The following is a 72089-nucleotide window of genomic DNA, read 5'->3' as shown; positions in this document are numbered from 1 at the left end:
GTTTTGTGATCAACCAAATAATTAAATTAAATTAAAAAAAAAATTGTATTTCCGTAAATAATGTTTGACTTGAAGAGCAATTAAAAGCAATGAGTGAATTTGTGCGACTTGAAAATTTAAAATAAATATCAGGTAAGTCTTAAGATCAAAACATGAGGTTTCAAATTTTTCGTCGATTTTTTTTTAGACTATATTATGGTTTAACTTACGCGGATAAATGAACCTGCACGGTTTAAGTCTGCTTGGCGAAGCCGATGTTTCTGTTAGGAATATTCAGCCGCAAAGTTAAAAGCAAGAATGAATGTAAACAAGAATTTCAATACTCTGTATCACAAACTGCTCGTTTAGTTAAGGTCCTCGATAATTTAACAATTAAGATTATTGTATATTGGATGTTTCGATATCAGTACTGATTGGATTTAAGATCATGTTACGACAGCTGAACGTCTAAAGAAATCGAAGAGAACACGAACATATTGTTTTATAGTAAGACTTGGATGATTTAATGTTCTGGTGTCTGGATCTTGGTAATACAGATAGTATAGCCTTGCCGATCAGAAGATTCAAAAGGCCAAAGCCTGACTAAAAGAAACAATTTTGTAGATGCAATAGCCCAAAACAAAAATAATAAAGTTACCAATATTCTTTAGGTTCATTTAGCTAGTTACGATTTCAAATCATGTACCCAGTCATGTCACTTTTAGGAAAATAATTTAAAAAAGGAATGGCTCCAGTTCAACATAGTCCCGCAAATACGGACACTCCAGCAGAAGACATATGCAAAATTTGTTCCTTGGTTTTGGACAACACGCAAACATGTTTCAGTACTCCCTGTAAACACATTTTTCATAAATCCTGTTTGGAAGCTCTACTAGAAAAGGAAAAGCATTGCCCAATTTGTGAGAGTGAGATAAATGTGTCTGGTATAAAGCTCGTAGTAGGCAACTGTTCACCAAAAGCGAAGGAAAAACATTTGTCATCGGCACCCAGCACTTCTCGAGCATGGACTCGTAATTTTACAAAACAGCTGAGTCAAGTCCCAATAGACAGAGCACAACAGCTCAACGAACCAGCTAGATCAGTTAGCGAAGCACCAGCATCATGCTTAGATGCCAGTCACAGTAGTAATCAACCAGAACCGCAATTACCTAGAACCATGCCTAATCAGCGAAGAGCAAGACCAAATCGTGTAAATAATACTCGTCCTAATCGAGAGATCGATTATACGGTCATACAAAATATGATAGAACAAACAGTTTCTCGTGTAGTATCGTCGTTACCTATGAATTTAGGCCAGCGAGAAGACCCATTAGAAACGGTCCAAACCCGATCTCTGATCAGTTCGCCCTGCCCTACAACTGTTTAAAATGCAAAAATTGCAAATGTAATGCAGAAATGGAATCTACGTTTTGACGGATCTACGGAAGGTCTAGGAGTAGAAAAATTTATTTACAGAGTAAAAGCCCTAACGGAGGAAACTCTTGATAGTGATTTTATTGGGGTGTGTAAACATATTCAAATATTATTTGGAGGAAAAGCCCGCGAATGGTATTGGAGATATCATAAGCAAGTCCCTCGAATAGTATGGAGCGAGTTTTGTTCAGCTATTCGTCAGCAATATAAAAACTATCGATCAGATTTTATGAGCAAAGAAATGATTCGTGCGAGAAAGCAAAAAGCTGGAGAATCTTTTGTTTGTTTTTACGATGAGGTAGCTTCTTTGATTGACAAGTTCGGTATAAAGTTAGAGGAAGAGGAGCTGATGGAAATTTTACAAAATAACCTGTTGCCAGAGATACGACAAAAGTTACTATATCAATCCATCGCATCAATAGGTCACCTTCGTAGATTAGTACAGATGCAAGAAAATCTAACACAAGAGCTCAGCCCTCAAGTAAAAGTAATTTCTAACGCTGAAGCGAATGGACGCAGACAAATTTTTGAAATTCAAGAAGGGAAACCGAAGATAATAAAATAGTTGCAGACCCAGACGAGGAATATAAAGTTGCCGCTGTGCAAGGGAAGTTCGTTTGTTGGAATTGTCGTGAAGCCGGTCACACATGCAAAACTGTCTAGAGGAACGCACCATTTTTTGTTACGGTTGCGGCACGGCCAACGTTTACAAGCCTCAATGTCAAGATTGTATAAAAAGATTAGCGGCAAACCGACCGAAGGGTGCATCCAGACAACGTCAGATGCTCTCGCAATAGTTACATCAAACTCGGAAAACGTTCAACAAGGTATCAACATTGTGAATCATAAAGTAAACGTACGAAAGTCTCACAAACTCCCAATAAGATTTTTGTCATATCCTGAGCGTTTACAACAATACCTTACTGTTAAAGACAGAATTTTCAGATCTGACCAGCCCTTGTCTAAACGCACGTTAAGACTAAGGAAATATTATGATCACGCAAGACAAACCAGGAAACTTTTTGTTGCAACAATTTTTAGAAACGATAACGATAACAGGAGCTATTGAGAAGTCTCATTTCTTACGTTCACAGAATTATGTTTATTGGATACCGGTGCCAGCATTAGTTGTATAGGCTCGGATTTAGCACAAACAGATTTTTCACATTTTGCCCAATTTGTAAAAACTAAAGGTCAAGTGCGCACAGCGGACGGAAACGGACAAAATGTGATTGGTATGTTAGAAGTGATAGTACGGTACGGTAGATTGGAAAAAATGTTGAAATTATTTGTAATTCCCACGTTGAAGAAAAGATTAATATTAGGTCATGATTTTTGGAGAATTTTCGAACTTGCCCCGTCTATAATTAGTTCGATCGAGATTGTTTCTGAAAAAAAGTAAGGGACTGACCCTAGTTCTTATTCTCGCACGTATTCGCAAATTAGACAGCTTGAAGCCGTCAAGCAAATGTTTCCCAATGCAAGTCATCATCTCGGACGTACGTCCTTAATAAAACATCATATCGAGATTGGCGAAGCCAAACCGGTAAAACAACGTTTTTACGCTATTAGTCCCGCTGTTGAAAAATTAGTATGCACGGAAATTGATCGTATGATTCAACTAGGAGTTATCGAACCAGCTGTTAGCGCCTGGAGCTCTCCTATTCGACCAGTAATAAAGCCCAATAAAGTGCGACTGTGCTTAGACGCTCGCAAGTTAAATGCAGTCACAATTAAGGATGGTTATCCTTTGCCCAGCATTGACAGTATTTTTTCAAGATTACCCAAGGCAAATATTATTTCCAAAATCGATTTAAAGGATGCCTATTGGCAAATAGAATTAACGGAAGCATCCAAACCTCTTACTGCATTTACAGTACCAGGAAGACCGTTATATCAATTCAAAGTTATGCCTTTCGGCCTTTGTAATGGCACATCTACTATGAGTCGTCTAATGGATAAAGTAGTCCCTGCTGACCTTCACCATTGTGTTTTTTGCTATTTAGATAATCTCAGAGGATTTCTCATCTCATCTTTCGGTGTTAGCAACAATTGCGGAGCAATTTCGGAAAGCTAATCTGTCCATTAACATAGAGAAAAGTCAGTTTTGTGTCGCAAGCATTAGTTATTTAGGATATGTAATAGACAGCAAAGGTATCTGCACCGACCCGTCAAAGATTGAATGTATTAAAAATTGGCCACCACCTAGGAATTTGAAACAAACTAGAGGATTTCTTGGAGTTTGCGGTTGGTATCGCCGTTTTATACCGAATTTTGCCGATCTCACTTATCCTATAACGGAACTGTTGTCAACAAAAAGAAATTTTGTTTGGACTCCGGAAGCTCAAGCTCAAGCTCAAGCATTCTACAAAACCCGGACTTTAATAAGAAATTTTTCTTACATGACAGCGATTATGGTATTGGCGCTGTACTTGTCCAATTATCAGACGCAGAGGAAGAGAAGCCTATTGCTTTCATGTCTAAAAAGTTAAGTCGTGCCCAACGCAATTATAGTGTTACTAAACGCGAGTGTTTAGCTGTTATACTGGCTATAGAAAAATTTAGGTGTTATTTGGAATTGCAAGAATTTGAAGTAGTTACTAATCACTCTAGTTTATTGTGGCTAATGCGTCAACAAAATGTTTCTGGGAGATCAGCTCGATGGATTTTTCGCTTACAACAATTTAAGTTTAATATGTCGCATAGGAAAGGAAAAGAACACTTGATTCCTGACGCGTTATCAAGATTACCCAACCTTTCGATAGAGGCAGTAGAAATGGGTCCGATTATAGATCTGGACTCTGAAGTATTTTTGGACGATAGTTATATGTATCTGAAGAAGAAAATCACTGAAAATCCAGACAAATTCCCAGATATCAAAATTGTAAATAAACATTTGTATATTCGAACTGAACATGCCAATGGAGATTCTTATCAAGAGAAGCTTTCTTGGAAACTATAGGTACCGGATAAACTCAGAGTTGATGTTCTAAAACAAGCTCACGATAGCCATACCTCTTCACATTCAGGTATGCAGAAAACTATTGACAAGATACGTAGAACTCTTTTTTGGCCTGGTATGGTAAAGGATGTGCGTGACCATATTCGTCAATGTGACACTTGTAAGGACCAAATTATACGCTTAGACCACCTATGGGGCAGCATATTTTAACTTGTAGACCTTTTCAACGTCTGTATATCGATTTACTTGGTCCTTACCCTCGTAGCAAAAATGGATTTGTCGGTTTATTAATTGTTCTTGACCATTTCAGTAAGTATCATTGGTTACAACCTCTGAAAAAGTTTCGCTCTGAGGATATACAAGAATTTTTGTTAAAACAAATATTTCATTGTTTTGGAGTACCGGAAATCATCGTTAGTGATGATGGTGTTCAATTTAAGGGAAATTCGTTCAATTCTTTTCTTACTGAACTAGGCATAAAACATCAGTATACCGCTTTTAGATTTAGATTTTTTCATTGCTTTATTTCCATATTATTATATTTAGCTTAAAGCTAGCTTATTGATTTATTTACAGAGTTTAGAATTAATTTATGTCTGATCAGCTGAGATATTTTATTTACATGTTTAGAAATAAGTTGTTAATAAATTTAGAATATAAAGGAAAATGGATGAAAAAAAAATCTTTAAATGCAACTTAGGTACTATCTTAAAACTACAAAAGGCACTTAAGGCATTGACTATATATAAATAGTAAGGCAAAGGCCCTATTAGCTCAAAACCTGAGCTAACTGAGATTTTTTAATTGTAAATTTGGTTTTAGAGTGACTGATGCGCTCATCAATCATTTTAATATCAGCTATTTTATGTAGAGATGTGGTTCTGTGATATCGTGGTAGGTTGAGGATCATTTTTAAAATTTTATTTTGGGCAACTTGGAGGTTTTTTCAAATGAGTTACTGCCGAGCAGTTCCATATTTCAGATCCGTACATTAACATTGGAAGTATTATTGATTTGTAAATTGTTAACTTATTTTTATTCGCAAGTTTAGAGTGACGGTTTATAAATGGATAAAGAATACAAACAGTTTTGTTAATTTTATCTATGGTGTTACTTATATGGCTACCAAATAACAATTTTTTGTCTAAAGTAATTCCTAAATATTTAACAGATTCCTCCCATGAGATTTTAATTCCATTCAGTTCAAGATCTGAAGTGAAAAATAGTGCTTTGGTTTTGTTGGCATTGAGCTTAATTTTCCAACTATAAAAGTATTCATATATGGAGTTTAGAGTGTTTTGGAAACTATTGTGAATATCCGAGTAACATGTACCAGAAGAAAATAGTATGGTGTCGTCTGCAAAGATTAAGGCCTTGCAACTTGAAGTCCTAGGAAAGTCAAAGGTGTAAATGTTGTATAAACTAGGGCCGAGAACAGAGCCTTGTGGGACTCCGGCACAGATGGATTTTTTGGCTGACATAGTTTCGTTCCAATATACGCAGAAGTGTCTATCAGTCAGGAAACTTCTAATTATATGGATCAGGTGGACTGGAGTGTTACTGGCTCTCAGTTTGTGGATTAAACCGTCGTGCCATACAGTGTCGAAAGCAGCTTCAACATCCATGGTTACCAAGCCAACAGATTGCTTTTCAACGAACTTAGTTTTGACAAAGTTAGTCAATTTGTCCAAAGGGAAGACACAGCTATAGTGCTCTCTAAATCCATATTGCATTGATGGTAAAATATTGTTTTCTTCAAGGTGGGTGTTGAGTCTGATCTTGATGATCCGTTCAAATATTTTAGATAAACCACACAGAAGGCTAATCGGACGATAACTCAAAGGAGAATTTTGAGGTTTACCTGGTTTTCCAATTGGAATAATCTTAGGAGTTTTCCATTCATGAGGAAAATAACCAATTTTCAGACAACTATTAAAAATCAGTGTAACAAATTCAACTGCACCTGCTGGTAAGTTTTTAAGACAAATATTAGGTATTTTGTCTATCCCAGGTGATTTTATGTTTTTGAGTGACTTTATTATGGATTTTACATCTGTAGTTGAAATAAGGGAGTCACATGTGATATTGGTCTCAATAGCGAGTTCAATAAGAGAGTTATGCACTAGCTTAGAGGTAGCATTATTAGAGAAGGTTTCTGTAATGTGGTGTTTGGACACAAATATTTCACTAAGACAGTTTTCCTTTTCTAAGTTTGTAGTGTAGATCTTATCATCATGATTGAAGCAGGGAATAAACGGCTTTTTGTTTTTTATTACTTTTGTAAGTTTCCAGAAAGGGTTGGAGTTATAACCCAGTTTAGACAGCTTTTCTCCCCAAATAGTATTATTATGATTAAATAATTCCTGCTTTATGATTCTATTTAAGTGGTTCATTCTAGCTTTGCAGATTGGCAGTCTCGTTCTGATCCATTGTCTCTGAACAGCATTTCTGGTAGCAATAATGTCGGTTATTCTGGCTGGAAGTTTTCGGGCTTGTAACTTAACTTGTATTCTTGGGGTGCAGTGTTCAATTGCCTGTGTTATTTTTTCTGTAATGGTCTTGGTCATACAGTCAACTAATACTTTATCTGGGACGCAGTCTTTGAAGGCATTTAGGTCAGGCTGGATTGATTTAGCAAGTGTACGTCTAAACGTTTCCCAATTGGACCTAGAATATTGCAGATAAGTTTCAACAAAAGCTTTCTGCTCTCTGACGTGACGGTCGTGTTTTTGCATAGCTCCTGAGTTTTTATTAATATTTATTGTTTTTTCTCAATTTTTAATTGTGCTTAGTTTGTTTACACTTCCGCTGGTGTTGTTCGCTTTACTCCCTTGTGTTTTATTTCCATAATTCCCCAAATTAATCAGTTAAAACCGTTTTTTCTTTTTCGTGATTAGTGTTTGGTGCATTTACATATTTTTTTACCATCAGTGCTAGTGGCTTTGTTGTTCTCTCTGCTTTGTGCTTGTGCTTAGCTTCTCTCCCGCGTAATCACTTTTGTAAGGCCGCCTCTCAAAGCTCGGCTTATAACTGTTCTTGCACTCTCTGTTGTGCTGTGCACTCTAGCTGTCTCTTTGTTTTATTTGTAATTTTTGATTATTTATCAATAATTATCTTTGTGCTGTGAATTTAATTTTTCTATATATTCTTATATATATATAATTTTTTTTGCCTTTCTTTCGGCTTTTCAATGGCTTGTTGTCTACCTAATTGCAAACATTCTGATCGTTTTGATGATCAGTATAGAGCAATATCTTGTTGGCTCTGCGATAATCTTATTCACTTAAAATGTGCTGGCCTCAATGGCCGCGACTACGACAAATTTTCTGGTTTGTCTGTGTCTAAGCCTGAGCTTGGCTTAATGCGCTGGACTTGCCCATCTTGTGCCAGCCAGCAGCTTGATTTTAGCCGTATGTATAGGGATCTTCGTTTAAGGTTTCTTTCTTTAAACAAACTGGCCAAACAGCTGTCAAACGAGTGTGACTCTAGCGTTCAATTATTGTCGCAATTCAAATTTGTTCCACCTTCTGAGAAATTGCACAAGAAATGTACCCTTGAGTTGCCTCGTAAGCAGTCGCCAGCTCTCTCTATTACTTCCTCTCCGATTTTACTTTCGCCTACACCATCTTCTTGTCCCTCTTTATGCTCTTCTTTTCAGATTGAAGTACCCATTACAAGCCCTGGTGTACCTCAATCTATCCCTCACGGGAACTCTGATCAATCACAGGATCATGCCGGCTCTCAATCACTTGCGGATCCCAATGCTCCTCCGCCTCCACTAACTGTAGTGCCTCATCGCAAACAATTATTTATTTCTAGGCTTGCTCCAGATACTTCTGAGTCGTCTGTGGCAGCTTACATTGGTAACATTTGCCCTGCTAAGGTTTTAAAAGTTTAAGTTTTCTAGGCCTCATGAAATCTCCTCTTTTAAAATTACAGTACCAAATGAGTACTTCTCAGCTATGGTTGACCCTAATTTTTGGCCAGAGGGCCTAGTTGTACACGAGTTTGCGCCCAATAAGCGCTCTCGTCCGTTGCCTGTCCACCTTCCTACTTTATATTCTGCTTCAAAAAACTAATAACATCTAGTCTTTGCATTCATTATCAAAATGTAAGAGGACTTCTTACCAAGCTGTCGAACCTTTTCTGTGATAGCCAAACCTTTTCGGCTGACATATTAGCTTTCTCTGAAACTTGGCTTAACTCCTCTGTTTTAGATAATGAAATTCTTTCTAATAATTTTATTTCTTATAGGCTTGATCGTGTTGGTCGACGTGGCGGTGGAGTACTCATTGCTGTAAACTCGAATCTGTCTTCAAGTGTGGTGCCGATTGATCTCCCCTTATGCGTTGAGTTTATTTGCGTCGAAGTTACATGTTCTAACTTTAGCCTATATATCTCTTGTTCATATATTCCTCCAGCTTCTGATATCATGATCTACGTGCACCATGCTGATGCTTTGCGAACTATTTTTGGTCGTCTTAAAGATCGTGATGTTCTTATAGTTTTAGGTGATTTTAACTTGCCTAATATTTCTTGGCTTGTTGATGATAATCTATCTTTCTTAATTCCTTCATCTCAACATGTTTTTCTTGATAGCCTACTTGAATGTCCACTATATCAGTTGAATTCTTTCCTTAACTGTTCTAAAAGAATCCTTGATCTTGTTTTTGTCTCTGATCCCACTGTTAGTGCTGTATCGCAAACACAGCCACTAGTGAAACCTGAAGATCCTTATCATCCTACCATTGAAGTTACTATTTCTTACAATTCCGTTAATAATTTATTTAAAAACATCTCAAGTTCTCGTCGTAGATGTTTTCGTAAAACAAATTTCAATCTTCTTAACAGCCTTATTTTCTCTTTTGATTGGTCGTTTCTATTTGAGTGCTGCGATATAGATTGTGCAGTGAAGTTTTTCTATTCTGCTCTTAATTCTCTAATTGATAAATGCGTTCCTTATGTGAATGTCTCTACCGTCTCCAGCTCGCCAGTCTGGTTCACACGTAGGCTCTCTAATCTTCGTAACATTAAATCGAGATATTTTAAAAGATTTAAAAAAACTGGTTCGCGACTTGACTATGCAAATTATTGTATAGCCAAATCTCAATTTTGTCTTTTAAATACTCAATGCTACAACAATTATCTCGTTCGCTGTAAGGCTGAATTTTATAATAACCCCAAAAGATTTTACAACTTTGTCAATTCCAAAATACGCTCTAATGTCCTACCTTCCACCTTCAGACTTAACGACCAGTCTGCTAATAATGATTTAGATATTGCAGATCTGTTTGCTAAATTTTTTCAGTCGACATATTCTACTACTGTTTCGGATCCCACACCCTATCCCTTTTCAATCCCACATTTAAATTGTATGTTTTTTCCCAGTATTACTGAAGACTGTATTCTCTCTAGCTTGTCATCTATGAAGTCTTCCTTCGTTCCCGGGCCTGATGATATACCTAGTTGCATCCTTAAAATGTGTTCGATTTCCCTATCTAAGCCTTTAGCTCGGTTATTCTTTATATCGAGTGAGACTTTAGAATTCCTGATATTTGGAAGGAGTCATTTATTATTCCGCTTTTTAAAAAGGGTAGCAAATCGGATGTTTCCAACTACCGTGGCATTGCCAAACTTTCGGCAATACCTAAACTGTTTGAGAAAATTATTACGTCTTCCCTTCAACATCTATCCAGATCCACTATTTCTCCTTGTCAGCATGGTTTCATGAAAGGTCGTTCGTCGCTTACCAACCTTTTAGAATTGACTACCCTTGTACACCATGGCTTCCGTAAAAAGTGTCAAACTGATGTTATTTATACTGACTTCAGTAAGGCTTTTGATACGGTTGATCATTCTTTGCTTCTCGCGAAACTTAACATCATGGGTTTTTCACCAAAATTATTGGGTTGGTTAAAGTCGTATCTTATTGGCAGAACCCAAAAGGTGTCTTTTCGTTCCTCGATATCTAAAACTGTTCGAGTTACGTCAGATGTACCCCAAGGCAGTCATCTGGGCCCACTATTATTTACATTGTTTATAAATGATTTGCCTTTGGCCTTGGCTCATTCACGCGTGCTCATGTTTGCGGATGACGTCAAGATTTGTTATTCCTATAATGATCCTTCTTTCCAACAGTACTTGCAATCAGATCTCGATGCGTTCTGTGATTGGTGCCACGTTAACAAATTACGCCTTAATGCCTCTAAGTGTTCTTTTTTGACTTTCAATCGTTTGTCTCCGCTCCTAGCTCATTACTCTAGTAAGTCTGTTCTGTTAGATTGTGTTCCATCATTCAAAGACTTAGGCGTTATGTTTGACCCTAAACTTTCATTTAATGTTCATATTTCTTCAATTGTCAACAGAGCAAGCAGCCTTCTCGGCTTCATTAAACGTTGGGCCAAAGAATTTGATGATCCCTATGTAACAAAGGTTTTACACACTTCGTTAGTTCGCCCTACTCTAGAATATTGCTCGCCAGTGTGGAACCCGCAATATGATGTTCACCAGCGTAGTATTGAATCGGTACAGAAGCAATTCCTTAAGTTTGCGCTACGCGGTCTAAATTGGGACCCGGGTCTTCGCCTACCTTCTTATTCTGACAGACTTCTTCTTATTAATCTTCCTTCACTTTATAACCGTAGGCTTGTTTTTGGCATTCTCTTTCTCCATAAACTAGTCAACGGCGAAGTCATTTCTACGAATTTACTAGATACGCTGTATTTGTGAAACTTTTTTCCTATTCACCTTAGTAGATGTCTGACTAACTACTCTCTTCACGAACCTCTTCGTGTTCTTTGCCAATCTTTTAACAACCTTTCTCACCTTATCTCTACTCATCTTTCTGTCACTTCTCTTCACGCTATACTTTTTAATCATCTACAGCGAAACCAATGAAAATATTCTGGACTTGGATTGGCTGCAACTCATCCCTGGCCACATTGGCTGTGAATCGGGGCATAGCTGGCACCTTGTGCAAATAAAACACCTCCACCGGGCTGGGGATGTTTAGTTGTGTATAAAGCTAAGCTACCTTCTTCATTTAATTACTATCTGTCTTTAGCTTAAGCTTTTTCGTCGACTGCTGTGTTAGTTGACGTAAATAAATAAATAAATAAATAAATAAAAAACTGGCATTAGTATCAGTAGCAAGTTTGCAGGTAATTGGCAGATGATCAGAAGAGAGATCATTGTGTACTTTGGGATGAGAGAGCTTTCTGGGTTGATTTTTTAGAAAAAGATCAAGAGTTGACGGCTTTCCTTTGTAGTTAGGAGGTATGTATGTAGGATCATTGGGGTGGAATAAAGTGAATTTCCCAATAGAAGAAAGGTCATTAAGGGTATTGCCAAAAGTGTTTGCTCGAGAGCAGTTCCAGACTCTGCTTCTGCAATTTAAGTCCCCTCCTACAATATAGTGGTCTTTGATTCGAGAAATCTTAAGAAGATCGGCTTTAAACATATCTTTTATGTGAATTGATCCATTTGGTGAGATGCATTGGCTTTTCAGACATTTAGCTGAGATGCCAGGGAAGTAGGCTGCAATAACAAGAAGACATGTTTGAGCATCTAAACAAACTTTTATTGCATCATTTTCAATAAGGTGAGTGTCAATGCTCTGGATCTGAGAGTGTTTAATGGATTTCTTAACAATTATTGCAACACCCCCTCCTCTAAAGGCAGAGCGATCGTTTGTATAGACTGAATAATTAGGGATGAAGAATCTGTTTGTTTGCGTCAGCCAAGTTTCGCTGACAAGACATATATGTATTTAGTTTTCGTTCAAAAAGTTAATAAGTTCTAGACGTTTATTGAAAACGGCACGTGAGTTCCATGCCATGATATTAAGAGCGTTTGGTTGACTATTTGTACACATATTTAAGAGCTAGTTCAATAATAATATTAAATTGATCGCTTTTAGTTTTACAAAGACTAAGTTTGTTTATCAATTCCCTAGTAAGAGTAGTAATTTCTTGGTTGGTGGAGTTGTTTGTACCATTAGTGACAACTTGGCTATAGCTCAGAGATGTAGTTTGAGGGACGCTCTGGATGGTGTTGGATACAGCAGCGGCCCTAGGCGTTGATGGGGAAGCATAATTGTTTTGGTTTGAGTTGCTTTTGTTATATTTGGAACGCTTTTGTAATAGCGACAGGTAGGAGAGCCGGCAAGGTCAGTTAACATCTGTAGACGGATGGTTTCCTTTGCAGTTTGCACACTTTGTTGCAGTCTTGTCAGGGCAGACGTTCGTTAGATGATGGCCAGCACAGTGTGCTCAGGATGTCTTGATTGCGCATTGGTTAGCACCGTGACTTTATAGTTGGCACTTGTAGCATTGCGTCAATTTACTGTGGGTTTGGTTTTATACTCCCAACGAACTTTGGTGTGGTTTATGTGTGCATACTCATTCCTTAACTGTCTTATAGTTATACTCTTTGGAGAGAAGTAAACAACATAGAACTATCCATAGAACTATCCATAGAACTCTTTGGAGAGAAGTAAACAACATACAATATCAGTTTATAAACGTTTCTTGTAGTTTTTTCAATTAACTTAACATCAGTGCAGCTGAGACCAAGATTCAAGAGCATGGTTTTTACTTCATCATTGGACTGCTTGTCTAGTCCAGGGAGAACTGCCTTGTATGGCTTAGTATGTCTTGTCTCGTAAGAGAAAAATTCACAACTGTTTTCCTTTAGCTTAATGCACAGCAGGTTAAAGTCAGATTCAGATTGTACGTATATTTTATGTCCAATTGAAATAGATTTGACATAATAATCGCTGATTTTGTTTGTTGAAAGCAAATTATGGACAAACTGCACTGTTTGTTTGATGATTGTGATTGGTGGTAATTTTACACTAGCCTCAGGCTCTGGTTCAGGCACAGGTATATTGATATTTTCGTTTTCAAGAGTCTGCAGTGGACGAAAATAGTTTGTAAAATTGTTTTCAGTGTGTTTACGCGGCGAATTTTTATACCATACACCCATAGGGTGAAATGGTATATTAAAGTCGCCAAAATGTATGTAACAGGCAGAAGGAAGCTTCTCCGACCCTATAAAGTATATATATTCTTGATCAGGATGAATAGCCGAGTCGATCTAGCCATGTCCGTCTGTCCGTCCGTCCGTCCGTCCGTATGAACACGCAGTTCTCGGAGACTATAAGAGCTAGAGTCACCAAATTTGGTATGTATACTCGTGTATTATGTACACATATAGAGTTAATTGGAATTTCGGCCACGCCCCCTTACGCCCCCAGGAATCACATAAAACTATTTTTCTAAAAAGTATAACAGCTAGAGACATCAAATTTGGTTTATATACTCGTTTAGTTGGCGCGCAGAAACTAATTGTTTAAACTTTTTGCCACGCCCCCTTCCGCCCCCGGAATTTACATAAAACTGATTTTCTTAAAAACTATGACAGCTACCGACATCAAATTTGGTATGCAGACTGGTTTAATAGACGCGCAGAAACTGGCTATTTAAAAATTTTGCCACGCCCACTTCCGCCCCCCGCAAATCAAACAAAACTGATTTTATCAAAAACAAACAAAGCTAAAGTCACCAAATTTAGTATGTATACTGGCTTAGTATGAGCGCAGAGTATATATATTTTCATATTTTGCCACGCCCACTTCCGCCTCCATAATTAAGAAAAAACCGATTTCCTCCTGTAGTTTTTTGACCATCGCATTCAAATTCGGCAGACTAATTAATCTTATCTATTTCTACAAAACTACCAAATTTTATTGAAATCGGACTAGAAACATGCAAAATATGCGTATGAACGTATTTTACTAAGCGGTCCACAAGGCCAGAATTGGCCGTTGGCTAGTGGCGGCGCTAGAGTGCTCGTGTGTTTGTAGAGTCAGCGAGATAGCACATAGTATGAAGCATGTAAAAACAATTTAATAGACATATGTACATTTGGTTTTCGAAATTTAAAAAAATTTGTTTCACCTGGTGTATGGTATACCCGAGTCGACTTACTTGCTTCATTATCATTCGTGCGAGGCATTTTACCGTTGGCAGGTGCAGTAGCCCCGCCAAATGTCAAATTACGACGTTTAATGATTGTTTTTGGTTGTTGCTATGCAAGAAACAGATAAGCACGCTCTATTTTTAGCTTAAAGTACCGTAAGTTTTAACGAAAGAAGTGAAAAGATAATCGGATGACTCAGATTAAGATACGACCTCTCGCGTTGAGTGATACAACAAGACTGGTATACCGCTTTATATTCTCCGCAAAGCAACGCAGCTGAGCGTGTTAATCGTTCTCTGTTAGCTGCGATCCGTTCGTATTTAAAAAATTAGGATCAAACGCTTTGGGATCAACATTTAACGAGTACATCTTGCGCATTGCGATCATCGTTGCATCAATCTTTAGGTTGCTCACTCTTTAAAGCTTTGTTCGGACTGGACATGGTTACTCATGGTTCAGATTATAAACTTTTAAAGGAATTAAAGTTACAAGAGCCCATAACACCGCTCAATCAGACTGACCAGTTAAACCTTTTGCGACAGGATATAGGAGAAAACATTAAGAAAGCATATGAGCGAAATGTGGCACAGTATAATCTTCGCAGTAAGTCTGTCTCTTTTAAAGAAGGCCAAGAAGTTTTTCGCAGAAACTTCGCGTTAAGCAAATTCTCTCAGGACTTCAATGCTAAATTAGCCCCTAAGTTCATAAAATGTCGAATCAAAAAGAAGCTCGGAAACTACTTTTATTTGTTAGAAAATATGCAAGGTAGAGAAGTAAGAACATTTTACGCCAAGGATTTACGGAACTAATTCCCACTAATATGCTGCCTAACGTTGCATATTATCAGGTGGTGTAGCGTGCGCTAGTTTAAGCTTTCAAATTTTTAAACTTATCGACATTACGCGCCACTTTGCCAATAGCGATCAATCAATAAATAAAAATATTGGTATCGATCAATCGATAAACGCAAAATATGGGGATAGCGATAAATGATCTATCGTTTTCTTGAGGTGGCAACGCGCTTCATTTTTTGCTAGTTTTGATCGATTGATTTGAAATCTTTAAGTACTGATATTTTCCTTTCTGATCTTATTTTTAAATTTCAAGTCCTAATCAAGTTAAACGAAAAAAAAGGGAGAATGTAAATAGGTCGAATATTGAATCAATTAAAGTCTCGTTAAAGTTATATTAAATAATTCAAGTCGAGAGTAACGTAAAATAGAGTAAATGTAAAAGTAAAGTGAGTGAACCGAGTTTAATGGTGGTCATAAAGCGCGAAGGAGAAATCAACATATAAACACCCTCCCACAGTGCATCGATGGAAGGCCTTTCAGCGAATAAACTATGGGGTAAGTGCCTAGTGTATTAAGCAGTATCAATTCGGCGACTTTCAACCAAGTTATTGCGAACTATGGAGGATGGTAGTCAATTGATACTCTGATTTGTTGATGTAATTTCTGTTTCAGCGTTTTGTGATGAACCAAATAATTATATTAAATTTAAAAAAAATTTATTTCCGTAAATAATGTTTGACTTGAAGAGCAATCAAAAGCAATGAGTGAATTTGTGCGACTTGAAAATTTAAAATAACTTTAAAGAATTTAAAAAAAAAAAAAAGAATTTGAAATAAGATGAATAATTACAAGAAAAAAATGTTAACTTGATTCATTTGATATTCCTTCTATATTTTTTCTATTCCATAATCTTCTACAATAATTAATAATGTGTAACTAGTAAGCTCTCACTTATACTACTAGTTTTAATCCCTATTATTCAATAGTTTAATTTACTTTGAGTTCCATTGCTTTGCCTGTCTGAAAGTTCTGAATCTCAAAATGTTAAGTCATACCACACCAGCTGTTTAAAATTAGTCTGTAAATATTTCTTTAAAATTTATTGTGTACAATAAGAAATGCTTCTATCTGAAAGTATAATGCATTTGAATATGATTGCTTAAGCTTTATAATTAATTTTCCTAGTGACATGGGTACATGAGTTGATATCGATAAGTTTTTTTGGGAATCTTTACAAATGCCAATAAAGATTCATGGTTGGGAGGGTATAGAACTGACAAGGTCCATCTACATCTTGACCTCAGTAACCGCTAGCTTGTGAACAAAAGGATACACATTTCATTTCTTTCGTCTTTTTTTTATTAATATGAATTCTTTACTTTGTTCGTAAGTATTTTCTGCCAGTCATTCGATTTTCATTTAAAGTTAGTTTCAGTAGAGATCCTAATAAAATTAAATTTTATAATTAAAGGTAGAGATTCAGCAAACAACCCCCCCACCCCGCAAGAGCTACGTTCCACCTTCTGATAGGTTGCCCAAGAAGTATGCCCTTGAGTTACCTCATAAGCAGTCTCCAGCCCCTCTATTACATCTTCTCCCATTTTACTTTCGCCTACACCATCATCTTGTCCCTCTTTACCTGGTCGGGGCACAGCTAGCATCTTGTAAAAATAAACCACCTCCGCCGGGCCGGCAATGTTTAGTTGCGTATAAGGATAAGCTTTTGCAGATGTAATACCGCTTTTGAAGATTGCAAAAATATAACCAAATTTTTTACTTTTGTGGGAAATGGAACCTGTGGGGAGCCCTGAGTAAAACTTGAAAAAGTCAGAAAAGAAACGACGGCTGAATTTAAAAGACCCCTTATGCACTGCTTGATTGCATTATAAATATTACCACAGTGATACATTTCTTTAAATTCCATTATGCCAATAGCGGTTAATGTTACTTTCACAATTGATCAATGTGAGGCCTAGAGCATAGGCAAACTATCTAGATTAATTCTTTTCAAGTTGGCAACCGAGTGGAACAGCACTTTTCAGGAAGTTAATAAACTAACTTCTTATTTTTGTTTGAAAAAGATCAATTTTTTAATCAACATAAGTCAGTCAATCTGCAATGTAAGCCATCCGTCATGGATTTGTATCGGCAATATGATTAAACGAAATATATGAGTGTTCTCTATTTCGGCTAATTTTATTTTAGTAATTTCGCAAATAAAATTTTGCATTTAAGTCAGAAAAAAATTTGAAATTAAATTTAAATAAGAACCTAGAACAAGTTTTGTTTAAAAGGGTTTTTTACAAGTCTTTGTAATAAAAAAAAAAAATAGTAAAGCAAATGAGAAAAAAAAACAAAAAGTATAATTTTGAGCCACATTGTGCAAAAACAACCTTTTTTGGGTCAAGCCGCGTGGTAACACACACTAAAAATTTAAAGAAAAAAATAATACATCAAATAAATTAACAAAAATAAAATCCCAAACAAATTGCTGTGGTTTACAAAAAATTATAACAAAAATAAAAGTGAAGAAAAAACAAAATAAATTAACAGTACGAGCAATTGTTTTACAAGTTTTGGTAACAAAAATAAAAAAGTGAATATAATTATTGAAATTATAAAGAAATGAGAAATGACCCACTCCAAGTAATTCTAGAACAAAGTTCCGCAGTAGAGTATATATACATATATATTTATTGAGACGATTATATGGTGAACCGAATGGTACGAAGAAAGAGAACAACTAACTTAACTCAAAAATTAGTGTGGCCAGACTACAAGTACATATTGTTGCCAAATTATTAGATACGATAATAATCCCAAATTATCAACACTCTCAACAAAATACTTGTATGCTTAAGTACTAATGACAATTCATTTCAGCGATACATTTCATATGTTTACATTTTTGCAAATTCTTAGTCAATATGTCAGAGATCATGTCGTTACTACAGATATACTTAACATCTATTTCTTTTTTCTTATAAAGCTCTCTGACATGATGATACTTTATATTAATATGTTTGCTTCTATTATGCAGGGTTGGGTTTTTAGTTAAACATTGGGCACTTTGATTATCGCAATACAACAATAAAACAGTTTGAACATCGTTAAAACCCATCTCGTTCAAAAACGTCTTCAAGTACACCGCTTCTCTTGCCGCCGTGGATAACGCAATGTACTCCGCTTCAGTACTACTTAAAGCCACCAGACTTTGCTTTTTGCACTCCCAAGATATTGCGCTGCCAGCATACATAAAAACATATCCAGTATATGACTTTCGGTCTATGGTGTCGTTTGCCCAATCAGCATCCACGTACCCGTTGATTTGGGTTCCAGTCAGCTCATAGTGAAGTTTCATGCCAGCTGTGCCCTTTAGGTAGCGCAGCACTCTTTTTGCCGCCACTTCGTGTTCTTTATGAGGTCTCATATTCATCTGCGCTAACTTTACAACTGAATGTAAAATATCTGGCCTGGTTGTTACGGCCAAATACATCAATGACCCCACAAGCGACTGGTATTTCTTCTCGTCGTCAGGTATGCAGGAAGCGTCTTCACATTTGACTTGGCATCCTGCTTCCAGAGGTGTAGACATCGCCTTACAATCAGACATTCCCCACGTACGTAACATTTCTTCAATGTATTGTTGATGTCCAATAGCAATACTACCAGTCTCTGTCTCTCGCTCAACTTCTATGCCTAAGAAGTGATTCAACTGACCGCCATCTACTATGTCGAACTTATTCCCGATCCATCGTTTGATGTCCATTAAGTCATCTTTACTGGAACTGGCCACCAGCAGGTCATCGACGTAAACTGCAATGATACCAAGCCTACCTCTCTCATTACGTACATAAACACATGGTTCACTAATGCATGGTCTAAAATTTATCTTTCTGAGCACTTCATCTAGTCTGGTATTCCATTCTCTACCACTCTGCTTCAAGCCATAAAGCGATTTCTTCAATTTTAAAACTCTCTCTGGATAGGCTTCGCTAACAAATCGATTCACTATTCAAATATGCCGACGATACGTCTAGTTGATGGAGATAAAGTTTATACTCTACTGCTAGAGCTAGTATCAATCTTATTGATGAGTACCTTACTACTGGCGAAAAAGTTTCAAAATAATCAATACCATCCTGTTGCGCACAACCCTTGGCGACTAATCTGGTATAAACTTTTCGACAAAACCATTATTGTCTGCTTTAATCGCAAAAACCCACTTACAGCCAATAGCTTTCTTCGTTGTTTGCCTTCAGTGCATCTATCTCCTTTTGCATTGATGCTTTCCATTCGCTGCCCATTTCGCCATTAATAGCTTCGTTAACTCCTAATGGAACTTGTACCTTTTCTACCTTTAGCATATTCAACATATTATACTGCTTTCGAGGTCTACCTGGTTTACCCGTTTTTATAACTTTTGGACGCCCTGGTCTTCGTCTTCCACCAATTTCAGCTTCTGGGTCCCCTTCAGACTCCTCGTTGATTTCGTCTTCGCCTCATTGGGGCTGTTGACCGATCTCGTTTTCTTTATCAGCTTCAAGCTGATCGCTAGCCGCGCTCTCATAGTTGTCGCTCGCATCGTTATCTCTTTCTTGCTCATCTGGATTCAGTTCATTTACTCTGTTACCCGCTTGGTCACAGTCTTCAGAGCCGATCGGCGTTGGGTTACTCGGCAAATAGTATTTAAACAACTCCATGTCTCCCTCTTCACTGCTAGATCCAGTTATGTCATTCTCCAAAAAGATTACATCTCTGCTCTCTATTAGCATTTTCCGGGCTATATAAACGATAAGCTTTTGCTGTCAATGAATACCCAATCATTAAATATTCCTCCCCTTTAGCAGCGAACTTCTTATTGTGAGTCTTCTTCAGAGCGATAGCCTTATCCAAAAGATTCTGAGGTGGGAAACTGTTGGTCTTCTACCAAACCAAGCTTCATAAGGCGTCATATTTACCAAGGAATGCGTCTCGGACCTGTTTCGTAAATACGCCGCTGTTTTCACCGCTTCAGCCCACAGTATCTTATTGACTCCAGAATGTACCAACATACTTCTGGCCATTTCAACCAATGTCCGATTCATGCGCTCAGCTACCCCGTTCTGCTGTGGGGTGTATGGCACTGTTAATTGTCTTTTAATGCCATTTTCCTTTAAAAAATATTCGAAGTTACGACTTAAATATTCGCTACGAATTTCTTTTAACTTTTGGCCTGTTTTCCTCTCCGCGAATTTAACAAAGTCTTTAAAGCAATCTAACAATTGGTCAAGCGTCTTCAGGCAATATACAAAAATAAATCGCGAACAATCTTCAATAAATGTCACAAAATATCGCGCACCACCGGCCGATATTGTTTCCATAGGACCGCATATATCCGTATGCACTAAGCTCAACAACACATTCGATCTATTTTCCGATACTTTGGGAAATTTCTTTACAAATATTTTACTTTTCGCGCACGTAGTACAGACTTCAATTTTTTATGTTAGATTATTTTCTTTGATCTTTAGGCCATGCACCATTTCATTTTTCGACATTTTTTGCATACTTGCAAAGTTCAAATGGCCAAATCGACTGTGCCATTTCAAAACATCACTATTATGCACACCGAGGTACAGACTTTCTTTCACTTTAGGTTCAATAATAAACAAACCATCGCACTCTTTAGCTCTTAATATCTCAATCTTTTGTTTATCTTTTATTATTGCCCAACCATTTTTAAATGTCACTTCACAGCCTTTCTCAGTTGCTTTTGACACAGAGATGAAATTTGTCTGCAATTCTTTCACGTACAAAACGTTCAATAGGTCAACACTGAATTTACCTATGTTGATACACACGGTACCAATACCTTCTGAATGCAACGAGTTCTCTGCCGCGAGTAGAACTTTTTCTCTGTGTTCTTTAAAATCTGTAAACAAATTTCTGTCACTACACACTACACTTCATTACTTTACAGTTTGAGTTTACAATCAAAAAAAAAAAAAAAAAAAAAAAAAAATACAAAAATAGGAAAATAATTGTTAACAAATTTCACATAATTTACGCCTGCGCAATTGTTAAAACCATTAAGTGGCGGCAAATAAATAAGTGACACATACTTGTCTGTGGCTCCGGCCGCAGCAGGCACAAATATGGTCAAGCCAAAATGGGCAATAAAGCCTACAATAGCTCTAGCTCCTACAGCCAAACAGGCCAAGGCAATGAAAATGTCAACCATAACAAACAATGAATCTGACGGAAATACTAGTTCCTCCTTTGGAAACAGGGGAGCTCAAGCGTAAAGTCCCACAAAGCAATTCTAAACAGTACTCAACTTCCACTGGTATTAACAGCAACGTCAACAATGCGAACAGGTTTGCCATGCTATCAGATGAAAGCGACAACGACGAAGAAGATGCTCCAATGACGGCTCAACAGGAGCCACCCACGGCTGAGGTGCGCAAGGTCAAGCCGCCTCCTATTTTTCTATCGGAGGTTCACGATATTAAGGACTTAATAAGAGACGTTACATCCGTAATCGGCGGCAACAATTTCGACTACAAAGTGGGTAGGGATGGACAAGTCAGAGTCAACCTACAAGATAAGGAGAGTTTTTCAACTCTGAAAAACTACCTTAGTGAAAACGACATCCCATACCAGACTTTCCAGCCTAAAGACGAGCGAGCCTATAGAATTGTTGTCAAAGGTCTTCATCACACCACCAATCCCATGGACATTAAGGAAGCACTGGCTGCCAACGGGCACATTGTTAGAGGCCTGGGCATCAAAAATGCAATCAGCCGCAGTACAAAGAAACCTCTGGCTATGTTCTTTGTGAACTTGGAACCGGCAAGCACCAACAAGGATGTGTTTGCTACTAAACGCCTTTGCAGCTGCGTGGTAACAATCGAGCCACCCCGTAAGACGACTGACGTACTCCAGTGCTACAGATGCCAAGGATTTGGACACACTCAGAAGAACTGCAACCTGCAGTTCAACTGTGTAAAATGCGGAGGCGCTCATAGTTCCTCGGACTGCCGCAAGCCAAGGACCGATCCTCCCCGCTGTGCTCACTGCAAGGGCAACCATACTGCCTCTTATAAGGGCTGCAAAGTCTATTTGAAGGCAAAGGAGACGCATCTGCCAAAGCCAAGCCAAAGACTGGATCGCCTTGAAGCTCTTATGGAGAAGATGATGGACCAAGTTGCTGCCATGACACAGCTCCTAACGACAATCATGGCTCAAAAATGCAAATAAACCTCCATATCGTCCTATGGAACGCGAACGGTCTGTGTAGGAGCAGGCCAAAAGTTGAGCACTTTTTAAAAACTCATTTAATCACCCTACACCCTTCATGTAATACCGTTTATCCTTAAAACATGTAACCGCCAACTTCAACCAAGAAAACTTGCTGATTGTCCCAGGACAGATTGCAAATTCGCTTCACCGCTGTCAAATAAAAAAAAAAAAAAAAAACTACACATGTGAACAGTTGCACCACTGTACACTGGACAAAATCGCAAAATTTCGTTTTCCTTTGTCATTTTCTTTGCAATCAGCAATAAAGTGGCCCAACTGTCCACACTTAAAACATTTTTTGTTTTTCTTTGCATCATTCTTCACGTATGCCTTCTTCTGCTCTTTTCTATTCGTTTTCGACACGTTCACATGATTTGCACCGTTTTCGTTTTCATCGAAATTCATTCGCTGTCTCTCTTTTTCACCAAGAAGTTTGATTTTCAAATCAGAGAGAGATGGCAATACTTCTCGCGTTTCGATCGCGACTACGAAGTTTCCGTACGAACTGTTCAACCCCGACAGCAGCACAATTGTGAGTATAGCTTCGGGAATGTGCATGTCTATTTCGTTTAACTTTTACGTTAGGTCTGAGAATTCTTTTATGTACTCTTGTATATCTACACATTCTGATGCCCGTAACCGAAGTAACTGTTTAAACAAGCTAATTTTTCTTGTCGGCCCACGTGGCTGATATGTATACACTAGCTAGCTTGTTCCAAGCTTCTTTACCAGAAACACAATTTTTGATAAAGCAAATTTGCGACGGTTTCACACCAAGCAAAATGCTCGCTAATACTTTTTCATCTAGCGCATCAAAATAACTCTTTTGTTCTTTAGTGTCTCTTTCTCTCTTCACGATTCTTCCCCACACGATATATATATATTTATTCAGACGTTATATGGTGAACCGAATGGTACGAAGAAAGAGAACAACTAACTGAACTAAAAAATTAGTGTGGCCAGACCACAAGTACATATTGTTGCCAAATTAGTAGATACGATAATAATCCCAAATTATCAACAATAATTAATTAAAATAAATTAGAAGAAGAATAACCCTACGACAAAAGTACAATTGTATCATTTTTTCTTTTTTTAGTGCATCTGTATAGGTGAAGCCGCTTCAGATGCACACGATGTTTATTCTTAAACATTCTGCAAAGGGCCGCCAAATGTGACGTTTTGCATTTTATTTTTATTGAGTTGTCTTAAACAAATTATTATTATTAATATTATTATTAGTGAGATAACTGTTGTTAAAGAAGCATGACGAGCTACATGAGAGAAGTTAACCCTAGCAACCTAACCTCAATGTTATCCTTCTTATAACCTGACTTCCTATTATTTTGTATGATTTTGATTTTGTATGGTTTTCTAATATCGCCCGATGCCTAACAATTTTTGTTTCGGGATATCTACCCACTCCTGAAATGTATTACTGTGTTGACTTCTAGCCTTTTTATATGGTGGAGACTTTAAAGACCAACTACTTTTACCTCTCGGCTTAAACCAATGTGGGTTTGCTTGTATTTGAATTTTGAGTGGTTATTCGGATTAAATGTTGTCCCTTTTTGTAATACAGCCTCGGCTCAGCTTTTATTATTATTATTTATTATTTCTTGTTTTGTTTTGTTGTTGAGTTTGTTTGGACTTGTGTTGTATTTATTTTCACTTTTATCTTTTTTCTTCTCCCAACGCTTTTTAAAACCTGTAACATCTATTGTTGGTGCCACTACAGATTTATTCATTTTTGATTTGGTGCATCCCGAGACGATCCAACCAAATTTAGTATTTTGACCTAGTAGGCCATTTATCTTTCTAACTCCCCCTTTTAAGATTTGAGTATATACGTCTACCCCTATTATCATGTCAACCATACCAGGTTTATTAGAGATGGGGTCAGCAAGTACGTAGGATTGCCATTTTGACATATCCACGTTTGCTATATTTAACGGAAGAGCTTTCATTAAATTTGGTAACACAACTGCCTCAACATTATGAAGTTTATCCCGTGGATTTCGCGTCTTCACATCTATTTTTACCTTATATTTTGATTTTTTGGCTTTTATTGAGGACACGCCACTTATTTCTGTATATTGCTTAATTTTACGTAATTTCAATATTTGAACCAAGGCTCTTAATGTTTCAAACCCTCCATTTATTTTCTTAATTTGTAATAGGGCAACAATTTTTGTTGTGCCGTTACACAGCTATTAACGCTCTCCTGTTTTTCTTCAAAATGGAGTAAGGTATGGTGTCCTCTACTGCAAAATGAGCAGACCATTTCATTATTGCATCTCTTGTTGCTTGAATGCCTCAAGCATCGTGTGCACAATTGCACTTTTTTGGCTATTTCCACCCTTTCTTTTGGTGTTAGCGCTTTAAACTTATAGCACAGAAGTGCGTTATGCCATGGGCCTTTGCAGATCGGACAACTATCTTTGAAACCTGCAACCGACGTCTTTTCTAACGGTTTTTTCTCTTCTTTGCTCATGGCACTTAGCGAGCAATATCTTTCCATGACATCAGATAGCAATTGTATCTGCCTTGTTTTTCTAATCTGAATCTCATACAGAGTCTCTCTGTCAAATTTCCGAAGTATGTGTTGAGCGAGTATTACGTCAACTTCATCGGACAAATTTGCTTTAATTTTAATTAAGTGTATTGACTCATTAATTATGTCAATCACTCCTTTTACACTCTTTGCGGATTCATTGTTGATCATCGGTAAATCAACGATCCGATTTAACTGCGCGGAAAATACCCTCCGATTATTTTCTTACCGCTTGGTTAACAGTTCCCAAGCGGCATTATAATTGTCAGCTGAACCTGACAATTGATGAGCTACCACGCTCCTTGCTTCGCCATTTTAACGCGGATTTTAAATAATTAAATTTAAGAGCAAGACTTATATCTTCTCTTTTTTCAATTAATTCAGTAAATAACTCCACAAACAGGTCCCATTCTCTAGCCTCTCTAAAAAATGCGGGGACCTGAATCTTTGGCAACACCAGTAATTCGCCTCGCACGGTAACATTCTCACTCTTACAAGTTTCCTTATTGCTCATTTTCATTTCTAGCATTGACAATGAATTTTGGACATCAAATTGTAAATCATCCATAATATTCTTAAATTTAGCATCACTTGTTAACTTGTCAACTCTACTACGTCCAAATATTCCTGGAGCTGTCGGATATCTCTTGGTTAAACTTAGGGTTTTTATTACTTGAGGTCGCATTCCCGCGCGACTCTCCTATACTATCATTAACTATCTCTGACATGTTTGCCTCCGCTTCAACGCACCCCGACTTACTAGTGCCTGGTTTTTCTGACTCTCCTGTGGCTATAATTTTGGCAACTATCGTTAACGCTTCTTTATGTATTTTATTTCTGAAATAATCATGATCGAAATTTGGAGCAGACTGGATCAATTTTTCGTGATTAAGTATCCATTGCTTCCTTATCTCTTTTACTTCCTCTACAACTTTGCTAGTTATGCTTCTAGGATCTAGTGCCTTAACCTGGTATGTAACCCTGCCTGCTTCTCTAACCCATTTGCAGCCTTATAAGTGAACATTTTTGTCTTATAGGATATCGATATAATTGTTGCTCGACTAGCCAAACTGCTTTTATATACTCGGTCGCACGCACTTTTTTTTATTTGTTGTGTTGATATGGCAATTCTGTGCTGTATCTGTCAGCCCTGTACAAGTGGCAACCATGGTTAAGCTTATGTTAATAAAATTGAGCTCACTGTCATCTAAGCAACCAAACGTTGTGGTTCTACACTTTTCACAAACCAACAGGTTATGGGCCTCAGTGTTAAGTGTATTCACTAAAAAATAGTGTGAAAGTATTGAGTGGTCAAGATTCGTGTATTTCTCTCGGCATAACGGACATTGCAAGAAAAATGAGTTCGATGTACAATATTGAAAAGTTGGACGACGCCAACTATGACTTGTGCGAAGCGTGTTGGTACATCAAGATTTGTGGTCAGTGGTTTCAGGAGAACTTGTGGAACCCAAAACTGATGAAGCGTTTGAAACATGGAAACGTCAAAACGACAAAGCCATGGCGGTGCTGTTTTTGTCAATAAGTGCGCCGCAATTGAACTCCATAAAAAAGTGCGAAAGAGCTAGCGAGATATGGAAAGAACTAGAAAAGTTCCATCGACCAACAGGTCCAGTGAGAAAAGTGACTCTGTTTAAGAAGTTATTAAACAAAAGAATGGCTGAAGGTGACAGCGTGCAAAAACACATATTGGAATTTTCAAACATTATTGAAAATTTGTCGGTGATCGATGTAAGTTTGCCAGAAGAGTTTACCGTAATTTTGTTGCTTGCGAGTTTGCCCATGTCTTATGAGAACTTTGTCGTGGCCTTGGAAGCTCGTGATGAGTTGCCGAGTTTCAGTGCCATAAAATGCAAGCTAGCCGAAGAAAATGAACGACGAAAGACGAACAATCAAAACGATGTTGTACAGGCATTCGCAGCATGCTCTATCAACGGTGAGAAGGGGAAGGGGCGAGACAACAAGTCAGGGGCAGACAGGCGCCGATGCTTTAAATGTGGCCAACCAGGGCATTTCGCGGCAAAATGCGCGATGAAAGAAGAGAATGAAAACAACGCCAATGTGAGAGGCGGGAAAAACAGCGGAAGATGCGACTATTGGAAGAATAAAGAGGGGCAACGATCATTTGTCGGCGTTGCCACTAACAATCGGATGGATATCGATGATTGGGTTATCGATAGTGGCGCCACATCACACATGTGTGCGCACATTCAGTTATTTAATCAACTTGAACAAAATAATGAAATTATTGAGTTGGCAGGAAATTATTCCATGACGTCTCAAGGCAGAGGAACAGTGATTGTACACAGCAAACTTGGGTACACAATAACGCTCAGAGACGTTTTATTTGTACCAGGCTTGCAATGCAATTTTATATCGGTGGGAAAAGCGGTTTCAAATGGATGCACCGTACTGTTTAATTCGGGAACTGCCAAAGTTAATGACGATAAGGGCATCAATATATTAATGGCCAAAAAGGTCTGTGGATTGTTTCTGTGTGAAACTAAAAAATCAAGAGAGACTGTGTGTTTCTAAAGCCTCCGATGAGCTCGAAAAATGGCATATGCGATATGGTCATTTAAATGTGCAAAGTTTGCGTGAGCTGCAGAACAATGGAATGGTTCGAGGTTTGACATCAAGCATTACTGGAGAAAATCTAGACTGCATAGATTGCAACGTATGTGGGCCTATGAACAAGGAATCCAATGGTGGGGCCAAATATTTTATGACAATGATCGATGATTTGAGCCAATATATTCATGTCTATCCCATGAAGTATAAGTCAGAGGTGGCCAAAATAATTAAAGAACACGTTACCATGGTGGAGCGTCAGACAGGCCGGAAAGTGAAATCCATTTGAGTGATAATGGAACGGAGTATGTCAATAAAGAGTTAGATGAATTCCTGAAGTCCAATGGCATAAAGAGACAGCTCACAGTCCCTTACACTCCACAGCAAAATGGGGCAGCAGAACGCTGCAACCGAACACTCGTGGAAATGGCAAGAGTAATGCTGAATAGTGCAGGTTTAAAAGAAAGCTTCTGGGCAGAGGCAATAGTTTGTGCTGCATATCAGTTGAAGGCAAAACGCCGTTTGAAGTGTTTACTGGACACAAGCCTGTGGTTAAGCACTTAAAAGTATTTGGATGCGTCGCAGTTGCACTAGAAAAGGGACCAAGGAAAAAGTTCCAGGAAAAGGGAAGAGAGTATATCATGGTCGGATATTCGGAATCTTCAAAAGCGTATCGTTTATACGATAAGAAAACTGGCAATGTCAAAATAAGCAGGGATGTATATTTCATTGAGAACTGTCAGACAAGGATTAGAGAAAACTCTGAAGTTACAATGGTACTGGATGAAGTAATAGATGAACCCAACAATGTCGTGGAAGATCATGTTTCAACAGAAAACATTAGTTCTGAGGATACAGGTAATGGTAATCTGACAAATTGTGTAGACGATGAGGCTGCAGATAATGATGTGGAGGTCTATGAGGAACCAAAAAGGGGCCCAGGCAGACCAAGAATAGTCAGAACGGGTCTACGAGGACGATCAACCAAACAATATAATCTTCTGAATGTAATGTTGGCAACTAACGTAGAAGTACCAGAAACAGTGCAAAAAGCACTAACGGGTCAACAAGCAGAGAAATGGAAAACAGCAATGCAAGATGAATATTGAGCCTTACTGCGAAACAATACATGGGAACAAGTTAAATTACCAGCTGGTGTGAAACCCATTGGATGCAAATGGATATTTACTCTGAAAGAGAATGCAACTGGAGAAATCGAACGATACAAGACAAGGCTCGTGGCGAAAGGGTGCAGCCAGAAATATGGAATAGATTATAAAGAGACTTATTCACTGGTGGTGCGCTACGCTACAATACGGATGATCCTTGCAATGGCAGCGGAATATGAACTATACGTTCATCAAATTGATGTATCGACGGCATACTTGAATGGAGATCTTGGAGAAGAGGTCTATATGCAGCAACCGGAGTTTTACGATGACAAATCTGGCGGTGTGCTGAAGCTAAAAAAGTCGCTGTTCGGTCTAAAACAAGCTGGCCGAGTTTGGAACACAACGTTGGATGCTGTACTGAGAAAGTTGGGATATGAGGCATGTGAAAGTGAGCCATGCCTATACACAAGATGTGCACCAGATAAGAAGATTGACGTAATCGCCGTTTATGTTGATGACTTGCTGCTTGCGTGTTCAGACAAGGGTAAGATGTTAGCTACTAAACAGGCTATCTCTTCTGAATTTCAGGTTGTCGACAGAGGGCCGATTACACACTTTCTGGGTGTCGAAATCCAACGTGATGGTGACAAAGGGGCTATACGTCTCAGCCAGAGTGTGCATATCAGGAGCCTGATGAAGGAACTGGGCATGGAGATTTGCCACACGGTATCCACGCCGTTAGAAGCTAATTTCCAGGTTAAGTGCGACAACAAGTCGTGCAAACGCATCGATGCTACGGAATATCAATCCGTAATAGGCTCTTTGATGTATATTGCGCTATGCTCACGACCAGACATTTTGCACTCGGTGTGCAAATTATCACAGAGGAATAAAGATCCCCATGGCGAGCATCTCGCAGCAGCGAAACAAGTGCTGAGATATCTGAACCAGTCGGCAGATATGGCAATAACGTACAAGAAGACCGGCGCTGCGATCACAGGCTATGCAGATGCAGATTGGGCAGGTGACTCAACTGATAGAAAGTCCTACACTGGATATGCATTCATGTGGGGGGCTCAGTAATCTCATGGACATCAAGAAAGCAAAAATCTGTGGCTCTAAGCAGTACCGAGGCAGAATATATGGCGCTTTCCGATGCTATTTATATAAGAAAACTGATAAATGGATTGAAATTGTATTTTAAGCTTGATTGTATAACCTTACATGGCGATAATGTTGGTGCTTTAAATCTTGTAAAAAACCCTGTTTATCATGCTAGAAGCAAACATATTGATGTAAAGTACCACCATATAAGAAACTCATTTGAAGAGAATTTGATTAAGCTAGAATACTGTCCAACAACCGAAATGATTGCTGATATTCTTACTAAGAATCTATGTAAAGTTAATCATTTAAAATGTACGGCGTTGCTTGGACTAAATAGGTATTAGAACCCTGAATTGAGGGGAAGTGTTGATATGGCAATTCTGTGCTGTATCTGTCAGCCCTGTACAAGTGGCAACCCTGGTTAAGCTTATGTTAATAAAATTGAGCTCACTCTCATCTAAGCAACCAAACGTTGTGGTTCTACACTTTTCACAAACCAACATGTTGCCGTCGCTGAAATTATTGCAGTTGCTCGACTAGCCAAACTACCTTTATGTACTCGGTCGCACGCACTTTTTTTTATTTTTTGCCGTCGCCGAAATTATTGCAGTTGCTCGACTAGCCAAACTGCTCTTTTAATCAGACGCACGCATTTGTTTTTATTTTTTGCCGTCTCCGAAATTTCTGCAGTTGCTCAACTAGCCAAACTGCCTTTATATACTCGGTCGCACGCACTTTTTTTTTGCCGTCGCCAAAGTTATTGCAGTTGCTCGATTGGCCAAACTGCTCTTTTAATTAATTTTTTTATACCATACACCCATAGGGTGAAATGGTATATTAAAGTCGCCAAAATGTATGTAACAGGCAGAAGGAAGCTTCTCCGACCCTATAAAGTATATATATTCTTGATCAGGATCAACAGCCGAGTCGATCTAGCCAGGTCCGTCTGTCCGTCCGTCCGTTCGTCCGTCTGTATGAACACGCAGATCTCGGAGGCTATAAGAGCTAGAGCCACCAAATTTGGTATGTATACTCGTGTAGTATGTAAATGTATAGAGTTAATTGGAATTTTGGCCATGCCCCCTTACGCCCCCCGGAATCACATAAAACTGTTTTTGTTAAAAACAGCTAGAGAAATCAAATTTGGTTTGTATACCCGTTTAGTTAGCGCGCAGAAATTAATTTTTCAAACTTTTTGCCACGACCCCTTACGCCCCCAGGAATCACATAAAACTGTTTTTCTTAAAAAGAATAACAGCTAGAGACATCAAATTTGGTTTGTATACCCGTTTAGTTAGCGCGCAGAAATTAATTTTTCAAACTTTTTGCCACGCCCCCAGAAATCACATAAAACTGTTTTTCTTAAAAAGTATAACAGCTAGAGACATCAAATTTGGTTTATATACTCGTTTAGTTGGCGCGCAGAAACAAATTTTTCAAAATTTTTGCCACGCGCCCTTCCGCCCACGGAATTTACATAAAACTTATTTTCTTAAAAACTATGACAGCTACCAACATTAAATTTGGTATGCAGACTAGCTTAATAGACGCGCAGATATTGGCTATTTAAACACTTTGCCACGCCCACTTTCGCCCCCGCAAATTAAACAAAACTGATTTTCTCGAAAACTAACATAGCTAAATTCACTAAATTTAGAATGTACACTGGCTTAGTATGCGCGCAGAGTATATATATTTTTATATTTTGCCACGCCCACTTCAGCCCCTATAATTTAGGAAAAACCTATCCCCTCCTGTAGACCATCGCATTCAAATTCGGCAGACTAATTAATCTTATCTACTTCTACCAAACTACAAAATTTTATTGAAATCGGATTAGCAACATGCAAAATGTGCGTATGGACGTATTTTACTAAGCGGTCCACAAAGCCAGAATTGGCCGATGGCTAGTGGCGGCGCTAGAGTGCTCGTGTGTTTGTAGAGTGAGCTGGATAGCACATAGTATGAAGCATGTAAAAACAATAGACATACATTTGGTTTTCGAAATTGAAAAAATTTGTTTCACCTGGTGTATGATATACCCGAGTCGACGAGTCGACTTACTTAATTTTTTTTTTTTATTAAGCAATATTTTGCTTTAATATTATAGTTTGTCTCATACCATTGGTGGGGGAAAACAAGAGTTATTTTATTTTGCTACCTTAGCTGATCTTAGCATTTACGCTTGCATAAGAATTCCAACTTTAAGGAGCTGATTCAATCTCTAAGTCTCTTTCCACTGTTGGGCGAAAACTACAGACCAAACATGATCCATCCGGCTCGAAGGACCAAAATGAATAGGGTTTCAGGGAAGAAGAATAACCCAATCTTCATTCGTTGAATTCAAAATATGAACTGATTTTATTAACCAAAGTATGGAGTTTGGATAGGGAATTTTAGGCTCTAGGAGGTAACAATTGTTCTTAAAATATCTTATTCTAATGAGACTCAAACACTTTTTCTTAGATAATCATTATTTAATTTAACCATTGCCATCTGAGTATTCTCATTTTGTACTGGCTCTGGGATATATACTTTTTCTTCCCCAGATTTTCCTTTACCTCCGAACTGAGGTCCTGCCGGGGACCATAAACTTATTTCTTTTACGTCAGCTTTTATCTTCCCTCTAAGGTGAGGTCCTGCCGGGGCCCGAAAGGTTATTTCTTGTTTTGTTTTGTTGTTGAGTTTGTTTGGACTTGTGTTGTATTTATTTTCACTTTTATCTTTTTTCTTCTCCCAACGCTTTTTAAAACCTGTAACATCTATTGTTGGTGCCACTACAGATTTATTCATTTTTGATTTGGTGCATCCCGAGACGATCCAACCAAATTTAGTATTTTGACCTAGTAGGCCATTTATCTTTCTAACTCCCCCTTTTAAGATTTGGGTATATACGTCTACCCCTATTATCATGTCAACCATACCAGGTTTATTAGAGATGGGGTCAGCAAGTACGTAGGATTGCCATTTTGACATATCGACGTTTGCTATATTTAACGGAAGAGCTTTCATTAAATTTGGCAACACAACTGCCTCAACATTATGAAGTTTATCCCGTGGATTTCGCGTCTTCACATCTATTTTTACCTTATATCTTGATTTTTTGGCTTTTATTGAGGACACGCCACTTATTTCTGTATATTGCTTAATTTTACGTAATTTCAATATTTGAACCAAGGCTCTTAATGTTTCAAGCCCTCCATTTATTTTCTTAATTTGTAATAGGGCAACAATTTTTGTTGTGCCGTTACACAGCTGTTAATAGCTCTCCTGTTTTTCTTCAAAATGGAGTAAGGTATGGTGTCCTCTACTGCAAAATGAGCAGACCATTTCATTATTGCATCTCTTGTTGCTTGAATGCCTCAAGCATCGTGTGCACAATTGCACTTTTTTGGCTATTTCCACCCTTTCTTTTGGTGTTAGCGCTTTAAACTTATAGCACAGAAGTGCGTTATGCCAGGGGCCTTTGCAGATCGGACAACTATCTTTGAAACCTGCAACCGACGTCTTTTCTAACGGTTTTTTCTCTTCTTTGCTCATGGCACTTAGCGAGCAATATCTTTCCATGACATCAGATAGCAATTGTATCTGCCTTGTTTTTCTAATCTGACTCTCATACAGAGTCTCTCTGTCAAATTTCCGAAGTATGTGTTGAGCGAGTATTACGTCAACTTCATCGAACAAATTTGCTTTAATTTTAATTAAGTGTATTGACTTATTAATTATTTCAATCACTCCTTTTACACTCTTTGCGGATTCCTTGTTGATCATCGGTAAATCAACGATCCGATTTAACTGGGCGGAAAATACCCTCCGATTATTTTCATACCGCTTGGTTAACAGTTCCCAAGCGGCACTATAATTGTCAGCTGAACCTGACAATTGATGAGCTACCACGCTCCTTGCTTCGCCATTTTAACGCAGATTTTAAATAATTAAATTTAAGAGCAAGACTTAAATCTTCTCTTTTTTCAATTAATTCAGTAAATAACTCCACAAACAGGCCTCTCTAGCCTCTCTAAAAAATGCGGGGACCTGAATCTTTGGCAACACCAGTAATTCGCCTCGCACGGTAACATTCTCACTCTTACAAGTTTCCTAATTGCTCATTTTCATTTCTAGCATTGACAATGAATTTTGGACATCAAATTGTAAATCATCCATAATATTCTTAAATTTAGCATCACTTGTTAACTTGTCAACTCTACTACCTCCAAATATTCCTGGAGCTGTCGGATATTTCTTGGTTAACCTTAGGGTTTTTATTACTTGAGGTCGCATTCCCGCGCGACTCTCCTATACTATCATCAACTATCTCTGACATGTTTGCCTCCGCTTCAACGCACCCCGACTTACTAGTGCCTGGTTTTTCTGACTCTCCTGTGGCTATAATTTTGGCAACTATCGTTAACGCTTCTTTATGTATTTTATTTCTGAAATAATCATGATCGAAATTTGGAGCAGACTGGATCAATTTTTCGTGATTAAGTATCCATTGCTTCCTTATCTCTTTTACTTCCTCTACAACTTTGCTAGTTATGCTTCTAGGATCTAGTGCTTCTAACTGCCTTAACCTGGTATGTAACCCTGCCTGCTTCTCTAACCCATTTGCAGCCTTATAAGTGAACATTTTTGTCTTATAGGATATCGATATAATTTATGTAATGGAGGCTGTAATCTCCAGCCTCTTCTTTGCAACTATCTTGTTGCTCTGCTGCTGTTGGTAGTTGCCGACTTGCAACTACATATAGTTTATATACATATACACTAGTTAACGTTTTTTTTTCGATATTAGGCTTCGAATACGCCACACACGTACTTTATATAGTTCTCTTTTTTTTTTTTTACCGCCGCCGAAATTATTGCAGTTGCTCGACTAGCCAAACTGCTTTTATATACTCGGTCGCACGCACTTTTTTTTATTTGTTGCCGTCGCTGAAATTATTGCAGTTGCTCGATTGGACAAACTGCTCTTTTAATTAATTTTTTTATACCATACACCCATAGGGTGAAATGGTATATTAAAGTCGCCAAATTGTATGTAACAGGCAGAAGGAAGCTTCCAAATTTGGTATGTATACTCGTGCAGTATGTAAATGTATAGAGTTAATTGGAATTTTGGCCATACCCCCTTACGCCCCCCGGAATCACATAAAACTGTTTTTGTTAAAAACAGCTAGAGAAATCAAATTTGGTTTGTATACCCGTTTAGTTAGCGCGCAGAAATTAATTTTTCAAACTTTTTGCCACGACCCCTTACGCCCCCAGGAATCACATAAAACTGTTTTTCTTAAAAAGAATAACAGCTAGAGACATCAAATTTGGTTTGTATACCCGTTTAGTTAGCGCGCAGAAATTAATTTTTCAAACTTTTTGCCACGACCCCTTACGCCCTTAGGAATCACATAAAACTGTTTTTCTTAAAAAGTATAACAGCTAGAGACATCAAATTTGGTTTGTATACCCGTTTAGTTTGTAACATGCGCTTGTCGTTCAAAATTTGAAAACGCAACCGAAAATGGGTAATCGTGGAGACAACCCATTTAGCTTGTTTTTAGTATCCGAATCAGTACATAGTGTTATCGATAATTTATGACCTTACGTATTCACGTAAGTCGTCACGTATCGATCGGTGAGATATCGGCTTAAAGCTCATCCCTAGATTAAAGAATATTGGCGAAAGGAAAATTAAAAGATTAAAATACGCGTGGCCTCGTTCTTTCTTAACTCAACTCCCAAAGGAGACGGAGGTGCTACACTCCTCGCTGCCAACTTCACGGCGATCTTTGCTGCACCCACCGCGTGTATCGTGCAAGAAAAAAATATAACCCTTTTAATTGCATCCTTCATAGGATTGCCCAACAAAACACCCAACTTGCTTCTGGTGTAGTTTCTGGTAGTGCATTGGAGAGAATATCCTGTTCCTACTAGGGACTGGCACCACAAGTACGTAGCAGATTACCCCTGAGTGGTAGACCGCCAAGTCCGATTTTTCAACTGAGGAAAGAGGACTCAGTCTCAATGAATTAACGAAACGTTGAGCGAAGGAAGTTTTAACCTGCGCCTTTCTGTCCATTTTTGACCGGACTCATTCCGAAAAAGAACACGTGGTTTTGTGCAGTGCAGCCGTAAAATAATCAGGATGGGTGCAAGCGTTTAAAAGCCCCTTCAAATTTAATGGTGTCTATGCATTCGAGCCTCTCGGTCCTGCCAATGATTATCGCGAGTACTTAACCAAAAAAAGAAAAAAAAAAAACTTGAATCCGTGGAATTCAGGTCTTACTACACGGGTACCCAATGAAGCAGTTGCAACCCATTGGCATGACCTAGGGACGTTCGAAGACAATGTTCTTGTAATACTTAGACATTCAATACTTATAAGAGTTATTTGTTCACAGAGAGAGAGAGAGAGGATACGAATAATGTTAATGTTAATGTGCTTAATCGAAAACGGGTGCTCCCAAACCAAATCAGAGGCTTCTGACTACCTTAAATCATCTTATCTATTTTTGAACAGCCTCCGCTTCGAAAGATCTTTCGCCGCTGGGCTAAAACTGTAAGTCAAACCATAAAAAAAAAAAAAAAAACTTATTAATTGATTCGGGTTATTCGTTTTTGGAGCCTTTGAATATGTTGGACGTTGGTGCCATTGCCAATACTTAAATTTATTAGGAAATTTAACGGTGTAGTTGTTATTTTTATCCTTTTTCTCTCCCGGCATCAGTTTGATATGATTCGGTTTTTTGTAAATTTGATTCAATTTGGTTTTTGTAACCTAATCTCAAGATAACGAGTAAGATAATTATGTTTGATAACCGCATTGCTACATCGTATATAGTATGAAATTGGGGATAAGATCCAAACTTATTTTTCGACCAGTATTTAGTTTAAGATTTCAAAGTATGAAGATAAGCTTGAATAGCCCAAAAGAACAAATACTACTTTAGGGACCTCTACATATTAACTTCATTAATTCTGAATATTAAGTTCGTTTGTTTCCGAAAGAGATATTAAGAATGAATTAAATTAGGAAATGAATCCTGCCTTGTTCATAAGTTTAGAAATTAATAAAACTATTGTTCTTTGAAATGAACTCCCTATAATCGTTAAATTTTGGGGAACCATGCAACCGACTGAGAGATAACAAGAGGCCGTAAGACATGTTGGAGGGATCCTCAATTCAGACGTGGCCCGAGGATCATGGTAGGGTGGGCGTTCACATGATAGGCCTATAGGATATCATGACATAAACCAACATGTGTGCCTCCTGATACTACATAGTTTAACGTGTTCTTGTTTCTGGTCTCCTCAGGCCTTCTTTTTTCGCATCTAAACCTGTACCGTTATCCCTTGGTGTCCTTAAGTACGCGAATTTAAAATTTTACGTCTGTATCGAATGTGAGTAACTATAGTTCTGGCTAATCTCTATCGTATAACCCACTCCCAGCCGACCTGACCCTAGCCGAACCTATCGCGTACTCGGCCAGCACTATGCACGAACATCTGCTCAACACTCCTTGTGAGATTCAACGTTACATGCTACAGATAAGATTAAATTTTTGGCGCCCAACGTGGGGCCCGATTCGGCTGCCCCAACCAGATTTTTTTTCTTGTACTAGTCGTGTTATCAGAACCGCTGGATTTATGCTATCGACTAGTATCCCATTTCTCCTGTGAATTTTATGTAATCATAGTAGTGAGCAGTGTTAGTAGTGATTGGAATTATTTAAGTTAAGTACCTCACTTAAATACCCGCACTGACTAAGAAACGCTGGTCATTGACTTAGCAATTCCCGTTTGAAAAAAAAAAAAAAAAATTGATATTTCGGTCTACAAACTGCACCCGTTTGTCTGGTCTTATAAAGAATGAGAGGTTTGTTACCTGGATTCAGCTTTGGTGGATAAATACTACCGACTGCCCGGAATAAATTCTAGAATTCCTGTGACATCAGCATTGGACTGCGAGCCAGGACAGCTGGAGTCAAGTAATGTGGCATTAAGCTACCACTTAGCCGCAATACTGGACAAGCAGCGCAATGCGAGACAAATATTTGTTTTCTCGTATGTGCTTCGTCTATGTTTTCAACTATCTATTTTGTAGTATCTAGAGTACATTTAGGCTGACCTTTAACGTTTGCAGACATGGTTGTATGGTTTCCCGTTTTTAGATGAATTTTTCTGATTTACCATAATATTGCATTATACCCAGTTTGATATAGAAAAGTGTTATATATATTTGAATGTACAATAATAATAAGAATATTTCAATCGAAGTGATAGTAAGTTATGTCAGTATTCGATAGTTCCGATAGTTTGGACAGATCTGAAGAAATTAGTAGAAGCTGTGGCATTTGTGTGCGGGAGTTGGACTTCAACGCAGAGTGGATAACCACCCCCTGCAATCATTCATTTCACATTAGTTGCTTTTCGCTTCGCGAAGGAGCTTAATCAGTGTGTCCAGTTTGTCGTACTTCCGTTCAATCCAACGTTACTAATTTGGCGGACGAGTTACTGTTAGCAGGCGGCGGAGACATGCCGATCTTAAGATCATCACGTACCGTAGCAGGAGCAACTGAGGCTAACCCAGAAATGGAACCACAGGTCAACACGCCATAGGCATTCGACTTGCCGTCATCACAAGCAAGCATAGATCAAGTAATAGCCCGAGCCCTTTCCGAAGGCCTTACCCAAATGAATCAGGTAGTTGCTCAATCAATGACTCAGGTCTCCCAAACCTTGTCGCAGACCATGTCTCAGGCTGTAGCCCAAATGACCCAGTCTTTAGAGATAACTTTACAACGAGCGGCGTCTAACGGCCCACTACTTTCAGGAAACGTAGCATCTCGAGCATCCATCCAACCCTCGGGACAAAGACAGACATTTGAAGAGTTATTTCAAATCCCTCCACGGGAAAGTCAAAGTCAACGACCCAATCAGACTACGTATCCAAGTACGTCTATGATGAATAGTGGAGCACATCCAAGTTCCGAATTGCGTGCTGATCGGGTTAGTCAAATAATTACGAATTGGAAAATTCGATTTTCAGGACATTCGTCCATAGCGGTAGATGACTTTATATATAGAGTCGAAGCCCTCACAAAACAAACACTCAATAATGATTTAGAACTTGTATCTCGCTACGCGAGCAACTTATTTGAAGGAGCTGCTAGCGACTGGTTCTGGAGGTTTCACCGAAGCGTTCCACTAGTGACCTGGTCACAGCTTCGGGTGGCACTAAGAGCACAATTTCAAGACGGAAGAACCGATCTAGAAATTCGTACGGCCATGTTTCAGCGAAAACAACGTCCAAATGAACCCTTTGATAGTTTTTACGACGCTATCGTAACACTGGGAGATAGATTAGCCGTCCCATTGACAGAGTCTGCATTGTTAGATGTGCTGAAGGCAAATTTACTACAAGAAATTCAACATGAGATTTTGTACGTACCAATAATGTCGGCTTCACATTTGCGCCACGTTGTGTGCACACGTGAACGATTTATGCAATCGGTAAATAAGTCAGTGAGGACAACCATGCCTAGATCCACCCCGAAACGGCAGGTTCATGAATTAGAACTTTCGGCTACCAATGTAAAATTAGAAACCGACCCGGATATAGATTCCGAGGTGGAAATTGCTGCTATTAACTTAATTTGTTGGAATTGCAAAGAAAATGGACATAGATATCAGGATTGCGATGCAGAGCGAAAGATATTTTGCTATGGCTGCGGTCAACCTGATGCCTACAAACCTACTTGTAATCGATGTACTAATTCAAAAAACGGAGTTCGCCGTGCACTGTCGAAAAGTGCACTCAAACTGAACCCGGTGAACACCCTTTAGGGGAATCCTCGATGGATTCCTCACTACCAACTTTGTCACAACTCCCAACTATTCCTATGCACCTACGTGAGTTTATATCTCCACTATGTGCAAATACTAAAAAGATGCGAGGAATTAAGCGATTAATTCAATATAGAAAAAAACATAAATTAGAGAACGGCGGTTTTGGATTCGATAATAGATGATTCCCTTGATTGGCGGCCGTACGCAGATGTGAACCTCTTTGGAAGAGAATTAAAGGGTCTCATGGACACTGGAGCGTCAATTAGTTGTGTAGGTGGAAATTTGGCGACAGAATTGATCAACGAATTGCTACCCCTTAAGACGGTAAAAACCATGGTGCACACAGCAGATGGACAAAAACAAGCCATTCTAGGAAAGACTCTTACCTCTGTTAGCTTTCGAGGAATCGAAAAACCAATAACTCTTTATGTTGTACCCTCGCTGGCACAGAATCTCTATTTAGGCATAGACTTTTGGAGAGCCTTTAATTTGTTACCGGCCTTTTTGGCGTATAAAGAAAAAGAACCAACCGTAGCTTGTATTAATCTCGATAGCGAATTAAATGTGTCATTATCCGAATCCCAGAAAAAACACTTACTTAAAACCATTCAATTGTTTCCATCCTTCGAGAAAAAAGGATTAGGAAAAACCAGCTGGCTGTCACATGAAATTGATGTAGGTGATGCAAAAGCGATCAAGCAGCGGCACTATGCTGTATCTCCGGCCATAGAAAAATTAATGTACCAAGAGATAGATCGTATGCTTGCCCTTAGGGTAATAGAAGAATCAAATAGCCCCTGGTCATCACCTGTTGTACTGGTGCGCAAACCAGGAAAAGTTCGATTATGTATTGACAGTCGAAAACTTAATGCAGTCACGATTAAAAATGCTTATCCTATGCCTTTAATTGACGGAATTCTTAGTCGGTTACCGAAAGCAGAATTTATTTCAAGTATTGATCTAAAGGATGCTTATTGGCAAATACCGCTAGCCGCTAGCGACCGCGAGAAAACGGCATTTACCATACCAGGAAGACCTCTCTATCAGTTTACTGTAATGCCCTTCGGTTTGTCAAACGCCCCTCAAACAATGTCCAAACTTATGGATCGAGTGATACCACCAAGTTTGCGAAATGAAATTTTTATATACTTAGATGACCTTTTAGTAGTTTCGGAGTCCTTTGAGAGACATATTTCAGTATTATCTGAGTTAGCTAATAGACTAATCCTAGCGGGACTTACAATTAATGTGAGAAAAAGTAGTTTTTGCCTCAAAGAAGTCAAATATCTTGGCCATGTTATTGGTAATGGAACCATTAGGACGGACCCTGATAAGGTGTCAGCGATCCAAGAATTCCCAGTGCCCAAGTCTGTAAAGCAAGTACGTAGGTTTTTAGGTCTCACGGGATGGTATCATAAGTTTATAAAAAATTATGCTGGTATTGCCGCACCCATTTCCGACACGTTAAAGCACAAACGAAAATTCATTTGGTCTGAAGAAGCACAAAATGCATTTGATCGGTTAAAATATTCTCTGTGTACCGCCCCTGTACTACATAGCCCTAATTTTAACGCTCCTTTTTCTATACACTGTGATGCTAGTCATACAGGTGTGGGAGGTGTACTTATGCAAATCGATAACGAAGAAAATGAAGTGCCAATCGCCTTCATGTCACGAAAACTAAATCAGTGTCAAAGGGCTTATTCCGTAACAGAAAAGAATGCCTTGCGGCTGTCCTATGTGTGAAAAAATTTCGAGCTTATATTGAGGGTCAAGAATTCTCTATTATTACAGATCACGCGTCCCTAAAATGGTTAATGACGCAAGTTGACTTAAGTTCTAGATTGGCGAGATGGGCACTTAAACTGCAAGGATTCTCATTTAAAATAATGCATAGGAAAGGCTCACGAAATATAGTTCCTGACGCTTTATCCCGGGTACATACTGATGATATATCAGCTATTACCTTAGCAACTGGTTTCGATCTGTCGTCAGACGCCTTCGACGCTGATGAATATAAAGATTTAAAAGCTAAGATTCAATTAAAGCAATCCCAGCTACCCGATGTCAAGGTTATAGACAAATACATTTATCGGCGATCAGAACACGCATCCGGTGATCGTGTAGCGGATGACCTGTGCTGGAAGCTTTGGATTCCAAAATCGTTAGTTCTGGATGTGATCCAACAAAATCACGAAGACCACCTAGCGGCGCACAGTGGAATAAATAAAACACTGGAGCGGATCAGACGCTATTTTTTTTGGCCCAACCTAATAGGTGATGTAAAGGAATTTATTGCGAACTGTTCTGTTTGTAAGACTACTAAGCATTCGAACACCTATTTGCGTCCCCCCAATGGCCAAATCAGAGCAAACATATAGGGTTTTTCAAAAATTATACATAGACTTTTTAGGCCCATATCCCAGAAGCAAACTCGGAAACATAGGGATCTTCGTAGTTCTCGATCATTTCACTAAATTTCCTTTTTTAAAAGCTGTTCGAAAATTTACTGCAGATGCTGTTATTACCTATCTGGAAACAGAATTGTTCCATTGTTTTGGCATTCCCGAAGTAGCAAACGGGTCCGAACGGGTAAATAGATCGGTGTTAGCTGCAATAAAGTCTTATGTGAACAAAGATCAGACCAATTGGGATGAAAACCTTAGTTCAGTTGCATGTGCGCTAAGATCCAGTTGGCATTCGGCCATCAATAATAGTCCGTACCGTGTATGTTTTGGCCAACAAATGATAACGAACGGTGCAACTTACCCCCTGTTAAGAAGTTTAAACCTATTAGAGGATAGATCTATTCAGTTTGACCGTACTGATTCTCTGGAAATAATTCGTCAGACGGCGATCAAGGCTGTAGCAAAACAGCATGAACGCAACGAAAAAACATATAATTTGAGAAGTCGAGACGTGTCATTTTAACCAGGTCAAGAAGTGTACCGACGTAATTTTCAGTTGAGTAATTATGCAAAGGGTTTCTCAGCCAAGTTAGCTCCAACGTTTATAAAAGCCAGAGTCCGTCAGCGGATTGGAACTAGTTATTACGAACTAGAGGATATGCAAGGGAGAATGATAGGGAAATTCCATGCAAAAGACATTAAACAATAGGGCATTATTTATTATCTCCTTTACTCCAAGCGGTATCCCACTTTGATGTTTAACAACCACCAAAGTGTGATTTTGTCGGGGAGGTGTGTAACATGCGCTTGTCGTTCAAAATTTGAAAACGCAACCGAAAATGGGTAATCGTGGAGACAACCCATTTAGCTTGTTTTTAGTATCCGAATCAGTACATAGTGTTATCGATAATTTATGACCTTACGTATTCACGTAAGTCGTCACGTATCGATCGGTGAGATATCGGCTTAAAGCTCATCCCTAGATTAAAGAATATTGGCGAAAGGAAAATTAAAAGATTAAAATACGCGTGGCCTCGTTCTTTCTTAACTCAACTCCCAAAGGAGACGGAGGTGCTACACTCCTCGCTGCCAACTTCACGGCGATCTTTGCTGCACCCACCGCGTGTATCGTGCAAGAAAAAAATATAACCCTTTTAATTGCATCCTTCATAGGATTGCCCAACAAAACACCCAACTTGGTTCTGGTGTAGTTTCTGGTAGTGCATTGGAGAGAATATCCGCGGAGCGCCTGTGATTTGTCGCAGAAATTAATTCCGCGTCCAATAACATCGTTTTTTTTTTTGTGGCGTTTTGGCTATCGCCGCTCCAATCGGAATAAATTTATTCCAAAATTTGTGTGGCTGTGGTGTCGCTCTCCATAGGGTAAATATATTTATAATTGTTTGACGTGTAGCTTATTCTCCTGTTCCTACTAGGGACTGGCACCACAAGTACGTAGCAGATTACCCCTGAGTGGTAGACCGCCAAGTCCGATTTTTCAACTGAGGAAAGAGGACTCAGTCTCAATGAATTAACGAAACGTTGAGCGAAGGAAGTTTTAACCTGCGCCTTTCTGTCCATTTTTGACCGGACTCATTCCGAAAAAGAACACGTGGTTTTGTGCAGTGCAGCCGTAAAATAATCAGGATGGGTGCAAGCGTTTAAAAGCCCCTTCAAATTTAATGGTGTCTATGCATTCGAGCCTCTCGGTCCTGCCAATGATTATCGCGAGTACTTAACCAAAAAAAAAAAAAAAAAAAAAAACTTGAATCCGTGGAATTCAGGTCTTACTACACGGGTACCCAATGAAGCAGTTGCAACCCATTGGCATGACCTAGGGACGTTCGAAGACAATGTTCTTGTAATACTTAGACATTCAATACTTATAAGAGTTATTTGTTCACAGAGAGAGAGAGAGAGGATACGAATAATGTTAATGTTAATGTGCTTAATCGAAAACGGGTGCTCCCAAACCAAATCAGAGGCTTCTGACTACCTTAAATCATCTTATCTATTTTTGAACAGCCTCCGCTTCGAAAGATCTTTCGCCGCTGGGCTAAAACTGTAAGTCAAACCATAAAAAAAAAAAAAAAAAAACTTATTAATTGATTCGGGTTATTCGTTTTTGGAGCCTTTGAATATGTTGGACGTTGGTGCCATTGCCAATACTTAAATTTATTAGGAAATTTAACGGTGTAGTTGTTATTTTTATCCTTTTTCTCTCCCGGCATCAGTTTGATATGATTCGGTTTTTTGTAAATTTGATTCAATTTGGTTTTTGTAACCTAATCTCAAGATAACGAGTAAGATAATTATGTTTGATAACCGCATTGCTACATCGTATATAGTATGAAATTGAGGATAAGATCCAAACTTATTTTTCGACCAGTATTTAGTTTAAGATTTCAAAGTATGAAGATAAGCTTGAATAGCCCAAAAGAACAAATACTACTTTAGGGACCTCTACATATTAACTTCATTAATTCTGAATAATATTAAGTTCGTTTGTTTCCGAAAGAGATATTAAGAATGAATTAAATTAGGAAATGAATCCTGCCTTGTTCATAAGTTTAGAAATTAATAAAACTATTGTTCTTTGAAATGAACTCCCTATAATCGTTAAATTTTGGGGAACCATGCAACCGACTGAGAGATAACAAGAGGCCGTAAGACATGTTGGAGGGATCCTCAATTCAGACGTGGCCCGAGGATCATGGTAGGGTGGGCGTTCACATGATAGGCCTATAGGATATCATGACATAAACCAACATGTGTGCCTCCTGATACTACATAGTTTAACGTGTTCTTGTTTCTGGTCTCCTCAGGCCTTCTTTCTTTCGCATCTAAACCTGTACCGTTATCCCTTGGTGTCCTTAAGTACGCGAATTTAAAATTTTACGTCTGTATCGAATGTGAGTAACTATAGTTCTGGCTAATCTCTATCGTATAACCCACTCCCAGCCGACCTGACCCTAGCCGAACCTATCGCGTACTCGGCCAGCACTATGCACGAACATCTGCTCAACACTCCTTGTGAGATTCAACGTTCCATGCTACAAGTTAGCGCGCAGAAATTAATTTTTCAAACTTTTTGCCACGCCCCCAGAAATCATATAAAACTGTTTTTTTTTTTTAAAGTATAACAGCTAGAGACATCAAATTTGGTTTATATACTCGTTTAGTTGGCGCGCAGAAACAAATTTTTCAAAATTTTTGCCACGCCCCCTTCCGCCCCCGGAATTAAAAACTATGACAGCTACCAACATTAAATTAAGTATGCAGACTATCTTAATAGACGCGCAGATATTGGCTATTTAAACACTTTGCCACGCCCACTTTCGCCCCCGCGAATTAAACAAAACTGATTTTCTCGAAAACTAACATAACTAAATTCACTAAATTTAGAATGTACACTACCTTAGTATGCGCGCAGAGTATATATATTTTTATATTTTGCCACGCCCACTTCAGCCCCTATAATTTAGGAAAAACCTATCCCCTCCTGTAGACCATCGCATTCAAATTCGGCAGACTAATTAATCTTATCTACTTCTACCAAACTACAAAATTTTATTGAAATCGGATTAGCAACATGCAAAATGTGCGTATGGACGTATTTTACTAAGCGGTCCACAAAGCCAGAATTGGCCGATGGCTAGTGGCGGCGCTAGAGTGCTCGTGTGTTTGTAGAGTGAGCTGGATAGCACATAGTATGAAGCATGTAAAAACAATAGACATACATTTGGTTTTCGAAATTGAAAAAAATTTGTTTCACCTGGTTTATGATATACCCGAGTCGACGAGTCGACTTACTTACTTCATTTTTTTATTTATTAAGCAATATTTTGCTTTAATATTATACTTTGTCTCTTACCATTGGTGGGGGAAAACAAGAGTTATTTTATTTTGATACTTTAGCTGATCTTAGCATTTACGCTTGCATAAGAATTCCAACTTTAAGGAGCTGATTCAATCTCTAAGTCTCTTTCCACTGTTGGGCGAAAACTACAGACCAAACATGATCCATCCGGCTCGAAGGACCAAAATGAATAGGGTTTCAGGGAAGAAGAATAACCCAATCTTCATTCGTTGAATTCAAAATATGAAGTGATTTTATTAACCAAAGTATGGAGTTTGGATAGGGAATTTTAGGCTCTAGGAGGTAACAATTGTTCTTAAAATATCTTATTCTAATGAGACTCAAATCCCACGTTTACGGGGTTGAAAATTATTATTATTTTGGGGACGGCTTCGGCCACATGACATCCTGCCGTTGTGATCTTTTGGGTATGTTTAGAATTACAAGTGTTTTTCTACAATGTGTGAGGTTGATTGTAATTCTTGTCATATGCTAGATTAGTTGTTTATGACAAAAGTACAATTGTATTATTTTTCTTTTAGTGCATCTGTATTGGTGAAGCCGCTTCAGATGCACACGATGTTTATTCTTAAACATTCTGCAAAGGGCCGCCAAATGTGACGTTTTGCATTTTATTTTTATTGGGTTGTCTTAAACAAATTATTATTATTAATATTATTATTAGTGAGATAACTGTTGTTAAAGAAGCATGACGAGCTACATGAGAGAAGTTAACCCTAGCAAATCAATGTTATCCTTCTTATAAACTGACTTCCTATTATTTTGTATGATTTTGATTAAGTATGGTTTTCTAATATCGCCCGATGCCTAACAATTTTTGTTTCGGGATATCTATCCACTCCTGAAATGTATTATTGTGTTGACTTCTAGCCTTTTTATATGGTGGAGGCTTTAAAGACTATTTGAATTTTGAGTGTTTATTCGGATTAAATGTTGTCCCTTTTTGTAATACAGCCTCGGACAATTTGTTATCGGAATCTATTTTAACACTATTTCTTAGATAATCATTATTTAATTTAACCATTGCCATCTGAGTATTCTCATTTTGTACTGGCTCTGGGATATATACTTTTTCTTCCCCAGATTTTCCTTTACCTCCGAACTGAGGTCCTGCCGTAGACCATAAACTTATTTCTTTTACGTCAGCTTTTATCTTCCCTCTAAGGTGAGGTCCTGCCGGGGCCCGAAAGGTTATTTCTTGTTTTGTTTTGTTGTTGAGTTTGTTTGGACTTGTGTTGTATTTATTTTCACTTTTATCTTTTTTCTTCTCCCAACGCTTTTTAAAACCTGTAACATCTATTGTTGGTGCCACTACAGATTTATTCATTTTTGATTTGGTGCATCCCGAGACGATCCAACCAAATTTAGTATTTTGACCTAGTAGGCCATTTATCTTTCTAACTCCCCCTTTTAAGATTTGAGTATATACGTCTACCCCTATTATCATGTCAACCATACCAGGTTTATTAGAGATGGGGTCAGCAAGTACGTAGGATTGCCATTTTGACATATCCACGTTTGCTATATTTAACGGAAGAGCTTTCATTAAATTTGGTAACACAACTGCCTCAACATTATGAAGTTTATCCCGTGGATTTCGCGTCTTCACATCTATTTTTACCTTATATTTTGATTTTTTGGCTTTTATTGAGGACACGCCACTTATTTCTGTATATTGCTTAATTTTACGTAATTTCAATATTTGAACCAAGGCTCTTAATGTTTCAAACCCTCCATTTATTTTCTTAATTTGTAATAGGGCAACAATTTTTGTTGTGCCGTTACACAGCTATTAACGCTCTCCTGTTTTTCTTCAAAATGGAGTAAGGTATGGTGTCCTCTACTGCAAAATGAGCAGACCATTTCATTATTGCATCTCTTGTTGCTTGAATGCCTCAAGCATCGTGTGCACAATTGCACTTTTTTGGCTATTTCCACCCTTTCTTTTGGTGTTAGCGCTTTAAACTTATAGCACAGAAGTGCGTTATGCCATGGGCCTTTGCAGATCGGACAACTATCTTTGAAACCTGCAACCGACGTCTTTTCTAACGGTTTTTTCTCTTCTTTGCTCATGGCACTTAGCGAGCAATATCTTTCCATGACATCAGATAGCAATTGTATCTGCCTTGTTTTTCTAATCTGACTCTCATACAGAGTCTCTCTGTCAAATTTCCGAAGTATGTGTTGAGCGAGTATTACGTCAACTTCATCGAACAAATTTGCTTTAATTTTAATTAAGTGTATTGACTCATTAATTATTTCAATCACTCCTTTTACACTCTTTGCGGATTTAACTGCTCGGAAAATACCCTCCGATTAAATAATCGGAAAATTCAAACCGCTTGGTTAATAGTTCCCAAGCGGCACTATAATTGTCAGCTGAACCTGACAATATATGAGCTACCACGCTCCTTGCTTCGCCCTTTAACGCGGATTTTAAATAATTAAATTTAAGAGCAAGACTTAAATCTTCTCTTTTTTCAATTAATTCAGTAAATAACTCCACAAAAAGGTTCCATTCTCTAGCCTATCCAAAAAATGTGGGGACCTGAATCTTTGGCAACACCAGTAATTCGCCTCGCACGGTAACATTCTCACTCTTACAAGTTTCCTTATTGCTCATTTTCATTTCTAGCATTGACAATGAATTTTGGACATCAAATTGTAAATCATCCATAATATTCTTAAATTTAGCATCACTTGTTAACTTGTCAACTCTACTACCTCCAAATATTCCTGGAGCTGTCGGATATCTCTTGGTTAACCTTAGGGTTTTTATTACTTTAGGTCGCATTCCCGCGCGACTCTCCTATACTATCATCAACTATATCTGACATGTTTGCCTCCGCTTCAACGCACCCCGACTTACTAGTGCCTGGTTTTTCTGACTCTCCTGTGGCTATAATTTTGGCAACTATCGTTAACGCTTCTTTATGTATTTTATTTCTGAAATAATCATGATCGAAATTTGGAGCAGACTGGATCAATTTTTCGTGATTAAGTATCCATTGCTTCCTTATCTCTTTTACTTCCTCTACAACTTTGCTAGTTATGCTTCTAGGATCTAGTGCTTCTAACTGCCTTAACCTGGTATGTAACCCTGCCTGCTTCTCCAACCCTTTTGCAGCCTTATAAGTGAACATTTTTGTCTTATAGGATATTGAAATAATTTATGTAATGAAAATAATAAAATATGTAGGTTGATGCATATACTTATAACTATTTTAATTTATCTCTTATCTGATAATCCTGTTCGCTGCTGCTTGTCTGCCAATGGGTAGAGTTCGCCGTTTTTTCTTACTGTGTCGTCGCTCAGCTGGTGTTGTCCAGGGCCTATAGCTCAGGCGGTACCGGTGCCCGACACCGCACTGGATTTCCTTACACTGGCACTGTACGTTCTCCAGCCTCTTCTTTGCAGCTATCTTGTTGCTCTGCTGCTGTTGGAACTTGAAACTACATATAGTGTATATACATATACACAAATTAACTTTTTTTATACCCTTGCAGAGGGTATTATAAAATTGATCGGATGTTTGTAACGCACAGAAGGAGACGTTTCCGACCCCATAAAGTACATATATATATTCTTGATCAGCATGAGAAGCTGAGTTGATATAGCCATGCCCGTCTGTCCGTCCGTCTGTGCGTACGCATTTTACTCAGCCGTCTTAAGAGCTATGGGGCTGAAATTTTTTGTTCGGAGGTTTTTATTACCCCGCAAAAATAAAGTATGAAACGCATCAGGATCGGACCACTATATCATATAGCTCTAAAAGAACAAGAAACATTTTCATAAAAATCGAGAAAGCTATGAAATTTACATATGTGATAATATTGGATATAAAACCCCAGATCCCAGAATTTGAACGTGATCGGACACGTTTAACACAAGTTACAGTCAATATAATAATCGGCTCTGCTACCAGCTCTGCCGGCAGCGCTGCTTGCTGTCTACTACGTCTTTCGTCATCAACAGAGTACATGCATACACACACAGACGCAACGCTACATAAAGTTATGTGTATGCGTGCGTTGCTTTGCTTTGGGAATGAGGGAATTTTATTTTGCTACCTTAGCTGATCTTAACATTTACACTTGCATAAGAATTCAGACTTCAAGGAGCTAATTCAATCTCTGAGTCTCTTACCACTGTTGGGCGAAAACTACAGAGTTCCTTTTTTCTCGAAGGACAAAACATGATCCATCCGGCTCGAAGGACCAAAATGAATAAAGTTTCAGGGAAGCAGAATAACCCAATCTTCATTCGTTGAATTCAAAATATGAACTGATTTTATTAACCAAAGTATGGAGTTTGGATAGGGAATCTTAGGCTCTAGGAGGTAACAATTGTTCTTAAAATATCTTATTCTAGTTTAGAATTACAAGTGTTTTTCTACAATGTGTGAGGCTGATTGTAATTCTAATCATATGCTAGATTAGTTGTTTATGACAAAAGTACAATTGTATTATTTTTTCTTTAGTGCATCTGATTTGGTGAAGCCGCTTCAGATGCACACGATGCTTATTCTTAAACAATACATATGTATAGCCTCTACAGTAATTCTTTGAAGGCCTTCGTTGGACGCTACAATATTTGTTACCAATTTATACACATAACGAAACAATTGTCGTTGTTTACCTCCACTCCGGTTTGCTTCCTTATATGTTTCATATTCTTCTAATATCGTTTTAAATATAATCATAATAAAATATAATCATAATAAAAAATCATAATCAGAATAAAAAAAAAAAAAAAGAATAAACTAAAAGATGTGAAAAGAATCAAGAAACAAAATAAAGCAAAGATAATTGAACACCTGATTTTGTTGTTATTGTTTTTTTTCTTCATTTTTTTTTTCTTTCATTGCTTCTGCAGTTGCTTCCCTCAAAGCCCCGATCATACCATCAGTGCAAGTGTTTTTGTTTTCTCTCTCTCTTCTTTGTTTTTATGCTCAGCTGAGAGAAGCTTCTCTCCTGTTTAATCATTTTTATAACGACACAACTCAAAGCTTGGCTTATAACTGTTCTTCCACTCTTTCTTGTGCTTTGCACTCTAGCTGTCTCTTTGTTTTATTTTTAAATTTTCGCCGTATGTAAGTTAACAAACAATTCAACGAGCTCCCTTCGCACTAAGTCTTAGAACAATCTGTGCAGCTGCAACGTCGATGTGACGAATTCCACATAAGCATAAATACGCTGACACAGCGTCTGACCAAGAGCTCATAGCATGACCATACGCCTTATATATTTACTTCTTATGTATTTAGCCTTAGATTCATATTCCCACTTATGTATTTAGCTTTAGGTTCATATTCCAATTTATGTAATTAGGTTTAGTTCTCTTTTATTTCCTTCAATATATTCAGTTTTGATATAACCCTTTAACAATAAAGAAGCATAACTCCGGCACTTAGCCGTAACACAAATTGTAATCTCTAATATATTGCTGATCCACAAGGACGGTGATTCAGATACCTAATCGTATCTCATCCTAATCAACATAAATCAATCCATAAGCTGGATCCCACCAACGGCAATCCCTAACAGGAACCAAAGGACGTATTCAACATCATAACTGGCGCCCAACCGGAATTGGATTACCCTCTAAGAATCCACACCCTACCAACATGTAAGTGACTGTTCGGAAAAAATAAAAACAAATTATATATATAAATTTGAAGCCAAACAAATATAAAAACAATAATAAAAAAATAATAATAAAAGTGGCAGCATAAAGTGATCTTGTAACTAATTTGCATTGAATTTATTTGCATTGAATTTAATTGTGAGTTTGAATGTGTGCGGTTATATTGTTAGATTGAATTCGCTAAGACACTGTGTTAAGCAACTGCCAATGAGTTGGTCCTATAGGGACATTAAAAAAGAATCTGATAGCGACGAAGATATTATAGTACAATCTAGGCCTCAGGCACTCGATCAAACAAAAATAGATCCACAAACGTTAAAAGTTATAATACAGAGCGCAGTCAGCACCGCGCTTAACGCACAAGAACAACGCATAAGAAGCGAGATACACGCCGAACTCGAACATCTGAGAAACCGAGTGAACTCATTTAGAATTGAAGCGCCCCAAGTGCAGGTGTACGAAAGCGTAACAATTGACCCCAGCATTAGATGTGAGGTTAGACTCGACGCTGCGAAATCGGTGCCGAATTTTAATGGTGACCATGAAGAATATGTGTCTTGGAGATCAGCCATAGAGGCATATCAGGCCTACAAGGGATACTATGGGAGTGAAACACATTACCAGGCAGTGATCATTTTAAAAAATAAAGTTTGTGGTGCCGCACGCGCAGTGCTTACCTCACATAACACTGTGCTTAATTTCGATGCAATCATTGATAGACTTGAGTGCACATACGCCGATAAAACGTCTCTGCGCGTTCTTAGACATCAATTAGTAATGGTCAGACAAGGAGACCTAGAATTAACGCAGTACTATGATGAGGTTGAGAAAAAACTCACTCTTATTACAAATAAAATTGCCATGACGCATGAGGAGCAAGCATCCGTCATTCTTAATACAGAAATTAAGAGCGATGCTCTGCACGCCTTCATGGGATGCCTGAGGAGGCCTATTAAGGCACTAGTTATATCCGCACAGCCCAAAGATTTGCCTTCGGCTTTAGCACTGGCTCGCGAGGCTGAGAATAGCATAGAAAGCAGCATGTTCGCTGCTACGTATGCTAAAGCAATTCAAGATATGAGCCACCCAGGGGAAAATAACAAGTAAGAGAATCGCTCAATGCCCAGACAGGGAAAACATTTTGAGAAAAATCCCCATTTTACAGGAAAACAAGTCCAAAACAGACCCCAACAGGGTGAGCAGGGACCAACATCAAACAGTAAACAAATTCGAGCCCAAGACCAAGCACAACCGATGGATGTTGATCCATCAGTTTCCAAACTGAGACAGCAGACTGCTTGGGGTAAAACCCGCGGTAGCGCCACTTACGGCGAATCTCAAAAGAGACAGAACGCATCAGAGCGTATGACTGGACAGAGTCGCCAGAATGTTAACAACATTTCTCAAAAAGACTCGGCCCAAGACCAACAATACGCGCGTATAGCAGAGTCCCCCGTCGCAGAGGCTGGCGATGAGAACGACACTTCAGCCAAGAAGTGTACTCCAAGTCTTACCCATATCATATGCGTGCAGCCGATTTTGTTAATAACTAAATCGCTCAATTGTTAAAAGACGGCATTATAAGACCATCTCGGTCTGCCTACAACAGTCCTGCATGGGTTGTTGACAAAAAAGGCTTGGACTCAAACGGTAACAAAAACAAACGACTCGTTATTGACTTTGGAAAGTTAAACGAGCGAACCATTGCCGACCGGTACCCAATGCCAAGCATTCCAATGATTCTAGCGAATCTTGGAAAGGCAAAATTTTTCACGACTTTGGACTTAAAATCTGGGAACCATCAAATTTACCTACCTGAAAAGGATAGCGCGAAAACGGCGTTCTCAGTAAACGGAGGGAAATGCGAATTATGTCGCCCACCCTTTGGTTTAAAAAATGCCGGGAGCATATTTCAGAGAGCAATCGATGATGTTCTAAGGGAACAAATCGGGAAAATATGCTACGTCTACGTAGATGACGTGTTAATATTTTCTGAAACTGAAGCCGAGCATGTCAAACACATTGACTCTGTGCTCCAGCTTCTTTGCAACGCTAACATGAGAGTGTCGAAAGAAATAACAAAATTTTTTAAAGAAAGCGACGAATATTTGGTTTTCATCGTCTCTAGTGACGGAACAAAAACTGACCCCGAAAAGGTCAAGGCAATTCAGGAGTACCCCGAGCCAAAGAGCCTCTATACACTAAGATCGTTTTTGGGCCTTGCTAGTTATTACAGGCCGTTTATTAAGGATTTTGCATCAATCGCAAGACCTTTAACCGACATACTGAAAGGCGAAAATGGAAAAGTAGGCAAGCACATGTCCAAAAAGGTCCCAATCGACTTTGATGAATCGCAACGTCACACCTTTGACCGCTTAAGAAACATTCTGGCATCCGAAGATGTCATACTCATGTACCCGAACTTTCAAAAACCTTTCGACCTCACAACCGACGCTTCTGCCGACGGGATTGGAGCAGTGTTGTCCCAGGTCGGGAGGCCAATAACAATGATATCCCGAATATTAAAGCAAAGTGAAGCACTTTACGCCACTAATGAAAGGGAATTGTTGGCAATCGTGTGGGCTCTTGGAAAACTACAGAACTACCTGTATGGAACCAGAGAGTTGCACATTTTTACAGATCACCAACCGCTCACATTTTCCGTGTCACAAAAAAACACAAGTGCGAGAATTAAAAAGTGGATGGCTTGTATTGAAGAACGTAACGCTCAAATTCATTACAAGCCAAGCAAAGAACACCTAGTGGCAGATGCCTTATCAAGGCAAAATGTGAATGCCCTACAAGATGAAATTCAATCATGTGCTGCCACCGTCCACAGTGAGCTTTCCTTGACCTATACAATCGAGACAACAAACAAGCCTGTTAATATTTTTAGAAACCAAGTAATCCTAGATGAGGCGCGCTACAACTTGCATGGGAGACTAATTGTATTCGGCAGCAAAAACGACAATTCTATTTTGGCATTGCAAGAACATGGTTACTGATATAACCAACAAAGTAATCAGATTCAGATATAGAGCAGCGCAAGAAAATATCAAACAAGTACTTCGGGAGTATTACTTTCCAAAAATGGCCAAATTAACCAATGAAATCGTCTTAAATTGCAATGTCTGCACCACAGCTAAGTACGACCGTCACCCAAAAAAACAAGAACTTGGGCAAACACCTATTCCGTCTTATCCCGGCGAAATGCTGCATATCGATATATTCTCCAGTGACCACAAGCTATTCTTGACCTGCGTGGACAAGTTTTCCAAATTTGCTGTTGTACAACCCTTATTATCCCGAACAATAACGGATATTACTATCCCCATATTGCAATTACTCAATATTTTTCCAAAAATAAAGACAATTTATTGTGACAACGAAGCATCGTTTAATTCAGAGACGATTACTTCGATGTTAAAATTCGATGTTACATTCCCCACAGGTTAATCACCATAATACTGTCAGTCCTAGCCGCAGCAGGGGCACGCATTATCGACTACTCCAATGCAAATTACATTCCCGTGCTAGACGGCAATGTTTTAATATGGGAGCAACGCGGCTACCTAAGACATTCAACGAACCTGACTGAATTCACGAAAATTGTAGACGATACGATAAAACTGGCTGAATTATTTCCCTCGACGAACATGCAAAAATTTATAGAAGTAAACATAAAACATGTTAAAAATCTTTTGTCCGCGTTAATGATACACCACAGGATGGCAAGAAGTCTAGATTTTTTGGGCACAGCGCTAAAGGTTGTGGCAGGAACGCCTGATGCGGCAGATTTGGAAAGAATTAAAATAACAGAAGCACAGTTAATTCAATCTAACAATAGACAAATAATAATTAACACAGAAACTCAAAGGCAAAATCATTTACTTACAAATAATTACTTATAAAATAATTTACTTATAAAATAATACAGTCCAGAAGTGGTGAACTTACTGATATCCCACACTTATACGAAACTTTACTAGCAAGAAATAGAATGCTAATTACAGAAATTCAAGACCTTATGCTTACTGTCCCACTTGTCAAATATAATATATATAATAAACCCAGCCATTTTTGATCAAGAAGATTTAAAATCTATTTTTACCGAACAGTTCACAACAGTCTCCATAGTTAATTTAATGGCTGTGTCCAACATTAAAATATTTCAGTCCGATCGTACCATACATATAATTATAGATTACCCTAGAATTAAACTTTTATGTAAGAAGGTCATTATTTTCCCTGTGATAAATGGGGACACCATACCACAGATACACGAAAACATAGTGGCAGAATGCGACGACGGAGTAAAGGCGGTCACAGAATGCGTTACCAACAATCACGTAACATTTTGCAAACTGGCTAAGCATGACACATGTGCTCGCGGACTACATTCAGGGCAATCTGCTATATGTCGCACGCAGCCCAGTCACCTGGAGCCCATTACAAGGGTTGACGAGGGGATAATTATTGTCAACAAGCTTGCGAGTATCAGTGTAGATGATGGCCCTACGTTACACGCCAACGGAACCCATCTTATAACGTTTGAGAAAAGCGCTACGATAAACAGGACCATGTACCTTAACCACAGCAAGGTCGTAAGCAAGGTTCCTGGCATCCCAGCTTTCCCTTTGCTGCATATAACGGGACACGATCATGTGTTAAGTCTACCTCTGCTACAGCGAATGAACGAACTCAACCTAAACGCCATCCGGGAGTTGAATGATGATATGATATCCAACGGATCGCCCAAGGTTTGGTTCGCGATCGGAGTACTTCTAAGCTTCTTGCTCTGTAGCCTCGTCGTAGCTGGTCACTGCAGGTACCAGAGGAAGTCAGCTGCTCAACTGCAAAAATTCGTCCAAGAGTCATGCATCACCGAGGACGGCAATGAATTTAGAAGGGGAGAAGTTAAAAAACAATTCAACGAGCTCCCTTCGCACTAAGTCTTAGAACAATCTGTGCAGCTGCAACGTCGATGTGACGAATTCACAGCGTCTGAACAAGAGCCCATAGGATGACCATACGCCTTACATATTTACTTCTTATGTATTTAGCTTTAGATTCATATTCGCATTTATGTACTTAGGTTTAGTTCTCTTTTATTTTCTTCAACATATTCAGTTTTTGTATAACCCTTTAACAATAAAGAAGCATAACTCCGGCACTTGGCCGTAACACAATTTATAATCTCTTATATACTGCTGATCCACAAGGACGGTGATTCAGATACCTAATCGTATCTCATCCTAATCAACATAAATTAATCTATAAGCTGGATCCCACCAACGGCAACCCCTAACAGGAACCAGTGGACATATCCAACATCTTAACTTGTACAGGGTTCTTCGTTTAAAGTTTATTTCTTTAAACAAACTGGCCAAACAGCTGTCCAATGAGTGTTTATTGTCGCAATTCAAGTTCGTTCCACCTTCTGATAAGTTGCCCAAGAAGTATGCCCTTGAGTTACCTCATAAGCCGTCTCCAGCCCTCTCTATTACATTTTCTCCCATTTTACTTTCGCCTACACCATCATCTTGTCACTCTTTACCTGGTGTTACTCAATCTTTCCCTCACGGGAACTCTGATCAATAACAGGATCATGCTGGCTCCCAATCACTTGTTGATTCCAATGCTCCTCCGCCTTCAGTAACTGTAGTGCCTCATCGCAAACAATTATTTATCTCTAGGCTTGCTTCGATGCTTCTGAGACGTCTGCGGCAGCAGACAACGGTAATATATATCCTGCTAAGGTCTTAATTCAAATAGAGAAATATCCTCTTTTAAAATTACTATACCAAATGAGTATTTCTCAGTTACTTTACACACTTTGGACTTAAAATCTGGGTACCATCAAATTTATCTAGCTGAAAAGGATCGCGCGAAAACGGCGTTCTCAGTAAACGGAGGGAAATGCGAATTCTGTCGCTCACCCTTTGGTTTAAAAAATGCCGAAAGCATATTTCAGAGAGCAATCGATGATGTTCTAAGGGAACAAATCGGGAAAATATTCTACGTCTACGTAGATGACGTGTTAATATTTTCTGAAAATTAAGCCGAGCATGTCAAACACATTGACACTGTGCTCCAGCTTCTTTGCAGCGCTAACATGAGAGTGTCAAAAGAAATAACAAAATTTTTTTAGGAAGCGTCGAATATTTGGGTTTCATCGTCTCTAGTGACGGAACAAAAACTGACCCCGAAAAGGTCAAGGCAATTCAGGAGTACCCCGAGCCAAAGAGCCTCTATACACTAAGATCGTTTTTGGGCCTTGCTGTTATTACAGGTCGTTTATTAAGGATTTTGCATCAATCGCAAGACCTTTAACCGACATACTGAAAGGCGAAAATGGAAAAGTAGGCAAGCACATGTCCAAAAAGGTCCCAATCGACTTTGATGAATCGCAACGTCACACCTTTGACCGCTTAAGAAACATTCTGGCATCCGAAGATGTCATACTCATGTACCCGAACTTTCAAAAACCTTTCGACCTCACAACCGACGCTTCTGCCGACGGGATTGGAGCAGTGTTGTCCCAGGTCGGGAGGCCAATAACAATGATATCCCGAATATTAAAGCAAAGTGAAGCACTTTACGCCACTAATGAAAGGGAATTGTTGGCAATCGTGTGGGCTCTTGGAAAACTACAGAACTACCTGTATGGAACCAGAGAGTCGCACATTTTTACAGATCACCAACCGCTCACATTTTCCGTGTCACAAAAAAACACAAATGCGAGAATTAAAAAGTGGAAGGCTTGTATTGAAGAACGTAACGCTCAAATTCATTACAAGCCAAGCAAAGAACACCTAGTGACAGATGCCTTATCAAGGCAAAATGTGAATGCCCTACAAGATGAAATTCAATCATGTGCTGCCACCGTCCACAGTGAGCTTTCCTTGACCTATACAATCGAGACAACAAACAAGCCTGTTAATATTTTTAGAAACCAAGTAATCCTAGATGAGGCGCGCTACAACTTGCATGGGAGACTAATTCTATTCGGCAGCAAAAACGACAATTCTATTTTGGCATTGCAAGAACATGGTTACTGATATAAGCAACAAAGTAATCAGATTCAGAAAGTTAATACCGAACATAATCGCGCACATAGAGCAGCGCAAGAAAATATCAAACAAATACTTCGGCAGTATTACTTCCCAAAAATGGCCAAATTAACCAATAAAATCGTCTTAAATTGCAAAGTCTGCACCACAACTAAGTACGACCGTCACCCAAAAAAACAAGAACTTGGGCAAACACCTATTCCGTCTTATCCCGGCGAAATGCTGCATATCGATATATTCTCCACTGACCACAAGCTATTCTTGACCTGCGTGGACAAGTTTTCCAAATTTCCTGTTGTACAACCTGTTGGAGGAGACGTCATTGTTAACTTAGATTTGTATATATTAAAATTTCTTATATTATTTGTTTAAGATTATCGGAATTTCTACCACTGTATTTACATTAACATGTTCTAAAAGCTTCTGTTATATGGCTCATGAAGAGCTTCTAACTCATGAAAACGAAATATAAAAATGACTTCTTTCTGGAATTCGAAGAGGAGAAGACTTAATTTTCCTTACTCCACTCCACATGCTATTGAGCATTGGAGTTTTGTACCATCTGCAACTGGGCAGATCAAACATTGGCGACCGTGACAGGACATTGCACTTCGCAAGTCCCAACATAAAAATTTAAAAACTATATAAAGTCGTTTATTCGTTCATTATATCACATTCATCGTTACATCATCTTGGACAGTCATCATTGGACTTTTCAGCGTACATCATCATCACATTCATCATTGGACTTCTTCATCGTTACATAATCATCTTGGATAGTCGTCATCGGACTTCTTCATCATTGGCATTTGCAAGACATCATCGTGGACATTTACGTGGAGCCCTATCATAACCTAAGTCAACTTGAGTGTGTAAATTTACAGTATCTATTTCCACTCAAATTTTGACTCAATTACCACTCATTAGCGATCGTAAAGCTTTCACATGCTTTACACTCACATGTAAAACACTCGTAAGCTTTAACACGTGCTAAGTATTAAGCACAGCGGAGTAAGTACTCAAACTCATATAGAGAAACGATCTACATATTAAAGCTCACTTATTAAGCTCTTGAGTGAAACTTAATGCATTTGAGTGTTTTTATTAAAACTAGAACTCGTTTAGCTCACGTTTAATTCATTTCTAACTTGCTACATTTCTTTCGTTAAGGGCCCAAAATGTCTCCACCAAATGAAACGCAGCTTCTACCTCTCAGACAACAACGGAATCAACTGCAATCTAATATTCAAAGTTTAAGAGCTAGAATCGATCTTGAAAATGACCCTATTATATTAGATTGTCAGTCTCAAATTATTGAGTCGTATTTTAAACAAGCATTACAAGTTCTAACCAATATTGAGAAGCTAGATCCAGCAGACGCGAATCGGGCAGAGATAGAAGATCTTTTTATCGAAACAAAGGCAATCATATTACGGCGCATTGGCGCAAGTAAAAAGGAAAAACCAGAAGAACTTAGTTTCTTTAATTCATCGACTTATCATGGGGGACATCATAATCGGCTTCCATCCCTCAAATTACCTAAATTCGACGGCAAATATGGGGAATTCCAAAAATTTATTACTTCATTTACAAATATGGTACATGAAGACAACTCATTGTCCAATGTTGACAAATTCAACTATCTAATAAGTTGTCTATCTGGCCAAGCTCTAAGCGTAGTCTCGCCATTTCAAATATCAGACGAAAATTATCCCAAGGCCCTAGAGCGCCTCAACGAGCGATATGACAAGAAAGTTCTTATTTTCGTAGAACATATTTCAAGTTTATTTAACATTGCTAGCATGAAAAAGGCAGACGCTGTTACCCTACGTACAATTTTGGATACGGTTTCAGCTCTACGCGGATCATTGTTGTCTCTTGGGTCTGAAGCTGATGTATTAAACGCAGTACTTATTCACATTGTTATGGCAAAAATTGATCTTGAATCCAAACAAGCATACGATCGGGTTCAAGAATATGATAAATTGCCAGACTGGGCCGACTGTTATCAAATTCTCAGTCGACACTGTCAATATTTGGAAGGGTATCTGCGAAACCGACAAGAGGAAAGACCCGTCAGAGACAAACTTCATAGTACTTCAAAAGTATTTGTTGCTGCCCAAAGTAGATGCATTCAATGTCAGTCAACTGAGCATAGGTTAGCATTCTGTCCAGTTTTTATTTCGCTACCTTTTATTGAGCGATTTAAGATTGTTAAAACAGCGTCACTTTGTTTAAATTGCCTCAATAAGGGTCATCCAGCCTCAAAGTGTCCTTCATTGAATAGATGTCGTCATTGTGGAGGTTTACATCACACAAACATGCATAAGGATTCAAACGTCCAGGGAAATTATCAACTAGATGGACCTTCTATTCATCATCAATCGCAACAAATCATTCATAATACACATGACGAAAGTAAAACATTTGCAACATCAATGTTGACTCGCCACGCTCGGCGGGGATTACTTCCAACAGCAATAGTTCTTATTCAAGACAAACTTGGTGAGTTTCAGCTCGCAAGAGCATTACTTGATTCGTGCTCTGAGCTTACCTTTATAACTGAAGAATTAGCGAAAAGGCTTCAGCTTCCGTTTCGTTACGATCATTATGAGATTGCTGGAATCGGTGAATTACGTACACATATGAAACATTCCGTATCTACCAAAATTCGTTCAAGAATATCTCCAGATGAATGGAATATGGAGTTTATCGTGACTAAATCTATATCTCTACCTCAGCCTGAAAAGAGACTAGATGTGTCAAATTGGGCCATTCCCAAAGAAATTGAGTTAGCCGACCCATTCTTTTATACGCCCGGAAAAGTAGATCTATTGCTTAGCGTAAAGGAGTTTTTTGATCTACTTAAAACTGGTAAAATTAGTTTAGGAATTGGTCTTCCTCATCTAGTGGAAACTGCATTAGGATGGATCGTCGGGGGTAAGATTGCTGAACCTCAATCAACTCAACAATACACTTGTAATTTAACGCAACGGCAGGACCTTAACATATTATTAGAAAGGTTTTGGAAAATGGATGAAATACATGGAATTCAGAATAAAGATATTTCGTTAACCTCAGAAGAACAAGCATGTGAAACTCACTTTCAGGTGCACACACAATTCCTGGATTCAGGGCGCATACAGGTTCGGTTGCCTTTCAAGGAATCTCCTGAACAACTTGGAGACTCGTTGTCCTGTGCAAAAAGACGTTTTCTTCAACTCGAAAGACGGCTTGCATCTCAACACCAATTAAAGGAAATGTACATCGATTTTTTAGATGAATATCTTAAGTTGAATCACATGGAGGTAACTTCGTTAGATAATTTGCAATCGGGAAATCATTACATTCTTCCTCACCATTGTGTACTTAGACCGCAGAGCTCATCAACTAAACTTCGCGTAGTATTTGACGCTTCGTCTAAATCATCATCAAATATATCATTAAATGATATTCTCATGGTTGGTCCTACTATTCAACAAGATCTAATCCTAACATTACTCTCGTTTCGTTTGTATCGCCATGCTATTACAGCTGACATAACAAAAATGTACAGACAATTTCTCGTCGCACCTGAGGATAGAAGTTTCCAACAAATCTTGTGGAGAAAGTCACCGCAAGAACCTATTCAATTATTTCAATTGAATACTGTTACCTATGGGATGTCGTGCGCTCCATTTCTCGCAATCAGGTCCTTAAAGTTTTTATCAGAGACGTATAAGGAGTTGTTTCCAATTGGAGCTGCTGTATTAGCTGAGGATATGTACGTCGACGATCTAATTTCTGGAGCTGACTCAATCGAAGAACTCAATGCTAAGACGAATGAAGTTACCAAATTGCTCTCAAAGGCAGGCTTAGAATTGACAAAGTGGAATTTTAGTGGGGCACCAACAGAGTATGAATATAATCTCAATATTGACAATAGTGATGTCACCAAGGCTCTTGGCATGTCGTGGCTGCCAACTGAAGATCTTATATTATTTCGATTTGATCTTCCATTAACTGCAATACCAACAAAACGAAAAATAGTATCGATCATGGCCAGGCTCTATGATCTGCTAGGATTATTAGCGCCAGTCGTAGTACGCTACAAAATCTTGATCCAAGACTTGTGGATCGAGCGCTTGGACTGGGACGACCCGTTGCCAGAGATCTTACGGACTAGATGGCAACAACTTGAAGCTGATTTATCTAATCTTGACATGGTTCGAGTAAATCGATTTGTTAATACATCACCAAAAAATAAGTGTGAAATCCATGGATTTTCGGATGCCTCAAATCGAGCGTATGGATGTTGCATATACGCAAGGGTTTTGGACAACGGAAAATATGTAACTTCATTGATCATTTCGAGATCGAGAGTTGCGCCCACTCAATCGCAAAGCATACCTCGTTTAGAGCTTTGTGCTTCCGTTTTACTCTGCCAAACATGGACTAAAATCAAACACAAATTAAACTGTCTTGTCAGCAAAACATATTTTTGGACAGATTCAACTGTCGTTCTCCATTGGATTAAAATGCACCCATCAACTCTAAAATGCTTTATTGCCAATCGCGTATCAACCATACAAACTCAATCGCAGGATATCATTTGGAGTCACGTGCCTGGAAAGGATAATCCAGCCGACATTGTTTCACGTGGGTGTGCAGCGCGCGATTTGATGCAGACAATTTGGTTTCATGGACCAAGGTTCTTAACACTTAATGCATTACATTGGCCGAAATCTGAAAGAAAGACAGATTTCGAGCCCAAAGAATTAGAATTGCGAAACACCCTTGTATTGAAATGTAGCACTAGTTATAAAGAAAAGAGCATAGTTGAGCAGATCATTAGTAGACTATCATCGTTTCGTATGATTGTGAGAGTCTTAGCATACGTTTTACGAGTTTTCAACCGAGTTCCTATTAACCGCAATAATACGATAAATGCTACAAGAAGCATTTCAGTAGAAGAATTTAAATTGGCTTTTAATCATATAATCTCTTCCATTCAGAGTGATGTGTTTGCGAAAGAACTAAAGGACTTACAAGCAGGACGAAGTCTGAAGCCGGAGCTTCAAAGGTTAAATCCATTCATCTCAAATGAACAGATAGGTTCTCAAAATATTCGACTTATCCGTGTTGGAGGCCGTCTTGCAATGGCTGACATACCATTGGACGCTAAAATGCCGTTATTGCTTCCAAAGACTCATAATTTCACTTATAAATATATTGAAGATCTTCACTTGCGAAACCTTCACGCGGGAGCTAAGGTTTTGATAGCGATTCTGCGCCTAACAGTATGGATTGTAAATGCTCGCGAACTGGTCCGAAAGGTTGTTAGAAGTTGCACACATTGCTATCATTACAAACCTGTATTAATGCGACAAATCATGGGTAACCTCCCAGCTGACCGTCTCCTGGCCGAACGCCCGTTTCTGATATGCGGAGTAGATCTATGTGGACCATTTCTTACGTCGTACCGCATTCGAAGCAAAGTTCCTTACAAAACATATTTGGCCATATTTGTTTGCTTTTCTTCAAAAGCTATTCATACAGAACTAATCTCTGACCTATCTGCTAATAATTTTATTCTCTGTTTGAAGCGATTCATCGGACGACGTGGCATACCCAAAAGGATTTATTGTGACAATGCCACCAACTTTGTCGGAGCAAGTTCGCAACTTGAAGGCTTCAAACGGCAATTCTGTTCAGAACTCAATGCAAAAAATCTGGAGGAATTTAGCCGAAATGCCGGCTTTGAATTCAATTTCATTCCACCGCGTGCTCCCCATTTTGGAGGCTTATGGGAAGCCGCAGTAAAGTCAATGAAGACTCTGCTCATCAAAAATTTGACCTCTTCTCATTTGACGTATGAAGAGCTTCAATCGATTGCAATTGAAGTGGAGGCGATATTGAATTCCCGTCCAATATCCATTCACAGCGATGATCCCAATGACGGGGAGGCTCTGACGCCAGCACACTTATTGATCGGATGTTCACTGCAAGCGATCCCTGAACCGGTAATAAATGACTCAAAACTATCTTATCTATCTCGTTGGCAAAGGGTGACCTATCTCAAGCAACGCTTCTGGGAACTCTGGAAGCGCGACTATGTACATCAATTACAAGAACGCTCTAAGTGGTTGCATCCCGAGAACAACATAGCAAAGGATCAATTAGTTCTCATCCATGAAGACAATCTTCCACCGCAATGCTGGATTACTGGTCGTGTGGTCGAAGCCATACCTGGTGCAGATGGAAGGGTCAGAGTAGCCGACGTTCGCACCAAGAAAGGAATTATTCGTCGCCCAATCTGCAAACTTGCTCCATTGCCTTTAAGAGATGACGTTTATGTATATTGAAGGAGTCATACTTCATCCTTCAATGGGGGAGTATGTTGGAGGAGACGTCATTGTTAACTTAGATTTGTATATATTAAAATTTCTTATATTATTTGTTTAAGATTATCGGAATTTCTACCACTGTATTTACATTAACATGTTCTAAAAGCTTCTGTTATATGGCTCATGAAGAGCTTCTAACTCATGAAAACGAAATATAAAAATGACTTCTTTCTGGAATTCGAAGAGGAGAAGACTTAATTTTCCTTACTCCACTCCACATGCTATTGAGCATTGGAGTTTTGTACCATCTGCAACTGGGCAGATCAAACACAACCCTTATTATCCCGAACAATAACGGATATTACTATCCCCATATTGCAATTACTCAATATTTTTCCAAAAATAAAGACAATTTATTGTGACAACGAAGCATCGTTTAATTCAGAGACGATTACTTCGATGTTAAAAAATCAGTTCGAAATAGACGTAGTAAACGCACCTCCATTGCATAGCTGCTCGAATGGACAAGTGGAACGATTCCACAGTACATTGCTAGAGATAGCCAGATGCATGAAAATTGATAACCAACTTAATGATACGACACAGATCATAGTAAGATCAGCAATAGAATATAATAAAACAATTCATTCGGTTACGGAAGAAAAGCCAATAGACGTTATCCATGCACAACACACTGATTTGCGGGAAAATATTAAAAACAGAATAAACAAAGCACAACAAGATCAACTCAACAGATGCAACCCAGATAGGCAAAATAGGGTATTTGACGTAGGCGACAAAGTATTTATTAAGAACAATAAAAGGTTGGGAAACAAATTATCACAGTTGTGTTCTGAGGGACGCGTACAAGCAGACTTCTGTACTTATTAAGGGGAGGGTGGTCCATAAGGATAATTTGAAGTAATTTTGATCAAGTTCTTTATTTGCTATATCAAACCACAAAGTCACTATAGTCATTGTTTACATTCCCCACAGGTTAATCATCATAATACTGTCAGTCCTAGCCGCAGCAGGGGCACGCATTACCGACTACTCCAATGCAAATTACATTCCCGTGCTAGACGGCAATGTTTTAATATGGGAGCAACACAGCTACCTAAGACATTCAACGAACCTGACTGAATTCACGAAAATTGTAGACGATACGATAAAACTGCCTGAATTATTTTCCTCGACGAACATGCGAAAATTTATAGAAGTAGACATAAAACATGTTAAAAATCTTTTGTCCGCGTTAATGATACACCACAGGATAGCAAGTAGTCTAGATTTTTTGGGCACAGCGCTAAAGGTTGTGGCAGGAACGCCTGATGCGGCAGATTTGGAAAGAATTAAAATAACAGAAGCACAGTTAATTCAATCTAACAATAGACAAATAATAATTAAAACAGAAACTCAAAGGCAAATTAGTTTACTTACAAATACTGTTAATAAAATAATACAGTCCAGAAGTGGTGAACTTACTGATATCCCACACTTATACGAAACTTTACTAGCAATAGAATGCTAATTACAGAAATTCAAGACCTTATGCTTACTGTCACACTTGCCAAATATAATATATATAATAAACCCAGCCATTTTTTATCAAGAAGATTTAAAATCTATTTTTACCGAACAGTTCACAACAGTCTCCATAGTTAATTTAATGGCTGTGTCCAACATTAAAATATTTCAGTCCGATCGTACCATACATATAATTATAGATTACCCTAGAATTAAACTTTTATGTAAGAAGGTCATTATTTTCCCTGTGATAAATGGGGACACCATACCACAGATACACGACAACATAGTGGCAGAATGCGACGACGGAGTGAAGGCGGTCACAGAATGCGTTACCAACAATCACGTAACATTTTGCAAACTGGCTAAGCATGACACATGTGCTCGCGGACTACATTCAGGGCAATCTGCTATATGTCGCACGCAGCCCAGTCACCTGGAGCCCATTACAAGGGTTGACGAGGGGATAATTATTGTCAACAAGCTTGCGAGTATCAGTGTAGATGATGGCCCTACGTTACACGCCAACGGAACCCATCTTATAACGTTTGAGAAAAGCGCTACGATAAACAGGACCATGTACCTTAACCACAGCAAGGTCGTAAGCAAGGTTCCTGGCATCCCAGCTTTCCCTTTGCTGCATATAACGGGACACGATCATGTGTTAAGTCTACCTCTGCTACAGCGAATGAACGAACTCAACCTAAACGCCATCCGGGAGTTGAATGATGATATGATATCCAACGGATATCATATCATGGTTCGCGATCGGAGTACTTGTAAGCTTCTTGCTCTGTAGCCTCGTCGTAGCTGGTCACTGCAGGTACCAGAGGAAGTCAGCTGCTCAACTGCAAAAATTCGTCCAAGAGTCATGCATCACCGAAGACGGCAATGAATTTAGAAGGGGAGAAGTTAAAAAACAATTCAACGAGCTCCCTTCGCACTAAGTCTTAGAACAATCTGTGCAGCTGCAACGTCGATGTGACGAATTCACAGCGTCTGAACAAGAGCCCATAGGATGACCATACGCCTTACATATTTACTTCTTATGTATTTAGCTTTAGATTCATATTCGCATTTATGTACTTAGGTTTAGTTCTCTTTTATTTTCTTCAACATATTTAGTTTTTGTATAACCCTTTAACAATAAAGAAGCATAACCCGGCACTTGGCCGTAACACAATTTATAATCTCTTATATACTGCTGATCCACAAGGACGGTGATTCAGATACCTAATCGTATCTCATCCTAATCAACATAAATCAATCTATAAGCTGGATCCCACCAACGGCAACCCCTAACAGGAACCTGTGGACATATCCAACATCTTAACTTGTACAGGGTTCTTCGTTTAAAGTTTATTTCTTTAAACAAACTGGCCAAACAGCTGTCCAATGAGTGTTTATTGTCGCAATTCAAGTTCGTTCCACCTTCTGATAAGTTGCCCAAGAAGTATGCCCTTGAGTTACCTCATAAGCCGTCTCCAGCCCTCTCTATTACATTTTCTCCCATTTTACTTTCGCCTACACCATCATCTTGTCACTCTTTACCTGGTGTTACTCAATCTTTTCCTCACGGGAACTCTGATCAATAACAGGATCATGCTGGCTCCCAATCACTTGTTGATTCCAATGCTCCTCCGCCTTCAGTAACTGTAATGCCTCATCGCAAACAATTATTTATCTCTAGGCTTGCTTTGATGCTTCTGAGACGTCTGCGGCAGCAGACAACGGTAATATATATCCTGCTAAGGTCTTAATTCAAATAGAGAAATATCCTCTTTTAAAATTACTGTACCAAATGAGTATTTCTCAGTTACTTTACACACTTCGGACTTAAAATCTGGGTACCATCAAATTTATCTAGCTAAAAAGGATCGCGCGAAAACGGCGTTCTCAGTAAACGGAGGGAAATACGAATTCTGTCGCTCACCCTTTGGTTTAAAAAATGCCGAAAGCATATTTCAGAGAGCAATCGATGATGTTCTAAGGGAACAAATCGGGAAAATATGCTACGTCTACGTAGATGACGTGTTAATATTTTCTGAAAATTAAGCCGAGCATGTCAAACACATTGACACTGTGCTCCAGCTTCTTTGCAGCGCTAACATGAGAGTGTCAAAAGAAATAACAAAATTTTTTTAGGAAGCGTCGAATATTTGGGTTTCATCGTCTCTAGTGACGGAACAAAAACTGACCCCGAAAAGGTCAAGGCAATTCAGGAGTACCCCGAGCCAAAGAGCCTCTATACACTAAGATCGTTTTTGGGCCTTGCTGTTATTACAGGTCGTTTATTAAGGATTTTGCATCAATCGCAAGACCTTTAACCGACATACTGAAAGGCGAAAATGGAAAAGTAGGCAAGCACATGTCCAAAAAGGTCCCAATCGACTTTGATGAATCGCAACGTCACACCTTTGACCGCTTAAGAAACATTCTGGCATCCGAAGATGTCATACTCATGTACCCAAACTTTCAAAAACCTTTCGACCTCACAACCGACGCACAGTGGGGCCTTCTGGCATTTAGCATTGCAAAAATCATAGCGTCTAAACCAATAAGGCGATTTCAAAAATTTAAAAAGCATATGATAAAGAATACCTTAAGCTTTAAAATGAATGTTTGTCAAAAGTGCTGGGTGTTCGTGGCGCTGAAATATTCAAGGTCAAAGTCAGAAAATATTTCCAAGCATGTTTTTCCTTTAAAAATGGATCGAAACCCGTTTTTTTTTAATCACAAATGGAATTTTTCATTGTTTTAGATGACTAGGTAACATTTTTTAATGTTTTAATTTGATTTTTTAACATAATTACAAAAAGAAAAAAAAAATTTTTTTTTAATTTTTTTTTTAGGTTAACTTTGAAAATTTGCTATTGATGGCTGATTTTCTTCAAAATAATTTTCAATATTTACATCAGTATCTAATAAACTCAACATTTCGGGACTATAGTTGCTATTTTGCAAATCCTTTCGTGATCGCACGTGTCTCAGTGATGCAATAAGTGGGTCCGAAGAGGCTGCTAGCATGTTAAAAAGGTCTTCATTTTGTCTAACACGAGAAGTTTTTAATCTATTAGTGTATCTGAACCTTTTGTAGTCCTTGTTTTTACATTCCTGTGCTTCTTCGGATAGCTCTCCAAGTGGTAAACACTGATATTCTATTAAATCCTTTCCGTGAGCCAAAATCCTATGTACCGTTGGGGTAAGTTTTTTTTGCGGATACAATTCACAAAAGATGAGCAGTCTTTGAAGTATATTCGGCAAATTTGTCACCATTTACCGTTTCCTTGCAATTTATAATATTCAAGATAACAGCCAACCTTTTAATAATCTCTTGACTAACACCTGTTATAAAAGATGTCACTTCATCATTTTCAAAAAATCTCCTTGAAGTATTTCCATCATTCGTATTTCCGTATCCGTACTTTGGGCAGTCAACTTTCAGTCCCAGCTTGCGAGAGAATTCAGCTTGTATAATCTCCTTCCTGCTCTGAATATCCTCACGAGATGTTTTATCCGTTTTTGTTTCTCCTGGCCGAGGAAGTGTGTAAGCTAGCTTCAGAATAAAATCCATACACTTTATTCTGCAATGCAACGGAGAAATTCCATATTCGTAGCAGTTCTCCTCACTTGTTCTCTCTCTTGTTCCTTTTCATACTTTGAAGAAAGTGCTTCGGAAAGATGCTCCGTTGTAATGCTTTCAGTAGCACCCAGAAGCTTTCGTTTCCTTGTAAACGTTGAACAATCTTCCACATCTTTATGCGGCCTTCCTCTTCCTCGGCTAGTTGATGGTTGATCATCTTCGTGCTCCGAATCTACGAATGTCGTATACTCCTCAAGCCAAACTTCATTTTTTTTTTCGAAACTTGCCAGATTTCTGCCGCTTGCGATCCATTTCCGCCTTAAGTTATTTTGTGTATATTTGATTTTCAACTTAAGCTCCGTACTAGCGTTTTCGAATGAAACGCCCATCTCCTTTAGCAATCCCATTTCAAAATCGTTTAAGTTTTCACACTCTTTGAAAACTTTCAAAATCCTTTCATTCTTTAACAACATTTTTGCACAATTAAATAAAACTGTCTTGAATTATATTGACAAATACTATTCAGTCCTGATTTAAGGTGTTTCCACTTATGAAGTTAAAAATAAACTGTCGCAAACGAGAGGAATAAGTACCTCTTTATGTTATATTTTTTGAATTAAATAGGTAGAAGGAAAAATCGGTATTACCCTTTTTGTATTAATTAGGTAAACAACTTAATATTTACATCCAATTAGGTAAACGGAAATAAAAACGACCAACCCACAAATAGGACAAACTTTTCATCAACTTAAATAACATTTACCTGTCTTGTCATTTTTTCCAAAGCAGGTAATTAACAATTTATCATTGTAGAAAGGCATATATGTAAACAGGTAGTATTTGCAAAACAGCATTACGCAATGTTATCATTTAAATACAAAGAAGCTACAGGCCAATACGCATGCGCTCTTCTTCTTCCTTATACCTGCAGCGCATTTTTTAGGCGAGGTTGCCTTAGTTTTATGGCTTACGCATCGCTGTCGCAGGTCTCCGCATATTGGGACTATATACATCTGATAGGTAAATATTTCACCTACCTAGTGTATATAGTCCGGTACTGATACTAGTTGAGTCTTGCTAGTTTTATTCCATCAAAGTTCAAAAAATGCCAATATTTAGTACATTTTTTAAACGCTTCTAATTCAATAACTATTTAAGTAATTATTAAAATTTATGAAACATGCTATTAATAAAGAACATACTTTTCAGATAAAACCAAAAAATCCAAGATCGATTTTTGAAATCGCCCAATAATCAGTTTTAAAGTTGCGATTTTTTTTAAAAATTAGCATTTTTTCCTTTTCACTAAAAATGTCTCAACTTTGGGCGCCTCTAGCACCCATGAATCTCAACCGATTTCAAAAATTTTTCGGATTCATAATCTCTGAAGTATTTCCTATCGATTGCATATATCATTTTTGCCAAACGCGATTATGAAAAAACGTATTTTTGCAACGCTATCCGAGCAGAGGCCCAACTGTGCGACGCTTCTGCCGACGGGATTGGAGCAGTGTTGTCCCAGGGCGGGAGGCCAATAACAATGATATCCCGAATATTAAAACAAAGTGAAGCACTTTACGCCACTAATGAAAGGGAATTGTTGGCAATCGTGTGGGCTCTTGGAAAACTACAGAACTACCTGTATGGAACCAGAGAGTTGCACATTTTTACAGATCACCAACCGCTCACATTTTCCGTGTCACAAAAAAACACAAATGCGAGAATTAAAAAGTGGAAGGCTTGTATTGAAGAACGTAACGCTCAAATTCATTACAAGCCAAGCAAAGAACACCTAGTGACAGATGCCTTATCAAGGCAAAATGTGAATGCCCTACAAGATGAAATTCAATCATGTGCTGCCACCGTCCACAGTGAGCTTTCCTTGACCTATACAATCGAGACAACAAACAAGCCTGTTAATATTTTTAGAAACCAAGTAATCCTAGATGAGGCGCGCTACAACTTGCATGGGAGACTAATTCTATTCGGCAGCAAAAACGACA

The 72089-nt window shown here is 38.5% G+C and overlaps 1 long non-coding RNA gene across 1 annotated transcript; it reads left to right on the top strand.

Moving 5' to 3' along the window:
- The first annotated feature begins 35281 nt into the window (after window positions 1-35281).
- Window positions 35282-45416, top strand: LOC137580206 (uncharacterized). Its single transcript, XR_011032967.1, has 3 exons — window positions 35282-39073; window positions 39152-43301; window positions 44876-45416. It is a non-coding gene; the product is annotated as an uncharacterized lncRNA (long non-coding RNA).
- Window positions 45417-72089: the final 26673 nt, after the last annotated feature.

Source organism: Drosophila tropicalis, unplaced genomic scaffold, assembly GCF_018151085.1.
Source record: "Drosophila tropicalis isolate 14030-0801.00 unplaced genomic scaffold, ASM1815108v1 contig_830, whole genome shotgun sequence".
Classification (NCBI taxonomy): Eukaryota; Metazoa; Arthropoda; class Insecta; order Diptera; family Drosophilidae; genus Drosophila; species Drosophila tropicalis.
Note: the sequence above shows the minus strand (reverse complement) of the source record. Positions and strands in the feature narration are given on the sequence as shown.